Genomic DNA, 72,089 nt, shown 5'->3' with positions numbered 1-72,089 from the left:
GTCTCTGATACACATATACTGAGCTGTAGACAAGAGTTTGATAATTTTCCTATTAATTTCTTAAGAATATATTCCATTTAGGTATCCAAATGTATTCATCCCTGCCTTTTTCACCTGCTCCAAAGTTATTCCTAAAAAGAGCCTTGACATCACATCCTCACCTTCTTATCCTTGCAGGCACTTATGGTGGAGGAAACCACTTTGTGTCTGATTTAAACTGAAGAGTTCTTCCTATGCAGAGATTGGCAGCTATGAAGCCCAAGCACAGAAACAGAGCCAAGAGACAGTGGAACAGGAGTGCTGTGGCCTATCTCAGAAAGTCTCCCGCCATGATGAAGATGCCTCTTAGTATGAGTTGCATGCCACATCTCCAGAAGAAGAATGGGCCATCGCTCCAGAAGCAAAAACTTAGTAAGCCTTTTGAGGCCCTGGAGAATATTGTTGGCCGCAGAATTTCTCATGGCTGGAAGGAAGCCAATGAACCAGTCACCCATTGGAAAGCCATCATTCTAGATCAACTGCCAACATATCCCTCTCTCTATTTGTTGAAATATGATGGGATTGATTGTGTCTATGGCTTGGAGCTTCATAGTGATGAAAGGATTTTAAACCTGAAGATCCTGCCTAATAATGTGCCATTTCCTCAGATGACAGACACTCATCTCTCAAACACCATAGTTGGCAGAGCAGTGAAACATAAATTCATGGGCACAAATGGCTCTAAGAATGACTGGAACGGGATGGTCCTAGAAGAGGTGCCAATCATGAAGACCTGGTTTTATATTACCTACAAGAAAGATCCGGTCTTGTACATTTTCCACCTCCTGGATGACTACCTGGAAGGCAACCTCCACATCATGCCAGGCTCTAAGGAAGAGTGGAGTGGCGTGGTCCCAGATGAGGTGCAGACCATAACGACCTGTTTCTACATTGTCAACGAGAATGATCCGGTCCTGTACCTTTACCACCATCATGATGATTCCATTGAAGGCAACCTCCACATCACGCCTGAATGTCCTCCAGTAGAGGTGACTTTGGAATTAGGCAGGGATTCCTTGGAGGGCAAAAGAGTGCAGTACAACAAAAAAGATGGAACCCAAGAGATAGGTAAAATTATTTGCCAAGTTCCCAACAAACCTTCTGTGTATTTCATCAAGTTTGATAATGACTTCCATATCTATGTCTATGATTTGGTGAAGATCTGTTAAAGTGAAATTCTCAAATTTTGATGGGCAGACTTAATTCTTTCCTTGGGAATGTGTTTTTTCAGAGATACCTCAGGTCTTCTATGAATCCTGGTATCTTTTCCAATGGATTATCCTTTCTCAAAGAATAAAAATTTGTTAACATGTTGTGTTATTTGGTCAATGATGGATTGTGTTTGGTGGATGGGGCATCACAGAAATACATGCCTCAAAACAAAGCAGGATTTATGGTCTTTTCCCCTTGGAGAGTAAAGGACTGGGGATGCATGGTGTGATAAAGGACAAGATGGCTGTCAAGGAAGCAGTGGAGAAGGGACAAAAAGTTGTATGATCTCGGGGCGGTATGAAGCTTGAGGGAAAACCATGTCAAATGGAAAGATGTGACCGATATCAGCGTGAGGTATTGGGACTTAAGAGGATAAAGAGTAGATTAATCAGGAAGGGACACAAATGTATACTCAAAATCAGAGAAAAATCGGTTTCATTTGATGAATGGTTTAATTCGTACTTGCTGTAAGTCAAAGGATGTTTGATCTCCACTAGAGCATGTTGCTTAGTGAAAAGTGTCTCTGCTCAGTTGCTCTTCTCCAGTAAGTTGGACATCAAGCTACCTACTTAGTTTTGCCAGAATTCTGTCTGCCACCTACTTTGTCATGCCTGGATTCGGTATGCCTTGAACTCTCATAGGTCTTATCCATGCCATCCAACCCTTGTCAGTTCATTTAAATAATTGCCCTGCCATATCTGGAAAACAGTGTTCCCTTTCATTGATCATGTTCTGTAGTACTTGGGCTATAAAACTCATGAACACACTCACCCACACACAGGATAAACATGTACATATGATGCCCACTAGTGTGTGACATGCACACATATGATGAATGCACCGAACTCCATAATATCAGTAAAGTAGGGAATCCATGATGCTAGGTGGAGTCTGGCAAAGACACCACACACCCATCAAACCGCCAAATACCAGTATGTTACTGATGTCTGACTCCCATCCTGTAAGGAATCTGCCATCCTGTAACTGGGCTATTTTTGGTTCCTTCATCTTCACAAACTTGGTGAAAATGTTAGAGTTCTCAAACTGGGAGTTAGGGTCCAGCATGTAGATCAGCTGTCCCAGGTCAGGTGATTTGGCTACAATTTGGGTGAGAAATTGTACCAGGGAATTCTGGTACACCCTCTCCTCTTCTTCTCCCTGTCCTCATCATCACTCTTGTGGGTGGGCCTGGAGCACAAAGAAGGTAAAATGGAATAAGCCTCCTCCTTAGTGGAAAACCTTGTCAATCCTTAATTTGACCTGACTCTCTGAGGGAATGCAGCACATTTTTTCCTACTAGGTCTCCTCATTCATTGGTTCACTCATTTTTCCAAGGAATGATTGAATTCATCCATTCTTCCTTGTCTCTCTCTCTTCTTTCTTCCCTTCTTCCATTTCCCCCTTGATTGTAGAAATTTGAGCAGCAGGGCTGCATCCCCATGGGGCCGCCTTGTAAGGTTATGCTCCGAAATAACAACACAAAACTATTCATTTCAACACTGCCTGCCCCATTATTTTCAGCCTCTTAACCCATGTCTAATAATGTATGTTGCAGCACGAGGTGCGCTTAGAAGGAAAGATTTAGCATGTCTGACCTGGTGGCTGGCTGTATCGCCATCTGCCTCAGAGTGCAGAGCTACCATTTCTGCCCATGGCAGAGGTGCATGGCATCTCTAAGCTCAATTCCTATTCCTCCCAGCATTCTCTTATGTTTATTCCACCCACCTATGTTCTAACCTTTCAGGCCAAACAGTTTCTTTGTTTAATTAACCAATGACCTATACTCCATCATTACTCCTATTTCTGTTTAAACAAGAACGGAATCGTTAACTCTAACATAGCAAAATTACATATAACAAAACAGTTATCAAGCAAGAATTACAGTTACAATATTTATATCTATTTTATCTTTTATCATAACAATGGAAAACTATAACTGTTTACCAATCCTCAACTCCATCAGAGACTCCAGAATAATACAGTATTACCTAAGCAAACAAAAAGTAAGCCATTTTCAAACTCTAGAAATGACAGAGACATCTCACTGCCTGGACAGTCACCCAAAGTTCCTCTGTACCTTTGGTGTTTCCATCCTCATCATACAGGCCCATAGTTTCCAGCAGACATTTCCATGAAGCAGGAAATTTCAAATTCAGTCACTATCTGCTTGTCTTGAAGAATGTTTTGCTGACACTTTCCTGAATCAGGAACACGAAAAGATCATCTCGCCTTTAGGCAAGTTCAGTAGTCCTCTCTCTGAGTGTTTTTTGTGTACAGTTTATGCAACAATCCAGGCAAGAGCATTTTCTTCCCCAAATGGCTATCAAACTCCATAAGGATCCTCTTTGATGCCCATCTTCTTCCTGAAGTAGATATGTGCTGTCAAGAGTAGAGTGTCTCACTGTCATGAAAAACCCTAAGGTACTAAAACATTAAATAGCCTATATTGTAGTCTAGAGAGATATGAATAATGCCTATCTAACTGAAATATATATATCTATGTAGCTAGAAAATCTAACTAACATGACTACAAACTTGACGATTATTAATGATTATCCATTAATAACCTATATACATTATATATTTAAATGAACTACACAATCAAAATACCTTAATTAGATCAAAAATGCATATACATATAACAAAATTGACCTAAAATCTCTATCAGTAAAGCAAAATCTATACTAATGCAAATATTCATATCTATACCACATCCCACTTTAAATGTAAAAGAACGTTTATAAGCCATATTTGGGAACGTGGGTGCAGTTTTTTCTCTCCAAAATGCTTCCTGCTGAATGGTGGCATCATTATTGATTTATCTCAGTTGGCAGTTGAGCGAAGCAATTTTTTTAAAGGTGTTCACAGCAACCTTTAAGTAGGGCGTGGTCCATCCTACCATATTAGGATAGAGGCATCCACAGAATATCACCCTCCGTGAAAACAAAATAGAAACTCCTTTCCAAAGCATCATGTCCTTAGATCCAAATTTCAAAGTCAAGGCATTTTCAAAATATCTATGTTGGATTATTTCAGCAGCTTTTATAAAGAAACATCTTTTAGCAGCTATTGCTACTACCTCAAAATTCAAATGATTCAAAAAGAGCATAATAGCATACAATATCAAAATTCGCTGTGAATTTTCCATCTTTGTGCCCTTCAATTTAACCTCTATTTTGTTTATTTTTCCTTTTTATTTTTTGCCTTTTGACTCAGGTTCTCTGTATCTTTGACCTGGAATAACTCTGTATACCTGTCTGTCCTTGAAGTCTCAGAGATCTGCCTCTCTCTGCCTTTCAGGCATTGGGGTTAAAGGTGTATGGACTACACATTGAACTCACAAAGATCTGTTTGTCTCTGCCTTCAAGGCACTGGGATTAAAGGCGTGTGCTACCTCACCTTGAAGGTACAGAGGTCAATCTCCCTCTGCCTCCCATGTGTTGGGTTTACAGGTGTGTACTACCACACCCAACAACTCTCTTCCTTTTTTTAACTTTAAGAACTTCAAATTTAACCTGCACATATTTTTAACACACTGTAAATCATTTAAAGATATTCTTTGTCTTTGAATCTCTCTTTACTCTATTTCTCTCTCTGTTTTTCTGACCACATGAATCTTTCATTTACCAAGCAATCTCAGTAGGACTAAAGCCGTGGCTTTGCTGGCCAGATGTAGCCCATTCCTTAGCTTTCTGCCATTCCAACCTTGTGGCTGAGGTACCGAACAGAGCCGCATTCAGTGCCACAAGTTTACAGTGTTTCAAGGTCCTTGCCATCAAAGAGGCTGCAACAGACAACACTCAAGCCCTCTTTCTGTAGCTGGCCCTCCTTCCTCAAACAGTCAGAGTTTGCCCAGGCAGGATGGCCCAGAAAGCCGGCATTTTAAAACAACACAGTTTTTTTTCCTGCTACTGCTGAAAACATACAAGCATTCAGTTGGCTTTTATCAACACCATTTAACTGTTTTGTGGCAGGACCTCTTAAGGGCTGCAGGGTTTTGCAGCTGAAGCTGAGTCAGCAAGCCTCTTTTAGATGAGAGCCCTTGCTTTCTTCTAGCAAGCAGAGCAGACCGAGAAATCGCTGCTACCAAGAAAACATGCTTTACTCTTTCCCAAGCTTTCTCAGGCTTTCAGTGGATTCAGTTGTCCACAAGGCTGCAAGATCATTCTGTAGTTATTTGAGCAGCGAGGCTGTGTCCCCAGCACCACGGCCGCATGAAGGTTATGCCTGAAATAAATACACAAAAACTGTATTCTTTTAAACACTGCTGGCCCATTAGATTCAGCATTTTAACCCATTTCTAATAATCAGTGTAGTATAATGAGGTGCACTTAGTAGGAAAAATCCAGCATGTCTGACATGGTGGCTGGCTGCATTGACAACTGACTCAGAGAGCAGAGCTATGGCATCTGCCGGGGAGAGGGGAGCATGGCTTCTCTGAGCTCACTACCTCTTCCTCCCGGCATTCTATTTTGTTTACTCCACCTACCTATGTTCTAACCTATCAGCTGAAGCGGATTCTTTCATTAATTAATCAATTAACTTCTGTCAATTTATCCTTTCAACAGCTTGCCCATATGAATCTCCCATGTGTCTTCTGTTGTATAATCTTTCATTTGTAAAGAACTTGCACTCTCAGGGGGGGATTTTTCTGAAATCTCTGTGGATGGAGATCATATGAGGAAGATCAGATGAGCAACCATGACAACTCTAATGCTGTAGAGTTAGGTGGACCAGAGATTGATGGCTGACATTCCTGTGCTATGCATCAGATGCCCCTGAACTCTGGCCCTGTTGACAGACAGGCAGACATCAAGTTGGTCACACATACTTAACTCATTCAGGTTCACAGATACTGTAAATGGAGTTTTAATTCTTCTCCTAAACTAATAAAAAAACCAAGATTAGGAGAAGAGAAGAGCCTGAAGTAAGGCCTCAAAATGGGTCATTTTGCAAAGGAAAGGTTACCTGCCTCCATGTATGCTGTCTCCCTTTCTTAGTCAAATCCATCCTTCCAGTGTCTAGCTAACAGCTAACCATAGGATTGAACCCAACTGCCTTTGATTTCTGAAATAAGTGCTGTCCCCTTAAGGTCTCATAACAGCACAGGAAGGTTTGTAAGACTGTCCCAGCAACAATTTAAAGCAATTCTGGGACACCAAAGATGCAGCAAATTTGGTTAATTGGTAATATAGATCGTTCTGATGGGACAAAATAATTTAGAATTAAAAAAAAAAACAGATTGGTGTACTCACGATGAATTTATGTGATATGGCACACACAGGCTTCTGGTTCTGAATACTTCATGCTCGGTGGGTTTTGGAGATTGTCGTGACCCTGAACCTAGCTGGAGGCTTTGGGGCCTTGAAAGGACAAGACTTAATATTTCAGGACATCCTTGTACTTGGTGCCCACTGTTTACTGATTTCCTTAAAGAGAATGAGCAGCCATCTACTCCTGCTGCCATGCCTTCCCCACATGAACAGAGAGAAGACCCTATACACACAGGTCGCTTGTATCACATGTGAAGGCATAAGTCACAAACAAACTCCCACAGCAGTTTAGAATTGTGATTAATAGAATGATTAGTTCTTGAAAGGGGAAAAACTTAGAGATCACAATCCCTTACAAAAGCCCTCTGCAGGGTCAGAAAAGGAGCCTAGTAGCCGGAAGGGAAGCTCAAGCAAGAGATCAAGCTGAAGGTAGAAGTTGCTTTTTAAAAGAGAGAGAGACCACAACTCAATGGGCTGGTATCTCAGTGGCTATTCAGGAAACATCACAGAGAAAGGATCTGCTTCATGCATGAGAGTCACCGATGAGAGTCACCCTTTAAGAAAAAAACCCATCAAAACTCCCAATAACATCATAAGCCTTAACAACATGTCTATGATTTCTTTGCCTTGCCTTTGATTGTGCAGTAAATGATGCTGATAGTTAATCTGTGCAATTAATGCAAATTTCCTTGTAACTGACTAGACAGAATTGACAGGTTATCTTAAACACAGCAGGGAGTCACTCTACGATGGAACTGGTTCATCATCACCTGTGTGACAGTGACATAATTAAGATCTTTCCTTTGTCTATAAATCTCATTATGTTCAACATGATATGTTGTCATACAGATTTCTTAGGGTTTTGTCCCACTGGTGGTTTCCTTGGTATGCTTACATAATTTTTGCCAGATCCAATCAGTTTTGCCATGCACTCTCAGCTCCACGTCATTGTGTTACCCTTATGTTCCAGTCCAGGCATTTTAGACCTCTTGTAACTGTTGTAAGAGTATCTCATGTTCCACCTAAATGATTTAGGGTTTTATTTAGGCTGGGTTTTATCTTCCATCACTGAGTTCATTGACTTTCCTTGGGCGTAATTCCTGGGACACTGAGCCTAACTCCTGGGGGATTCCTCCAGTTATTTCTCCTTTCTTAGAATGTTTACACTCTCACTATTACTGTGAGAGTGTTTCTGTAGCAAATATTCTTCTCAAGATGAGAAGAAACTTCAATGTTACAATCCATTTGTTATTGTGATTTAAATACACACACACAAACACACACAAGTTAATGCACATACACTGATGATATCTCAATTTATGGGGCCATTCTGGGGATGTCAAGATCGATATCTCTCGAGTGGTTCTCAGAAGGCCATAGGGTGACCCTCTCTAGGTCCTTATGCAGGGAGGAGAAGTTGACAGCACTGTGACATGTCCCTAGGAACTATGTGTGCCTTGTCCCATAGTCAGACTGATGACTGACTGTCTTGAAAACCACTATGGAACTTTTACTTGGCAAATGATGGAGATCAAGTCAGGGTCAAAATCAGAAAACTAGATGGAGCTTCCAAGCTCCAGTGGAAGAGCAGATGGATGGAGAAAAAGAGCAAGGATGTCAGGAATATAAGGGCTGGGTCCACACTATGAGACACTGTGCCTGAACTAAGGGGATTTCAACTAATCCAGTGACCTGGGAATGAAAGAACATGGGATCAAACTGGGAAGCTCTGAATGTGGCTGACAATTGGGGCAGACGGAGAAGCCAAAGATAATGGCACTTGCAATTGTCTGCATATCATACACTGGCTTTTTGTGATCATATTTCTTGTGGATGCATACCTTGCTAAATCTGGATGGATGAAGGGTGGGCTTGGACTTCCCACAGCTCAAAGTACCCTGCCCTCTATTTGGACTGGTGTTTGAGTGGAGAGGTTTATTTGCGGAGCAAGAAGAATGTGGGAGGAGGAAGAGAAGTGGAAAGTTTGATAATTATTATTATGACGTAATGGAAAAATCAATAGAAAATAACCAATGAGGACATTGGAGCTAGGAAAAAAAAAACATTCATGTGAGTTGTTGACTCAGACCAAAAATTATTTTACAGAAAAAAAAAAAAAACACATAAAGGTGTTGAGTTACTTGGAAAATATGTCTCAAGTAATTGGGAAGAAGATTGGGGTTTTTATTTTGGGTCTTCATGGGGCTGTATGAACAGCATTTTAGGACCTGTATGCTGGATATTTCTGGGGGTTAGTAGGGAAGAAACCTGGCTAGGAGGAGTTTTATGACATAAGTAGAGCATTGATGATGTCACAAAGCTTTGGTTGGGGGTGGCAACTCTGTTCCACATGAAGCACTAGTCTTCTGTGAAGGTGGGCTTACTATCTTCACGGTGGCTGAGGAGGTCAGTTCAGCTCTTGGGCTCCACAACTGTTCAACCGAATTTCCAGAAGTTGGAATCTAGAGAGCCAAGATATTTTCTTTTGGTAAATATGTTTAGGAAGCAACTAGGACCTCTGTAGTCAAAGAAAGGTTTCTTTCAAATCTGCTCTGGATCCAAAATTTATGTCGTTAACAGCTCCTATATTTGATAGCTGGGGGACGGTTAATGTCAGGTATTATCCCCAGTCTATCTTTGCTAAAAATGTCCAATTCCTCAGTCCACTTAAATGGCAAAGATCCTCTTTGTCCATATGTGTTTTAAAAGATAATTATTTCTAATAGGTGCTGTTGCACAGATTAATGTTTCTTTCTTTTGGCAGTTTGACTCACAGTACTCACTTCTCTAATGAAGATACAGAATATCTTTATGTAATCAACCTGGATCTGGATCAGGAGACACAATAGAGAGAGCCAGTGGACTGGAGTGCCATGACCTTGGGCAGGTGGTTATAGATCAGCCAAATAACCAGTAGCTTGAGTGGTAAGGAGAGGAGTGGCTGTTCTTTGAATTCTTTGCCATCTGTTCAGATATTTCTTTCTCACTTTAGGTATAGGCATAGCTTCCTCTCTCTTTGATATAGTAAGTCAGGAAGTAGGTTTCTCAGTAGAGGTCAATTGCATTTTGCAGCAGGAATATGTCTCTGATACACATATACTGAGCTGTAAACAAGAGTTTGATAATTTTCCTATTAATTTCTTAAGAACATATTCCATTTAGGTATCCAAATGTATTCATCCCTGCCTTTTTCACCTGCTCCAAAGTTATTCCTAAAAAGAGCCTTGACCTCACATCCTCACCTTCTTATCCTTGCAGGCACTTATGGTGGAGGAAACCACTTTGTGTCTGATTTAAACTGAAGAGTTCTTCCTATGCAGAGATTGGCAGCTATGAAGCCCAAGCACAGAAACAGAGCCAAGAGACAGTGGAACAGGAGTGCTGTGGCCTATCTCAGAAAGTCTCCCGCCATGATGAAGATGCCTCTCAGTATGAGTTGCATGCCACATCTCCAGAAGAAGATGGGCCATCGCTCCAGAAGCAAAAACTTAGTAAGCCTTTTGAGGCCCTGGAGAATATTGTTGGCCGCAGAATTTCTCATGGCTGGAAGGAAGCCAATGAACCAGTCACCCATTGGAAAGCCATCATTCTAGATCAACTGCCAACATATCCCTCTCTCTATTTGTTGAAATATGATGGGATTGATTGTGTCTATGGCTTGGAGCTTCATAGTGATGAAAGGATTTTAAACCTGAAGATCCTGCCTAATAATGTGCCATTTCCTCAGGTGACAGACACTCATCTCTCAAAAACCATAGTTGGCAGAGCAGTGAAACATACATTCATGGGCACAAATGGCTCTAAGAATGACTGGAACGGGATGGTCCTAGAAGAGGTGCCAATCATGAAGACCTGGTTTTATATTACCTACAAGAAAGATCCGGTCTTGTACATTTACCACCTCCTGGATGACTACCTGGAAGGCAACCTCCACATCATGCCAGGCTCTAAGGAAGAGTGGAGTGGCGTGGTCCCAGATGAGGTGCAGACCATAACGACCTGTTTCTACATTGTCAACGAGAATGATCCGGTCCTCTACCTTTACCACCATCATGATGATTCCATTGAAGGCAACCTCCACATCACGCCTGAATGTCCTCCAGTAGAGGTGACTTTGGAATTAGGCAGGGATTCCTTGGAGGGCAAAAGAGTGCAGTACAGCAAAAAAGATGGAACCCAAGAGATAGGTAAAATTATTTGCCATGTTCCCAACAAACCTTCTGTGTATTTCATCAAGTTTGATAATGACTTCCATATCTATGTCTATGATTTGGTGAAGATCTGTTAAAGTGAAATTCTCAAATTTTGAGGGGCAGACTTAATGCTCTCTTTGGGAATGTGTTTTTTCAGAGATACCTCAGGTCTTCTATGAATCCTGGTATCTTTTCCAATGGATTATCCTTTCTCAAAGAATAAAAATTTGTTAACATGTTGTGTTATTTGGTCAATGATGGATTGTGTTTGGTGGATGGGGCATCACAGAAATACATGCCTCAAAACAAAGCAGGATTTATGGTCTTTTCCCCTTGGAGAGTAAAGGACTGTGGATGCGTAGTGTGGTAAAGGACAAGATGGCTGTCAAGGAAGCAGTGGAGAGGGGACAAAAAGTTGTATGATCTCGGGGCGGTATGAAGCTTGAGGGAAAACCATGTCAAATGGAAAGATGTGACCGCTATCAGCGTGAGGTATTGGGACTTAAGAGGATAAAGAGTAGATTAATCAGGAAGGGACACAAATGTATACTCAAAATCAGAGAAAATTAGGTTTCATATGATGAATGGTTTAATTCGTACTGGCTGTAAGTCAAAGGATGTTTGATCTCCACTAGAGCATGTTGCTTAGTGAAAAGTGTCTCTGCTCAGTTGCTCTTCTCCAGCAAGTTGGACATCAAGCTACCTACTTAGTTTTGCCAGAATTCTGTCTGCCACCTACTTTGTCATGCCTGGATTCGGTATGCCTTGAACTCTCATAGGTCTTATCCATGCCATCCAACCCTTGTCAGTTCATTTAAATAATTGCCCTGCCATATCTGGAAAACAGTGTTCCCTTTCATTGATCATGTTCTGTAGTACTTGGGCTATAAAACTCATGAACACACTCACCCACACACAGGATAAACATGTACATATGATGCCCACTAGTGTGTGACATGCACACATATGATGAATGCACCCAACTCCATAATATCAGTAAAGTAGGGAATCCATGATGCTATGTGGAGTCTGGCAAAGACCCCACACACCCATCAAACCGCCAAATACCAGTATGGTACTGATGTCTGACTCCCATCCTGTAAGGAATCTGCCATCCTGTAACTGGGCTATTTTTGGTTCCTTCATCTTCACAAACTTGGTTAAAAGTTAGAGTTGTCAAACTGGGAGTTAGGGTCCAGCATGTAGATCAGCTGTCCCAGGTCAGGTGATTTGGCTACAATTTGGGTGAGAAATTGTACCAGGGAATTCTGGTACACCCTCTCCTCTTCTTCTCCCTGTCCTCATCATCACTCTTGTGGGTGGGCCTGGAGCACAAAGAAGGTAAAATGGAATAAGCCTCCTCCTTAGTGGAAAACCTTGTCAATCCTTAATTTGACCTGACTCTCTGAGGGAATGCAGAACATTTTTTCCTACTAGGTCTCCTCATTCATTGGTTCCCTCATTTTTCCAATGAATGATTGAATCCATCCATTCTTCCTTGTCTCTCTCTCTTCTTTCTTCCCTTCTTCCATTTCCCCCTTGATTGTAGAAATTTGAGCAGCAGGGCTGCATCCCCATGGGGCCGCCTTGTAAGGTTATGCTCCGAAATAACAACACAAAACTATTCATTTCAACACTGCCTGCCCCATTATTTTCAGCCTCTTAACCCATGTCTAATAATGTATGTTGCAGCATGAGGTGCGCTTAGAAGGAAAGATTTAGCATGTCTGACCTGGTGGCTGGCTGTATCGCCATCTGCCTCAGAGTGCAGAGCTACCATTTCTGCCCATGGCAGAGGTGCATGGCATCTCTAAGCTCAATTCCTATTCCTCCCAGCATTCTCTTATGTTTATTCCACCCACCTATGTTCTAACCATTCAGGCCAAACATTTTCTTTATTTAATTAACCAATGACCTATACTCCATCATTACTCCTATTTCTGTTTAAACAAGAATGGAATCTTTAACTTTAACATAGCAAAATTACATATAACAAAACAGTTATCAAGCAAGAATTACAGTTACAATATTTATATCTATTTTATCTTTTATCATAACAATGGAAAACTATAACTATCTATCTATTCTTCAACTCCATCAGAAACTCCAGGATAATACAGTATTACCTAAGCAAACAAAAAGTAAGCCATTTTCAAACTCTAGAAATGACAGAGACATCTCGCTGCCTGGACAGTCACACAAAGTTCCTCTGTACCGTTGGTGTTTCCACCCTCAGCCTACAGGCCCATAGTTTCCAGCAGACATTTCCATGAAGCAGGAAATTTCAAAGGTAGTCACTATCTGCTTGTCTTGAAGAATGTTTTGCTGACCCTTTCCTGAATCAGGAACACGAAAAGATCATCTCACCTTTAGGCAAGTTCAGTAGTCCTCTCTCTGAGTGTTTTCTGTGTACAGTTTATGCAACAATCCAGGCAAGAGCAGTTTCTTCCCCAAATGGCTATCAAACTGCATAAGTATCCTCTTTGATGCCCATCTTCTTCCTGAAGTAGATATGTGCTGCCAAGAGTAGAGTGTCTCACTGTCATGAAAAACCCTAAGGTACTAAAACATTAAATAGCCTATTTTGTAGTCTAGAGAGATATGAATAATGCCTATCTAACTGAAATATATATCTATGTAGCTAGAAAATCTAACTAACATGACTACAAACTTGACTATTATTAATGATTATCCATTAACAACCTATATACATTATATATTTAAATGAACTACACAATCACAATACCTTAATGAAGATCAAAAATGCATATACATATAACAAAATTGACCTAAAATCTCTATCAGTAAAGCAAAATCTATACTAATGCAAATATTCATATCTATATCACATCCCACTTTAAATGTAAAAGAATATTTATAAGCCATATTTGGGAACGTGGGTGCAGTTTTTTCTCTCCAAAATGCTTCCTGCTGAATGGTGGCATCATTATTGATTGATCTCAGTTGGCAGTTGAGCGAAGCAATATTTTAAAGGTGTTCACAGCAACCTTTAAGTAGGGCGTGGTCCATCCTACCATATTAGGATAGAGGCATCCACAGACTATCACCCTCTGTGAAAACAAAATAGAAACTCCTTTCCCAAGCATCATGTTCTTAGATCCAAATTTCAAAGTCAAGGCATTTTCAAAATATCTATGTTGGATTATTTCAGCAGCTTTTATAAAGAAACATCTTTTAGCAGCTATTGCTACTGCCTCAAAATTCAAATGATTCAAAAAGAGCATAATAGCATACAATATCAAAATTCGCTGTGAGTTTTCCATCTTTGTGCGCTTCAATTTAACCTCTATTTTGTTTATTTTTCCTTTTTATTTTTTGCCTTTTGAGACAGGTTCTCTGTATCTTTGACCTGGAATAACTCTGTATACCTGTCTGTCCTTGAAGTCTCAGAGATCTGCCTCTCTCTGCCTTTCAGGTATTGGGATTAAAGGTGTATGCTACTACACATTGAACTCACAACGATCTGTTTGTCTCTGCCTTCAAGGCACTGGGATTAAAGGCATATGCTACCTCACCTTGAAGGTACAAAGGCCAATCTCCCTCTGCCTCCCATGTGTTGGGTTTACAGGTGTGTACTACCACACCCAACAACTCTCTTCTTTTTTTTAACTTTAAGAACTTCAAATTTTAGCCTGCACATATTTTTAACACACTGTAAATCATTAAAAAATTTTCTTTGTCTTGAATCTCTCTTTACTCTATTTCTCTCTCTGTTTTTCTGACCACATGAGTCTTTCATTTACCAAGTAATCTCAGTAGGACTAACGCCGTGGCTTTGCTGGCCAGATGTAGCCCATTCCTTAGCTTTCTGCCATTCCAACCTTGTGGCTGAGGTACCGAACAGAGCCGCATTCAGTGCCACAAGTCTACAGTGTTTCAAGGTCCTTGCCATCAAAGAGGCTGCAACAGACAACACTCAAGCCCTCTTTCTGTAGCTGGCCCTCCTTCCTCAAACAGTCAGAGTTTGCCCAGGCAGGATGGCCCAGAAAGCCGGCATTTTAAAACAACACAGTCTTTTTTCCTGCTACTGCTGAAAACATACAAGCATTCAGTTGGCTTTTATCAACACCATTTAAATGTTTTGTGGCAGGACCTCTTAAGGGCTGCAGGGTTTTGCAGCTGAAGCTGAGTCAGCAAGCCTCTTTGAGATGAGAGCCCTTGCTTTCTTCTAGCAAGCAGAACAGACCGAGAAATCGCTGCTACCAAGAAAACATGCTTTACTCTTTCCCAAGCTTTCTCAGGCTTTCAGTGGATTCAGTTGTCCACAAGGCTGCAAGCCATTCTGTAGTTATTTGAGCAGCGAGACTGTGTCCACAGCACCACGGCCACATGAAGGTTATGCCTGAAATAAATACACAAAATCTGTATTCTTTTAAACACTGCTGGCCCATTAGATTCAGCTTTTTAACACATTTCTAATAATCAGTGTAGTATAATGAGGTGCACTTACCAGGAAAAATTCAGCATTTCTGACATGGTGGCTGGCTGCATCGACATCTGCCTCAGAGAGCAGAGCTATGGCATCTGCCGGGGAGAGGGGAGCATGGCTTCTCTGAGCTCACTACCTCTTCCTCCCGGCATTCTATTTTGTTTACTCCACCTACCTATGTTCTAACCTATCAGCTGAAGCGGATTCTTTCTTTAATTAATCAATAAACTTCTTCTGTCACTTTATCCTTTCAACAGCTTGCCCATATAAATCTCCCATGTGTCTTCTGTTGTATAATCTTTCATTTGTAAAGAACTTGCACTCTCAGGGGAGGATTTTTCTGACATCTCTGTGGATGGAGATCATATGAAGAAGATCAGATGAGCAACCATGACAACTCTAATGCTGTAGAGTTAGGTGGACCAGAGATTGATGGCTGACATTCCTGTGCTATGCATCAGATTTCCCTGAACTCTGGCCCTGTTGACAGACAGACAGACATCAAGTTGGTCACACATACTTAACTCATTCGGGTTCACAGATACTGTAAATGGAGTTTTAATTCTTCTCCTAAACTAATAAAAAAACCAAGATTAGGAGAAGAGAAGAGCCTGAAGTAAGGCCTCAAAATGGGTCATTTTGCAAAGGAAAGGTTACCTGCCTCCATGTATGCTGTCTCCCTTTCTTAGTCAAATCCATCCTTCCAGTGTCTAGCTAACAGCTAACCATAGGATTGAACCCAACTGCCTTTGATTTCGGAAATAAGTGCTGTCCCCTTAAGGTCTCATAACAGCACAGGAAGGTTTGTAAGACTGTCCCAGCAACAATTTAAAGCAATTCTAGGACACCAAAGATGCAGCAAATTTGGTTAATTGGTAATATAGATCGTTCTGATGGGACAAAATAATTTAGAATTAAAAAAAAAACAGATTGGTGTACTCACGATGAATTTACGTGATATGGCACACACAGGCTTCTGCTTCTGAATACTTCATGCTCGGTGGGTTTTGGAGATTGTCGTGACCCTGAACCTAGCTGGAGGCTTTGGGGCCTTGAAAGGACAAGACTTAATATTTCAGGACATCCTTGTACTTGGTGCCCACTGTTTACTGATTTCCTTAAAGAGAATGAGCAGCCATCTACTCCTGCTGCCATGCCTTCCCCACATGAACAGAGAGAAGACCCTATACACACAGGTCGCTTGTATCACATGTGAAGGCATAAGTCACAAACAAACTGCCACAGCAGTTTAGAATTGTGTTTAATAGAATGATAAGTTCTTGAAAGGGGAAAAACTTAGAGATCACAATCTTTTACAAAAGCCCTCTGCAGGATCAGAAAAGGAGCCTAGTAGCCGGAAGGGAAGCTCAAGCAAGAGATCAAGCTGAAGGTAGAAGGTGCTTTTTAAAAGAGAGGGAGACCACAACTCAATGGGCTGGTATCTAGTGGCTATTCAGGTAACATCACAGAGAAAGGATCTGCTTCATGCATGAGAGTCACCGATGATTTCCCTTTAAGAAAAAAACCCATCAAAACTCCCAATAACATAATCAGCATTCAACAACATGTCTATGATTTCTTTGCCTTGCCTTTGATTGTGCAGTAAATGATGCTGATAGTTAATCTGTGCAATTAATGCAAATTTCCTTGTAACTGACTAGACAGAATTGACAGGTTATCTTAAACACAGCAGGGAGTCACTCTACGATGGAACTGGTTCATCATCACCTGTGTGACAGTGACATAATTAAGATCTTTCCTTTGTCTATAAATCTCATTATGTTCAATATGATATGTTGTCATACAGATTTCTTAGGGTTTTGTCCCACTGGTGGTTTCCTTGGTATGCTTACATAATTTTTGCCAGATCCAATCAGTTTGCCATGCACTCTCAGCTCCACGTCATTGTGTTCCCCTTATGTTCCAGTCCAGGCATTTTAGACCTCTTGTAACTGTTGTAAGAGTATCTCATACTCTTAAATGATTTAGGGTTTTATTTAGGCTGGGTTTTGTCTTCCATTACTGAGTTCATTGACTTTCCTTGGGTGTAATTCCTGGGACACTGAGCCTAACTCCTGGGGGATTCCTCCAGTTATTTCTCCTTTCTTAGATAGTTTACACTCTCACTATTACTGTGAGAGTGTTTCTGTAGCAAATATTCTTCTCAAGATGAGAAGAAACTTCAATATTACAATCCATTTGTTATTGTGATTTAAATACACACACACAAACACACACAAGTTAATGCACTTACACTGATGATATCTCAATTTATGGGGCCATTCTGGGGATGTCAAGATCGATATCTCTCGAGTGGTTCTCAGGCCATAGGGTGACCCTCTCTAGGTACTTAAGCAGGGAGGAGAAGTTGACCGCACTGTGACATGTCCCTAGGAACTATGTGTGCCTTGTCCCGTAGTCAGACTGATGACTGACTATCTTGAAAACCACCATGGAACTTTTGTTTGGCAAATGATGGAGATCAAGTCAGGGTCAAAATCAGAAAACTAGATGGAGCTTCCAAGCTCCAGTGGAAGAGCAGATGGATGGAGAAAAAGAGCAAGGATGTCAGGAATATAAGGGCTTGGTCCACACTATGAGACACTGTGCCTGAACTAAGGGGATTTCAACTAACCCAGTGACCTGGGAATGAAAGAACATGGGATCAAACTGGAAGCTCTGAATGTGGCTGACAATTGGGGCAGACGGAGAAGCCAAAGATAATGGCACTTGCAATTGTCTGCATATCATACACTGGCTTTTTGTGATCATATTTTTTGTGGATGCATACCTTGCTAAATCTGGATGGATGAAGGGTGGGCTTGGACTTCCCACAGCTCAAAGTACCCTGCCCTCTATTTGGACTGGTGTTTGAGTGGAGAGGTTTATTTGCGGAGCAAGAAGAATGTGGGAGGAGGAAGAGAAGTGGAACGTTTGATAATTATTATTATGAAGTAATGGAAAAATCAATAGAAAATAACCAATGAGGACATTGGAGCTAGGAAAAAAAACATTCATGTGAGTTGTTGACTCAGACCAAAAATTATTTTACAGAAAAAAAAAAAACACATAAAGGAGTTGAGTTACTTGGAAAATATGACTCACGTAATTGGGAAGAAGATTGGGGTTTTTATTTTGGGTCTTCATGGGGCTGTATGAGCAGCATTTTAGGACCTGTATGCTGGATATATCTGGGGGTTAGTAGGGAAGAAACCTGGCTAGGAGGAGTTTTATGACATAAGTAGAGCCTTGATGATGTCACAAAGCTTTGGTTGGGGGTGGCAACTCTGTTCCAGATGAAGCACTAGTCTTCTGTGAAGGTGGGCTTACTATCTTCACGGTGGCTGAGGAAGTCAGTTCAGCTCTTGGGCTCCACAACTGTTCAACCGAATTTCCAGAAGTTGGAATCTAGAGAGCCAAGATATTTTCTTTTGGTAAATATGTTTAGGAAGCAACTAGGACCTCTGTAGTCAAAGAAAGGTTTCTTTCAAATCTGCTCTGGGTCCAAAATTTATGTCGTTAACAGCTCCTATATTTGATAGCTGGGGGACGGTTAATGTCGGGTATTCTCCCCACTCTATCTTTGCTAAACATGTCCAATTCCTCAGTCCACTTAAATGGCAAAGATCCTCTTTGTCCATATGTGTTTTAAAAGATAATTATTTCTAATAGGTGCTGTTGCACAGATTAATGTTTCTTTCTTTTGGCAGTTTGACTCACAGTACTCACTTCTCTAATGAAGATACAGAATATCTTTATGTAATCAATCTGGATCTGGATCAGGAGACACAATAGAGAGAGCCAGTGGACTGGAGTGCCATGACCTTGGGCAGGTGGTTATAGATCAGCCAACTAACCAGTAGCTTGAGTGGTAAGGAGAGGAGTGGCTGTTCTTTGAATTCTTTGCCATCTGTTCAGATATTTCTTTCTCACTTTAGGTATAGGCATAGCTTCCTCTCTCTTTGATATAGTAAGTCAGGAAGTAGGTTTTTCAGTAGAGGTCAATTGCATTTTGCAGCAGGAATATGTCTCTGATACACATATACTGAGCTGTAGACATGAGTTTGATACTTTTCCTATTAATTTCTTAAGAACATATTCCATTTAGGTTTCCAAATCTATTCAGCCCTGCCTTTTTCACCTGCTCCAAAGTTATTCCTAAAAAGAGCCTTGACCTCACATCCTCACCTTCTTATCCTTGCAGGCACTTATGGTGGAGGAAACCACTTTGTGTCTGATTTAAACTGAAGAGTTCTTCCTATGCAGAGATTGGCAGCTATGAAGCCCAAGCACAGAAACAGAGCCAAGAGACAGTGGAACAGGAGTGCTGTGGCCTATCTCAGAAAGTCTCCCGCCATGATGAAGATGCCACTCAGTATGAGTTGCATGCCACATCTCCAGAAGAAGAATGGGCCATCGATCCAGAAGCAAAAACTTAGTAAGCCTTTTGAGGCCCTGGAGAATATTGTTGGCCGCAGAATTTCTCATGGCTGGAAGGAAGCCAATGAACCAGTCACCCATTGGAAAGCCATCATTCTAGATCAACTGCCAACATATCCCTCTCTCTATTTGTTGAAATATGATGGGATTGATTGTGTCTATGGCTTGGAGCTTCATAGTGATGAAAGGATTTTAAACCTGAAGATCCTGCCTAAAAATGTGCCATTTCCTCAGGTGACAGACACTCATCTCTCAAACACCATAGTTGGCAGAGCAGTGAAACATACATTAATGGGCACAAATGGCTCTAAGAAAGACTGGAACGGGATGGTCCTAGAAGAGGTGCCAATCATGAAGACCTGGTTTTATATTACCTACAAGAAAGATCCGGTCTTGTACATTTACCACCTCCTGGATGACTACCTGGAAGGCAACCTCCACATCATGCCAGGCTCTAAGGAAGAGTGGAGTGGCGTGGTCCCAGATGAGGTGCAGGCCATAACGACCTGTTTCTACATTGTCAACGAGAATGATCCGGTCCTGTACCTTTACCACCATCATGATGATTCCATTGAAGGCAACCTCCACATCACGCCTGAATGTCCTCCAGTAGAGGTGACTTTGGTATTAGGCAGCGATTCCTTGGAGGGCAAAAGAGTGCAGTACAACAAAAAAGATGGAACCCAAGAGATAGGTAAAATTGTTTGCCAAGTTTCCAACAAACCTTCTGTGTATTTCATCAAGTTTGATAATGACTTCCATATCTATGTCTATGATTTGGTGAAGATCTGTTAAAGTGAAATTCTCAAATTTTGAGGGGCAGACTTAATGCTCTCTTTGGGAATGTGTTTTTTCAGAGATACCTCAGGTCTTCTATGAATCCTGGTATCTTTTCCAATGGATTATTCTTTCTCAAAGAATAAAAATTTGTTAACATGTTGTGTTATTTGGTCAATGATGGATTGTGTTTGGTGGATGGGGCATCACAGAAATACATGCCTCAAAACAAAGCAGGATTTATGGTCTTTTCCCCTTGGAGAGTAAAGGACTGGGGATGCGTGGTGTGGTAAAGGACAAGATGGCTGTCAAGGAAGCAGTGGAGAGAGGACAAAAAGTTGTATGTTCTCGGGGCGGTATGAAGCTTGAGGGAAAACCATGTCAAATGGAAAGATGTGACCGATATCAGCGTGAGGTATTGGGACTTAAGAGGATAAAGAGTAGATTAATCAGGAAGGGACACAAATGTATACTCAAAATCAGAGAAAATTAGGTTTCATTTGATGAATGGTTTTAATCGTACTGGCTGTAAGTCAAAGGATGTTTGATCTCCACTAGAGCATGTTGCTTAGTGAAAAGTGTCTCCACTCAGTTGCTCTTCTCCAGTAAGTTGGACATCAAGCTACCTACTTAGTTTTGCCAGAATTCTGTCTGCCACCTACTTTGTCATGCCTGGATTCGGTATGCCTTGAACTCTCATAGGTCTTATCCATGCCATCCAACCCTTGTCAGTTCATTTAAATAATTGCCCTGCCATATCTGGAAAACAGTGTTCCCTTTCATTGATCATGTTCTGTAGTACTTGGGCTATAAAACTCATGAACACACTCACCCACACACAGGATAAACATGTACATATGATGCCCACTAGTGTGTGACATGCACACATATGATGAATGCACCCAACTCCATAATATCAGTAAAGTAGGGAATCCATGATGCTATGTGGAGTCTGGCAAAGACCCCACACACCCATCAAACCGCCAAACACCTGTATGGTACTGATGTCTGACTCCCATCCTGTAAGGAACCTGCCATCCTGTAACTGGGCTATTTTTGGTTCCTTCATCTTCACAAACTTGGTTAAAATGTTAGAGTTGTCAAACTGGGAGTTAGGGTCCAGCATGTAGATCAGCTGGCCCAGGTCAGGTGATTTGGCTACAATTTGGGTGAGAAATTGTACCAGGGAATTCTGGTACACCCTCTCCTCTTCTTCTCCCTGTCCTCATCATCACTCTTGTGGGTGGGCCTGGAGCACAAAGAAGGTAAAATGGAATAAGCCTCCTCCTTAGTGGAAAACCTTGTCAATCCTTAATTTGACCTGACTCTCTGAGGGAATGCAGCACATTTTTTCCTACTAGGTCTCCTCATTCATTGGTTCCCTCATTTTTCCAATGAATGATTGAATCCATCCATTCTTCCTTGTCTCTCTCTCTTCTTTCTTCCCTTCTTCCATTTCCCCCTTGATTGTAGAAATTTGAGCAGCAGGGCTGCATCCCCATGGGGCCGCCTTGTAAGGTTATGCTCCGAAATAACAACACAAAACTATTCATTTCAACACTGCCTGCCCCATTATTTTCAGCCTCTTAACCCATGTCTAATAATGTATGTTGCAGCATGAGGTGCGCTTAGAAGGAAAGATTTAGCATGTCTGACCTGGTGGCTGGCTGTATCGCCATCTGCCTCAGAGTGCAGAGCTACCATTTCTGCCCATGGCAGAGGTGCATGGCATCTCTAAGCTCAATTCCTATTCCTCCCTGCATTCTCTTATGTTTATTCCACCCACCTATGTTCTAACCATTCAGGCCAAACATTTTCTTTATTTAATTAACCAATGACCTATACTCCATCATTACTCCTATTTCTGTTTAAACAAGAATGGAATCTTTAACTTTAACATAGCAAAATTTCATATAATAAAACAGTTATCAAGCAAGAATTACAGTTACAATATTTATATCTATTTTATCTTTTATCATAACAATGGAAAAATATAACTATCTATCTATTCTTCAACTCCATCAGAAACTCCAGGATAATACAGTATTACCTAAGCAAACAAAAAGTAAGCCATTTTCAAACTCTAGAAATGACAGAGACATCTCGCTGCCTGGACAGTCACACAAAGTTCCTCTGTACCGTTGGTGTTTCCAACCTCAGCCTACAGGCCCATAGTTTCCAGCAGACATTTCCATGAAGCAGGAAATTTCAAATTCAGTCACTATCTGCTTGTCTTGAAGAATGTTTTGCTGACCCTTTCCTGAATCAGGAACACGAAAAGATCATCTCACCTTTAGGCAAGTTCAGTAGTCCTCTCTCTGAGTGTTTTCTGTGTACAGTTTATGCAACAATCCAGGCAAGAGCAGTTTCTTCCCCAAATGGCTATCAAACTCCATAAGGATCCTCTGTGATGCCCATCTTCTTCCTGAAGTAGATATGTGCTGCCAAGAGTAGAGTGTCTCACTGTCATGAAAAACCCTAAGGTACTAAAACATTAAATAGCCTATTTTGTAGTCTAGAGAGATATGAATAATGCCTATCTAACTGAAATATATATATCTATGTAGCTAGAAAATCTAACTAACATGACTACAAACTTGACTATTATTAATGATTATCCATTAACAACCTATATACATTATATATTTAAATGAACTACACAATCACAATACCTTAATGAAGGTCAAAAATGTATATACATATAACAAAATTGACCTAAAATCTCTATCAGTAAAGCAAAATCTATACTAATGCAAATATTCATATCTATATCACATCCCACTTTAAATGTAAAAGAACGTTTATAAGCCATATTTGGGAACGTGGGTGCAGTTTTTTCTCTCCAAAATGCTTCCTGCTGAATGGTGGCATCATTATTGATTTATCTCAGTTGGCAGTTGAGCGAAGCAATATTTTAAAGGTGTTCACAGCAACCTTTAAGTAGGGTGTGGTCCATCCTACCATATTAGGATAGAGGCACCCACAGACTATCACCCTCTGTGAAAACAAAATAGAAACTCCTTTCCCAAGCATCATGTCCTTAGATCCAAATTTCAAAGTCAAGGCATTTTCAAAATATCTATGTTGGATTATTTAAGCAGCTTTTATAAAGAAACATCTTTTAGCAGCTATTGCTACTGCCTCAAAATTCAAATGATTCAAAAAGAGCATAATAGCATACAATATCAAAATTCGCTGTGAGTTTTCCATCTTTGTGCACTTCAATTTAACCTCTATTTTGTTTATTTTTCCTTTTTATTTTTTGCCTTTTGAGACAGGTTCTCTGTATCTTTGACCTGGAATAACTCTGTATACCTGTCTGTCCTTGAAGTCTCAGAGATCTGCCTCTCTCTGCCTTTCAGGCATTGGGATTAAAGGTGTATGCTACTACACATTGAACTCACAAAGATCTGTTTGTCTCTGCCTTCAAGGCACTGGGATTAAAGGCGTGTGCTACCTCACCTTGAAGGTACAGAGGTCAATCTCCCTCTGGCTCCCATGGGTTGGGTTTACAGGTGTGTACTACCACACCCAACAACTCTCTTCCTTTTTTTTAACTTTAAGAACTTCAAATTTTAGCCTGCACATATTTTTAACACACTGTAAATCATTTAAAATTTTTCTTTGTCTTGAATCTCTCTTTACTCTATTTCTCTCTCTGTTTTTCTGACCACATGAGTCTTTCATTTACCAAGCAATCTCAGTAGGACTAACGCCGTGGCTTTGCTGGCCAGATGTAGCCCATTCCTTAGCTTTATGCCATTCCAACCTTGTGGCTGAGGTACCGAACAGAGCCGCATTCAGTGCCACAAGTCTACAGTGTTTCAAGGTCCTTGCCATCAAAGAGGCTGCAACAGACAACACTCAAGCCCTCTTTCTGTAGCTGGCCCTCCTTCCTCAAACAGTCAGAGTTTGCCCAGGCAGGATGGCACAGAAACCCGGCATTTTAAAACAACACAGTTTTTTTTCCTGCTACTGCTGAAAACATACAAGCATTCAGTTGGCTTTTATCAACAACATTTAACTGTTTTGTGGCAGGACCTCTTAAGGGCTGCAGGGTTTTGCAGCTGAAGCTGCGTCAGCAAGCCTCTTTGAGATGAGAGCCCTTGCTTAATTCTAGCAAGCAGAGCAGACCGAGAAATCGCTGCTACCAAGAAAACATGCTTTACTCTTTCCCAAGCTTTCTCAGGCTTTCAGTGGATTCAGTTGTCCACAAGGCTGCAAGCCATTCTGTAGTTATTTGAGCAGCGAGACTGTGTCCACAGCACCACGGCCACATAAAGGTTATGCCTGAAATAAATACACAAAATCTGTATTCTTTTAAACACTGCTGGCCCATTAGATTCAGCTTTTTAACACATTTCTAATAATCAGTGTAGTATAACGAGGTGCACTTACCAGGAAAAATTCAGCATGTCTGACATGGTGGCTGGCTGCATCGACATCTGCCTCAGAGAGCAGAGCTATGGCATCTGCCGGGGAGAGGGGAGCATGGCTTCTCTGAGCTCACTACCTCTTCCTCCCGGCATTCTATTTTGTTTACTCCACCTACCTATGTTCTAACCTATCAGCTGAAGCGGATTCTTTCTTTAATTAATCAATAAACTTCTTCTGTCACTTTATCCTTTCAACAGCTTGCCCATATAAATCTCCCATGTGTCTTCTGTTGTATAATCTTTCATTTGTAAAGAACTTGCACTCTCAGGGGAGGATTTTTCTGACATCTCTGTGGATGGAGATCATATGAGGACGGTCAGATGAGCAACCATGACAACTCTAATGCTGTAGAGTTAGGTGGACCAGAGATTGATGGCTGACATTCCTGTGCTATGCATCAGATGCCCCTGAACTCTGGCCCTGTTGACAGACAGGCAGACATCAAGTTGGTCACACATACTTAACTCATTCAGGTTCACAGATACTGTAAATGGAGTTTTAATTCTTCTCCTAAACTAATAAAAAAAACAAGATTAGGAGAAGAGCCTGAGTAAGGCCTCAAAATGGGTCATTTTGCAAAGGAAAGGTTACCTGCCTCCATGTATGCTGTCTCCCTTTCTTAGTCAAATCCATCCTTCCAGTGTCTAGCTAACAGCTAACCATAGGATTGAACCCAACTGCCTTTGATTTCTGAAATAAGTGCTGTCCCCTTAAGGTCTCATAACAGCACAGGAAGGTTTGTAAGACTGTCCCAGCAACAATTTAAAGCAATTCTGGGACACCAAAGATGCAGCAAATTTGGTTAATTGGTAATATAGATCATTCTGATGGGGCAAAATAATTTAGAATTAAAAAAGAACAGATTGGTGTACTCACGATGAATTTACGTGATATGGCACACACAGGCTTCTGGTTCTGAATACTTCATGCTTGGTGGGTTTTGGAGATTGTCGTGACCCTGAACCTAGCTGGAGGCTTTGGGGCCTTGAAAGGACAAGACTTAATATTTCAGGACATCCTTGTACTTGGTGCCCACTGTTTATAGATTTCCTTACAGAGAATGAGCAGCCATCTACTCCTGCTGCCATGCCTTCCCCACATGAACAGAGAGAAGACCCTATACACACAGGTCGCTTGTATCACAGGTGAAGGCATAAGTCACAAACAAACTCCCACAGCAGTTTAGAATTGTGATTAATACAATGATAAGTTCTTGAAAGGGGAAAAACTTAGAGATCACAATCCCTGACAAAAGCCCTCTGCAGGATCAGAAAAGGAGCCTAGTAGCCGGAAGGGAAGCTCAAGCAAGAGATCAAGCTGAAGGTAGAAGGTGCTTTTTAAAAGAGAGAGAGACCACAACTCAATGGGCTGGTATCTCAGTGGCTATTCAGGTAACATCACAGAGAAAGGATCTGCTTCATGCATGAGAGTCACCGATGATTTCCCTTTAAGAAAAAAACCCATCAAAACTCCCAATAACATAATCAGCATTCACAACATGTCTATGATTTCTTTGCCTTGCCTTTGATTGTGCTGTAAATGATGCTGATAGTTAATCTGTGCAATTAATGCAAATTTCCTTGTAACTGACTAGACAGAATTGACAGCAGGGAGTCACTCTACGATGGAACTGGTTCATCATCACCTGTGTGACAGTGACATAATTAAGATCTTTCCTTTGTCTATAAATCTCATTATGTTCAACATGATATGTTGTCATACAGATTTCTTAGGGTTTTGTCCCACTGGTGGTTTCCTTGGTGTGCTTACATAATTTTTGCCAGATCCAATCAGTTTTGCCATGCACTCTCAGCTCCACGTCATTGTGTTACCCTTATGTTCCAGTCCAGGCATTTTAGACCTCTTGTAACTGTTGTAAGAGTATCTCATGTTCCACCTAAATGATTTAGGGTTTTATTTAGGCTGGGTTTTATCTTCCATCACTGAGTTCATTGACTTTCCTTGGGCGTAATTCCTGGGACACTGAGCCTAACTCCTGGGGGATTCCTCCAGTTATTTCTCCTTTCTTAGATAGTTTATACTCTCACTATTACTGTGAGAGTGTTTCTGTAGCAAATATTCTTCTCAAGATGAGAAGAAACTTCAATATTACAATCCATTTGTTATTGTGATTTAAATACACACACACAAACACACACAAGTTAATGCACATACACTGATGATATCTCAATTTATGGGGCCATTCTGGGGATATCTAGATCGATATCTCTCAAGTGGTTCTCAGAAGGCCATAGGGTGACCCTCTCTAGGTACTTAAGCAGGGAGGAGAAGTTGAACGCACTGTGACATGTCCCTAGGAACTATGTGTGCCTTGTCCCATAGTCAGACTGATGACTGACTATCTTGAAAACCACCATGGAACTTTTGTTTGGCAAATGATGGAGATCAAGTCAGGGTCAAAATCAGAAACCTAGATGGAGCTTCCAAGCTCCAGTGGAAGAGCAGATGGATGGAGAAAAAGAGCAAGGATGTCAGGAATATAAGGGCTTGGTCCACACTATGAGACACTGTGCCTGAACTAAGGGGATTTCAACTAATCCAGTGACCTGGGAATGAAAGAACATGGGATCAAACTGGAAGCTCTGAATGTGGCTGACAATTGTGGCAGACGGAGAAGCCAAAGATAATGGCACTTGCAATTGTCTGCATATCATACACTGGCTTTTTGTCATCATATTTTTTGTGGATGCATACCTTGCTAAATCTGGATGGATGAAGGGTGGGCTTGGACTTCCCACAGCTCAAAGTACCCTGCCCTCTATTTGGACTGGTGTTTGAGTGGAGAGGTTTATTTGCGGAGCAAGAAGAATGTGGGAGGAGGAAGAGAAGTGGAAAATTTGATAATTATTATTATGAAGTAATGGAAAAATCAATAGAAAATAACCACTGAGGACATTGGAGCTAGGAAAAAAAAACATTCATGTGAGTTGTTGACTCAGACCAAAATTATTTTACAGAAAAAAAAACACATAAAGGGGTTGAGTTACTTGGAAAATATGACTCAAGTAATTGGGAAGACGATTGGGGTTTTTATTTTGGGTCTTCATGGGGCTGTATGAGCAGCATTTTAGGACCTGTATGCTGGATATTTCTGGGGGTTAGTAGGGAAGAAACCTGGCTAGGAGGAGTTTTATGACATAAGTAGAGCCTTGATGATGTCACAAAGCTTTGGTTGGGGGTGGCAACTCTGTTACACATGAAGCACTAGTCTTCTGTGAAGGTGGGCTTACTATCTTCACGCTGGCTGAGGAGGTCAGTTCAGCTCTTGGGCTCCACAACTGTTCAACCGAATTTCCAGAAGTTGGAATCTAGAGAGCCAAGATATTTTCTTTTGGTAAATATGTTTAGGAAGCAACTAGGACCTCTGTAGTCAAAGAAAGGTTTCTTTCAAATCTGCTGTGGGTCCAAAATTTATGTCGTTAACAGCTCCTATATTTGATAGCTGGGGGACTGTTAATGTCGGGTATTCTCCCCACTCTATCTTTGCTAAAAATGTCCAATTCCTCAGTCCACTTAAATGGCAAAGATCCTCTTTGTCCATATGTGTTTTAAAAGATAATTATTTCCAATAGGTGCTGTTGCACAGATTAATGTTTCTTTCTTTTGGCAGTTTGACTCACAGTACTCACTTCTCTAATGAAGATACAGAATATCTTTATGTAATCAACCTGGATCTGGATCAGGAGACACAATAGAGAGAGCCAGTGGACTGGAGTGCCATGACCTTGGGCAGGTGGTTATAGATCAGCCAACTAACCAGTAGCTTGAGTGGTAAGGAGAGGAGTGGCTGCTCTTTGAATTCTTTGACATCTGTTCAGATATTTCTTTCTCACTTTAGGTATAGGCATAGCTTCCTCTCTCATTGATATAGTAAGTCAGGAAGTAGGTTTCTCAGTAGAGGTCAATTGCATTTTGCAGCAGGAATATGTCTCTGATACACAAATACTGAGATGTAGACAAGAGTTTGATAATTTTCCTATTAATTTCATAAGAACATATTCCATTTAGGTATCCAAATCTATTCAGCCCTGCCTTTTTCACTTTGCTCCAAAGTTATTCCTAAAAAGAGCCTTGACCTCACATCCTCACCTTCTTATCCTTGCAGGCACTTATGGTGGAGGAAACCACTTTGTGTCTGATTTAAATTGAAGAGTTCTTCCTTTGCAGAGATTGGCAGCTATGAAGCCCAAGCACAGAAACAGAGCCAAGAGACAGTGGAACAGGAGTGCTGTGGCCTATCTCAGAAAGTCTCCCGCCATGATGAAGATGCCTCTTAGTATGAGTTGCATGCCACATCTCCAGAAGAAGAATGGGCCATCGCTCCAGAAGCAAAAACTTAGTAAGCCTTTTGAGGCCCTGGAGAATATTGTTGGCCGCAGAATTTCTCATGGCTGGAAGGAAACCAAAGAACCAGTCACCCATTGGAAAGCCATCATTCTAGATCAACTGCCAACATATCCCTCTCTCTATTTGTTGAAATATGATGGGATTGATTGTGTCTATGGCTTGGAGCTTCATAGTGATGAAAGGATTTTAAACCTGAAGATCCTGCCTAATAATGTGCCATTTCCTCAGGTGACAGACACTCATCTCGCAAACACCATAGTTGGCAGAGCAGTGAAACATACATTCATGGGCACAAATGGCTCTAAGAAAGACTGGAACGGGATGGTCCTAGAAGAGGTGCCAATCATGAAGACCTGGTTTTATATTACCTACAAGAAAGATCCGGTCTTGTACATTTACCACCTCCTGGATGACTACCTGGAAGGCAACCTCCACATCATGCCAGGCTCTAAGGAAGAGTGGAATGGCGTGGTCCCAGGTGAGGTGCAGACCATAACGACCTGTTTCTACATTGTCAACGAGAATGATCCGGTCCTGTACCTTTACCACCATCATGATGATTCCATTGAAGGCAACCTCCACATCACGCCTGAATGTCCTCCAGTAGACGTGACTTTGGAATTAGGCAGGGATTCCTTGGAGGGCAAAAGAGTGCAGTACAACAAAAAAGATGGAACCCAAGAGATAGGTAAAATTATTTGCCAAGTTCCCAACAAACCTTCTGTGTATTTCATCAAGTTTGATAATGACTTCCAAATCTATGTCTATGATTTGGTGAAGATCTGTTAAAGTGAAATTCTCAAATTTTGAGGGGCAGACTTAATTCTCTCTTTGGGAACGTGTTTTTTCAGAGATACCTCAGGTCTTCTATGAATCCTGGTATCTTTTCCAATGGATTATTCTTTCTCAAAGAATAAAAATTTGTTAACATGTTGTGTTATTTGGTCAATGATGGATTGTGTTTGGTGGATGGGGCATCACAGAAATACATGCCTCAAAACAAAGCAGGATTTATGGTCTTTTCCCCTTGGAGAGTAAAGGACTGGGGATGCGTGGTGTGGTAAAGGACTAGATGGCTGTCAAGGAAGCAGTGGAGAGGGGACAAAAAGTTGTATGATCTCGGGGCGGTACAAAGCTTGAGGGAAAACCATGTCAAATGGAAAGATGTGACCGATATCAGCGTGAGGTATTGGGACTTAAGAGGATAAAGAGTAGATTAATCAGGAAGGGACACAAATGTATACTCAAAATCAGAGAAAATTAGGTTTCATTTGATGAATGGTTTAATTCGTACTGGCTGTAAGTCAAAGGATGTTTGATCTCCACTAGAGCATGTTGCTTAGTGAAAAGTGTCTCCGCTCAGTTGCTGTTCTCCAGTAAGTTGGACATCAAGCTACCTACTTAGTTTTGCCAGAATTCTGTCTGCCACCTACTTTGTCATGCCTGGATTCGGTATGCCTTGAACTCTCATAGGTCTTATCCATGCCATCCAACCCTTGTCAGTTCATTTAAATAATTGCCCTGCCATATCTGGAAAACAGTGTTCCCTTTCATTGATCATGTTCTGTAGTACTTGGGCTATAAAACTCATGAACACACTCACCCACACACAGGATAAACATGTACATATGATGCCCACTAGTGTGTGACATGCACACATATGATGAATGCACCCAACTCCATAATATCAGTAAAGTAGGGAGTCCATGATGCTAGGTGGAGTCTGGCAAAGACCCCACACACCCATCAAACCGCCAAATACCAGTATGGTACTGAGGTCTGACTCCCATCCTGTAAGGAACCTGCCATCCTGTAACTGGGCTATTTTTGGTTCCTTCATCTTCACAAACTTGGTTAAAATGTAAGAGTGGTCAAACTGGGAGGTAGGGTCCAGCATGTAGATCAGCTGTCCCAGGTCAGGTGATTTGGCTACAATTTGGGTGAGAAATTGTACCAGGGAATTCTGGTACACCCTCTCCTCTTCTTCTCCCTGTCCTCATCATCACTCTTGTGGGTGGGCCTGGAGCACAAAGAAGGTAAAATGGAATAAGCCTCCTCCTTAGTGGAAAACCTTGTCAATCCTTAATTTGACCTGACTCTCTGAGGGAATGCAGCACATTTTTTCCTACTAGGTCTCCTCATTCATTGGTTCTCTCATTTTTCCAATGAATGATTGAATCCATCCATTCTTCCTTGTCTCTCTCTCTTCTTTCTTCCCTTCTTCCATTTCCCCCTTGATTGTAGAAATTTGAGCAGCAGGGCTGCATCCCCATGGGGCCGCCTTGTAAGGTTATGCTCCGAAATAACAACACAAAACTATTCATTTCAACACTGCCTGCCCCATTATTTTCAGCCTCTTAACCCATGTCTAATAATGTATGATGCAGCATGAGGTGCGCTTAGAAGGAAAGATTTAGCATGTCTGACCTGGTGGCTGGCTGTATCGCCATCTGCCTCAGAGTGCAGAGCTACCATTTCTGCCCATGGCAGAGGTGCATGGCATCTCTAAGCTCAATTCCTATTCCTCCCTGCATTCTCTTATGTTTATTCCACCCACCTATGTTCTAACCATTCAGGCCAAACATTTTCTTTATTTAATTAACCAATGACCTATACTCCATCATTACTCCTATTTCTGTTTAAACAAGAATGGAATCTTTAACTTTAACATAGCAAAATTACATATAACAAAACAGTTATCAAGCAAGAATTACAGTTACAATATTTATATCTATTTTATCTTTTATCATAAAAATGGAAAACTATAACTATCTATCTATTCTTCAACTCCATCAGAAACTCCAGGATAATACAGTATTACCTAAGCAAACAAAAAGTAAGCCATTTTCAAACTCTAGAAATGAGAGAGACATCTCGCTGCCTGGACAGTCACCCAAAGTTCCTCTGTACCGTTGGTGTTTCCACCCTCAGCCTACAGGCCCATAGTTTCCAGCAGACATTTCCATGAAGCAGGAAATTTCAAAGGCAGTCACTATCTGCTTGTCTTGAAGAATGTTTTGCTGACCCTTTCCTGAATCAGGAACACGAAAAGATCATCTCACCTTTAGGCAAGTTCAGTAGTCCTCTCTCTGAGTGTTTTCTGTGTACAGTTTATGCAACAATCCAGGCAAGAGCAGTTTCTTCCCCAAATGGCTATCAAACTCCATAAGGATCCTCTTTGATGCCCATCTTCTTCCTGAAGTAGATATGTGCTGCCAAGAGTAGAGTGTCTCACTGTCATGAAAAACCCTAAGGTATTAAAACATTAAATAGCCTATTTTGTAGTCTAGAGAGATATGAATAATGCCTATCTAACTGAAATATATATATCTATGTAGCTAGAAAATCTAACTAACATAACTACAAACTTGACTATTATTAATAATTATCCATTAATAACCTATATACATTATATTTTTAAATGAACTACACAATCACAATACCTTAATGAAGATCAAAAATGCATATACATATAACAAAATTGACCTAAAATCTCTATTAGTAAAGCAAAATCTATACTAATGCAAATATTCATATCTATATCACATCCCACTTTAAATGTAAAAGAACGTTTATAAGCCATATTGGGGAACGTGGGTGCAGTTTTTTCTCTCCAAAATGCTTCCTGCTGAATGGTGGCATCATTATTGATTTATCTCAGTTGGCAGTTGAGCGAAGCAATTTTTTAAAGGTGTTCACAGCAACCTTTAAGTAGGGCATGGTCCATCCTACCATATTAGATTGAGGCATCCACAGACTATCACCCTCTGTGAAAACAAAATAGAAACTCCTTTCCCAAGCATCATGTCCTTAGATCCAAATTTCAAAGTCAAGGCATTTTCAAAATATCTATGTTGGATTATTTCAGCAGCTTTTATAAAGAAACATCTTTTAGCAGCTATTGCTACTGCCTCAAAATTCAAATGATTCAAAAAGAGCATAATAGCATACAATATCAAAATTCGCTGTGAATTTTCCATCTTTGTGCACTTCAATTTAACCTCTATTTTGTTTATTTTTCCTTTTTATTTTTTGCCTTTTGAGACAGGTTCTCTGTATCTTTGACCTGGAATAACTCTGTATACCTGTCTGTCCTTGAAGTCTCAGAGATCTGCCTCTCTCTGCCTTTCAGGCATTGGGATTAAAGGTGTATGCTACTACACATTGAACTCACAAAGATCTGTTTGTCTCTGCCTTCAAGGCACTGGGATTAAAGGCGTGTGCTACCTCACCTTGAAGGTACAGAGGTCAATCTCCCACTGCCTCCCATGTGTTGGGTTTACAGGTGTGTACTACCACACCCAACAACTCTCTTCCTTTTTTTAACTTTAAGAACTTCAAATTTTAGCCTGCACATATTTTTAACACACTGTAAATCATTTAAAAATTTCCTTTGTCTTTGAATCTCTCTTTACTCTATTTCTCTCTCTGTTTTTCTGACCACATGAGTCTTTCATTTACCAAGCAATCTCAGTAGGACTAAAGCCGTGGCTTTGCTGGCCAGATGTAGCCCATTCCTTAGCTTTCTGCCATTCCAACCTTGTGGCTGAGGTACCGAACAGAGCCGCATTCAGTGCCACAAGTCTACAGTGTTTCAAGGTCCTTGCCATCAAAGAGGCTGCAACAGACAACACTCAAGCCCTCTTTCTGTAGTTGGCCCTCCTTCATCAAACAGTCAGAGTTTGCCCAGGCAGGATGGCCCAGAAACCCGGCATTTTAAAACAACACAGTTTTTTTTCCTGCTACTGCTGAAAACATACAAGCATTCAGTTGGCTTTTATCAACACCATTTAAATGTTTTGTGGCAGGACCTCTTAAGGGCTGCAGGGATTTGCAGCTGAAGCTGAGTCAGCAAGCCTCCTTTAGATGAGAGCCCTTGCTTTCTTCTAGCAAGCAGAACAGACCGAGAAATCGCTGCTACCAAGAAAACATGCTTTACTCAGTCTTTCTCAGGCTTTCAGTGGATTCAATTGTCCAAAAGGCTGCAAGCCATTCTGTAGTTATTTGAGCAGCGAGACTGTGTCCCCAGCACCACGGCCGCATGAAGGTTATGCCTGAAATAAATACACAAAAACTGTATTCTTTTAAACACTGCTGGCCCATTAGATTCAGCATTTTAACCCATTTCTAATAATCAGTGTAGTATAACGAGGTGCACTTACCAGGAAAAATTCAGCATGTCTAAATGGTGGCTGGCTGCATCGACATCTGCCTCAGAGAGCAGAGCTATGGCATCTGCCGGGGAGAGGGGAGCATGGCTTCTCTGAGCTCACTACCTCTTCCTCCCGGCATTCTATTTTGTTTACTCCACCTACCTATGTTCTAACCTATCAGCTGAAGCGGATTCTTTCTTTAATTAATCAATAAACTTCTTCTGTCACTTTATCCTTTCAACAGCTTGCCCATATAAATCTCCCATGTGTCTTCTGTTGTATAATCTTTCATTTGTAAAGAACTTGCACTCTCAGGGGAGGATTTTTCTGACATCTCTGTGGATGGAGATCATATGAGGAAGGTCAGATGATCAACCATGACAACTCTAATGCTGTAGAGTTAGGTGGACCAGAGATTGATGGCTGACATTCCTGTGCTATGCATCAGATGCCCCTGAACTCTGGCCCTGTTGACAGACAGGTAGACATCCAGTTGGTCACACATACTTAACTCATTCAGGTTCACAGATACTGTAAATGGAGTTTTAATTCTTCTCCTAAACTAATAAAAAAACCAAGATTAGGAGAAGAGAAGAGACTGAGTAAGGCCTCAAAATGGGTCATTTTGCAAAGGAAAGGTTACCTGCCTCCATGTATGCTGTCTCCCTTTCTTAGTCAAATCCATCCTTCCAGTGTCTAGCTAACAGCTAACCATAGGATTGAACCCAACTGCCTTTGATTTCTGAAATAAGTGCTGTCCCCTTAAGGTCTCATAACAGCACGGGAAGGTTTGTAAGACTGTCCCAGCAACAATTTAAAGCAATTCTAGGACACCAAAGATGCAGCAAATTTGGTTAATTGATAATATAGATCGTTCTGATGGGACAAAATAATTTAGAATTAAAAAAAAAAACAGATTGGTGTACTCACGATGAATTTATGTGATATGGCACACACAGGCTTCTGGTTCTGAATACTTCATGCTCGGTGGGTTTTGGAGATTGTCGTGACCCTGAACCTAGCTGGAGGCTTTGGGGCCTTGAAAGGACAAGACTTAATATTTCAGGACATCCTTGTACTTGGTGCCCACTGTTTACTGATTTCCTTACAGAGAATGAGCAGCCATCTACTCCTGCTGCCATGCCTTCCTCACATGAACAGAGAGAAGATCCTATACACACAGGTCGCTTGTATCACATGTGAAGGCATAAGTCACAAACAAACTCCCAGAGCAGTTTAGAATTGTGATTAATAGAATGATTAGTTCTTGAAAGGGGAAAAACTTAGAGATCACAATCCCTTACAAAAGCCCTCTGCAGGATCAGAAAAGGAGCCTAGTAGCCGGAAGGGAAGCTCAAGCAAGAGATCAAGTTGAAGGTAGAAGTTGCTTTGTAAAAGAGAGAGAGACCACAACCTCCATGGGCTGGTATCGCATTGGCTATTCAGGAAACATCACAGAGAAAGGATCTGCTTCATGCATGAGAGTCACCGATGATTTCCCTTTAAGAAAATAACCCATCAAAACTCCCAATAACCTCATCAGCATTCAACAACATGTCTATGATTTCTTTGCCTTGCCTTTGATTGTGCAGTAAATGATGCTGATAGTTAATCTGTGCAATTAATGCAAATTTCCTTGTAACTGACTAGACAGAATTGACAGGTTATCTTAAACACAGCAGGGAGTCACTCTACGATGGAACTGGTTCATCATCACCTGTGTGACAGTGACATAATTAAGATCTTTCCTTTGTCTATAAATCTCATTATGTTCAACATGATATGTTGTCATACAGATTTCTTAGGGTTTTGTCCCACTGGTGGTTTCCTTGGTATGCTTACATAATTTTTGCCAGTTCCAATCAGTTTTGCCATGCACTCTCAGCTCCACGTCATTGTGTTCCCCTTATGTTCCAGTCCAGGCATTTTAGACCTCTTGTAACTGTTGTAAGAGTATCTCATGTTCCACCTAAATGATTTAGGGTTTTATTTAGGCTGGGTTTAATCTTCCATCACTGAGTTCATTGACTTTCCTTGGGCGTAATTCCTGGGACACTGAGCCTAACTCCTGGAGGATTCCTCCAGTTATTTCTCCTTTCTTAGATAGTTTATACTCTCACTATTACTGTGAGAGTGTTTCTGTAGCAAATATTCTTCTCAAGATGAGAAGAAACTTCAATATTACAATCCATTTGTTATTGTGATTTAAATACACACACACAAACACACACAAGTTAATGCACATACACTGATGATATCTCAATTTATGGGGCCATTCTGGGGATGTCAAGATCGATATCTCTCGAGTGGTTCTCAGAAGGCCATAGGGTGACCCTCTCTAGGTACTTAAGCAGGGAGGAGAAGTTGACCGCACTGTGACATGTCCCTAGGAACTATGTGTGCCTTGTCCCATAGTCAGACTGATGACTGACTATCTTGAAAACCACCATGGAACTTTTGTTTGGCAAATGATGGAGATCAAGTCAGGGTCAAAATCAGAAACCTAGATGGAGCTTCCAAGCTCCAGTGGAAGAGCAGATGGATGGAGAAAAAGAGCAAGGATGTCAGGAATATAAGGGCTTGGTCCACACTATGAGACACTGTGCCTGAACTAAGGGGATTTCAACTAATCCAGTGACCTGGGAATGAAAGAACATGGGATCAAACTGGAAGCTCTGAATGTGGCTGACAATTGTGGCAGACGGAGAAGCCAAAGATAATGGCACTTGCAATTGTCTGCATATCATACACTGGCTTTTTGTGATCATAATTTTTGTGGATGCATACCTTGCTAAATCTGGATGGATGAAGGGTGGGCTTGGACTTCCCACAGCTCAAAGTACCCTGCCCTCTATTGGGACTGGTGTTTGAGTGGAGAGGTTTATTTGCGGAGCAAGAAGAATGTGGGAGGAGGAAGAGAAGTGGAAATTTTAAAAATTATTATTATGAAATAATGGAAAAATCAATAGAAAATAACCACTGAGGACATTGGAGCTAGGAAAAAAAACATTCGTGTGAGTTGTTGACTCAGACCAAAAAGTATTATACAGAAGAAAAAAAAACACACATAAAAAGGTTGAGTTACTTGTAAAATATAACTCAAGTAATTGGGAAGAAGATTGGGGTTTTTATTTTGGGTCTTCATGGGGCTGTATGAGCAGCATTTTAGGACCTGTATGCTGGATATTTCTGGGGGTTAGTAGGGAAGAAACCTGGCTAGGAGGAGTTTTATGACATAAGTAGAGCCTTGATGATGTCACAAAGCTTTGGTTGGGGTGGCAACTCTGTTCCACATGAAGCACTAGTCTTCTGTGAAGGTGGGCTTACTATCTTCACGGTGGCTGAGGAGGTCAGTTCAGCTCTTGGGCTCCACAACTGTTCAACCGAATTTCCAGAAGTTGGAATCTAGAGAGCCAAGATATTTTCTTTTTTTAAATATGTTTAGGAAGCAACTAGGACCTCTGTAGTCAAAGAAAGGTTTCTTTCAAATCTGCTCAGGGTCCAAAATTTATGTCGTTAACAGCTCCTATATTTGATAGCTGGGGGACGGTTAATGTCAGGTATTCTCCCCACTCTATCTTTGCTAAAAATGTCCAATTCCTCAGTCCACTTAAATGGCAAAGATCCTCTTTGTCCATATGTGTTTTAAAAGATAATTATTTCTAATAGGTGCTGTTGCACAGATTAATGTTTTTTTTTCTTTTGGCAGTTTGACTCACAGTACTCACTTCTCTAATGAAGATACAGAATATCTTTATGTAATCAATCTGGATCTGGATCAGGAGACACAATAGAGAGAGCCAGTGGACTGGAGTGCCATGACCTTGGGCAGGTGGTTATAGATCAGCCAACTAACCAGTAGCTTGAGTGGTAAGGAGAGGAGTGGCTGTTCTTTGAATTCTTTGCCATCTGTTCAGATATTTCTTTCTCACTTTAGGTATAGGCAAAGCTTCCTCTCTCATTGATATAGTAAGTCAGGAAGTAGGTTTCTCAGTAGAGGTCAATTGCATTTTGCAGCAGGAATATGTCTCTGATACACATATACTGAGCTGTAGACAAGAGTTTGATAATTTTCCTATTAATTTCTTAAGAACATATTCCATTTAGGTATCCAAATCTATTCAGCCCTGCCTTTTCCACTTTGCTCCAAAGTTATTCCTAAAAAGAGCCTTGACCTCACATCCTCACCTTCTTATCCTTGCAGGCACTTATGGTGGAGGAAACCACTTTGTGTCTGATTTAAATTGAAGAGTTCTTCCTTTGCAAAGATTGGCAGCTATGAAGCCCAAACACAGAAACAGAGCCAAGAGACAGTGGAACAGGAGTGCTGTGGCCTATCTCAGAAAGTCTCCCGCCATGATGAAGATGCCTCTTAGTATGAGTTGCATGCCACATCTCCAGAAGAAGAATGGGCCATCGCTCCAGAAGCAAAAACTTAGTAAGCTTTTTGAGGCCCTGGAGAATATTGTTGGCCGCAGAATTTCTCATGGCTGGAAGGAAGCCAATGAACCAGTCACCCATTGGAAAGCCATCATTCTAGATCAACTGCCAACATATCCCTCTCTCTATTTGTTGAAATATGATGGGATTGATTGTGTCTATGGCTTGGAGCTTCATAGTGATGAAAGGATTTTAAACCTGAAGATCCTGCCTAATAATGTGCCATTTCTTCAGGTGACAGACACTCATCTCTCAAACACCATAGTTGGCAGAGCAGTGAAACATACATTCATGGGCACAAATGGCTCTAAGAAAGACTGGAACGGGATGGTCCTAGAAGAGGTGCCAATCATGAAGACCTGGTTTTATATTACCTACAAGAAAGATCCGGTCTTGTACATTTACCACCTCCTGGATGACTACCTGGAAGGCAACCTCCACATCATGCCAGGCTCTAAGGAAGAGTGGAGTGGCGTGGTCCCAGGTGAGGTGCAGACCATAACGACCTGTTTCTACATTGTCAACGAGAATGATCCGGTCCTGTACCTTTACCACCATCATGATGATTCCATTGAAGGCAACCTCCACATGACGCCTGAATGTCCTCCAGTAGAGGTGACTTTGGAATTAGGCAGGGATTCCTTGGAGGGCAAAAGAGTGCAGTACAACAAAAAAGATGGAACCCAAGAGATAGGTAAAATTATTTGCCAAGTTCCCAACAAACCTTCTGTGTATTTCATCAAGTTTGATAATGACTTCCATATCTATGTCTATGATTTGGTGAAGATCTGTTAAAGTGAAATTCTCAAATTTTGAGGGGCAGACTTAATTCTCTCTTTGGGAGCGTGTTTTTTTCAGAGATACCTCAGGTCTTCTATGAATCCTGGTATCTTTTCCAATGGATTATTCTTTCTCAAAGAATAAAAATTTGTTAACATGTTGTGTTATTTGGTCAATGATGGATTGTGTTTGGTGGATGGGGCATCACAGAAATACATGCCTCAAAACAAAGCAGGATTTATGGTCTTTACCCCTTGGAGAGTAAAGGACTGGGGATGCGTGGTGTGGTAAAGGACAAGATGGCTGTCAAGGAAGCAGTGGAGAGGGGACAAAAAGTTGTATGATCTTGGGGCGGTACAAAGCTTGAGGGAAAACCATGTCAAATGGAAAGATGTGACCGATATCAGCGTGAGGTATTGGGACTTAAGAGGATAAAGAGTAGATTAATCAGGAAGGGACACAAATGTATACTCAAAATCAGAGAAAATTAGGTTTCATTTGATGAATGGTTTAATTCGTACTGGCTGTAAGTCAAAGGATGTTTGATCTCCACTAGAGCATGTTGCTTAGTGAAAAGTGTCTCCGCTCAGTTGCTCTTCTCCAGTAAGTTGGACATCAAGCTACCTACTTAGTTTTGCCAGAATTCTGTCTGCCACCTACTTTTTTCATGCCTGGATTCGGTATGCCTTGAACTCTCATAGGTCTTATCCATGCCATCCAACCCTTGTCAGTTCATTTAAATAATTGCCCTGCCATATCTGGAAAACAGTGTTCCCTTTCATTGATCATGTTCTGTAGTACTTGGGCTATAAAACTCATGAACACACTCACCCACACACAGGATAAACATGTACATATGATGCCCACTAGTGTGTGACATGCACACATATGATGAATGCACCCAACTCCATAATATCAGTAAAGTAGGGAAACCATGATGCTATGTGGAGTCTGGCAAAGACCCCACACACCCATCCAACCGCCAAATACCAGTATGGTACTGAGCTCTGACTCCCATCCTGTAAGGAACCTGCCATCCTGTAACTGGGCTATTTTTGGTTCCTTCATCTTCACAAACTTGGTTAAAATGTTAGAGTGGTCAAACTGGGAGGTAGGGTCCAGCATGTAGATCAGCTGTCCCAGGTCAGGTGATTTGGCTACAATTTGGGTGAGAAGTTGTACCAGGGAATTCTGGTACACCCTCTCCTCTTCTTCTCCCTGTCCTCATCATCACTCTTGTGGGTGGGCCTGGAGCACAAAGAAGGTAAAATGGAATAAGCCTCCTCCTTAGTGGAAAACCTTGTCAATCCTTAATTTGACCTGACTCTCTGAGGGAATGCAGCACATTTTTTCCTACTAGGTCTCCTCATTCATTGGTTCACTCATTTTTCCAAGGAATGATTGAATTCATCCATTCTTCCTTGTCTCTCTCATCTCTTTCTTCCCTTCTTCCATTTCCCCCTTGATTGTAGAAATTTGAGCAGCAGGGCTGCATCCCATGGGGCCGCCTTGTAAGGTTAAGCTCCGAAATAACAGCACAAAACTATTCATTTCAACACTGCCTGCCCCATTATTTTCAGCCTCTTAACCCATGTCTAATAATGTATGTTGCAGCACGAGGTGCGCTTAGAAGGAAAGATTTAGCGTGTCTGACCTGGTGGCTGGCTGTATCGCCATCTGCCTCAGAATGCAGAGCTACCATTTCTGCCCATGGCAGAGGTGCATGGCATCTCTAAGCTCAATTCCTATTCCTCCCAGCATTCTCTTATGTTTATTCCACCCACCTATGTTCTAACCTTTCAGGCCAAACAGTTTCTTTATTTAATTAACCAATGACCTATACTCCATCATTACTCCTATTTCTGTTTAAACAAGAATGGAATCTTTAACTTTAACATAGAAAATTACATATAACAAAACAGTTATCAAGCAAGAATTACAGTTACAATATTTATATCTATTTTATCTTTTATCATAACAATGGAAAACTATAACTATCTATCTATTCTTCAACTCCATCAGAGACTCCAGAATAATACAGTGTTACCTAAGCAAACAAAAAGTAAGCCATTTTCAAACTCTAGAAATGACAGAGACATCTCGCTGCCTGGACCGTCACCAAAGGTCATCTGTACCATTGGTGTTACCATCCTCAGCCTACAGGCCCATAGTTTCCAGCAGACATTTCCATGAAGCAGGAAATTTCAAATTCAGTCACTATCTGATTGTCTTGAAGAATGTTTTGCTGACCCTTTCCTGAATCAGGAACACGAAAAGATCATCTCACCTTTAGGCAAGTTCAGTAGTCCTCTCTCTGAGTGTTTTCTGTGTACAGTTTATGCAACAATCCAGGCAAGAGCAGTTTCTTCTGCAAATGGCTATCAAACTCCATAAGGATCGTCTGTGATGCCCATCTTCTTCCTGAAGTAGATATGTGCTGCCAAGAGTAGAGTGTCTCACTGTCATGAAAAACCCTAAGGTACTAAAACATTAAATAGCCTATTTTGTCGTCTAGAGAGATATGAATAATGCCTATCTAACTGAAATATATGTATCTATGTAGCTAGAAAATCTAACTAACATGACTACAAACTTGACTATTACTAATAATTATCCATTAATAACCTATATACATTATATTTTTAAATGAACTACACAATCACAATACCTTAATTAAGATCAAAAGTGCATATACATATAACACAATTGACCTAAAATCTCTATCAGTAAAGCAAAATCTATACTAATGCAAATATTCATGTCTATATCACATCCCACTTTAAATGTAAAAGAATGTTTATAAGCCATATTTGGGAATGTGGGTGCAGTTTTTTCTCTCCAAAATGCTTCCTGCTGAATGGTGGCATCATTATTGATTTATCTCAGTTGGCAGTTGAGCGAAGCAATTTTTTAAAGGTGTTCACAGCAACCTTTAAGTAGGGCGTGGTCCATCCTACCATATTAGGATAGAGGCATCCACAGACTATCACCCTCTGTGAAAACAAAATAGAAACTCCTTTCCAAAGCATCATGTCCTTAGATCCAAATTTCAAAGTCAAGGCATTTTCAAAATATCTATGTTGGATTATTTCAGCAGCTTTTATAAAGAAACATCTTTTAGCAGCTATTGCTACTGCCTCAAAATTCAAATGATTCAAAAAGAGCATAATAGCATACAATATCAAAAGTCGCTGTGAATTTTCCATCTTTGTGCGCTTCAATTTAACCTCTATTTTGTTTTTTTTTCCTTTTTATTTTTTGCCTTTTGAGACAGGTTCTCTGTATCTTTGACCTGGAATAACTCTGTATACCTCTCTGTCCTTGAAGTCTCAGAGATCTGCCTCTCTCTGCCTTTCAGGTATTGGGATTAAAGGTGTATGCTACTACACATTGAACTCACAAAGATCTGTTTGTCTCTGCCTTCAAGGCATTGGGATTAAAAGCATGTGCTACCTCACCCTGAAGGTACAGAGGTCAATCTCCCTCTGCCTCCCATGTGTTGGGTTTACAGGTTTGTACTACCACACCCAACAACCCTCTTCCTTTTTTTTAACTTTAAGAACTTCAAATTTTAGCCTGCACATATTTTTAACACACTGTAAATAATTTAAAAATTTTCTTTGTCTTTGAATCTCTCTTTACTCTATTTCTCTCTCTGTTTTTCTGACCACATGAGTCTTTGATTTACCAGCAATCTCAGTAGGACTAAGGCCGTGGCTTTGCTGGCCAGATGTAGCCCATTCCTTAGCTTTCTGCCATTCCAACCTTGTGGCTGAGGTACCGAACAGAGCCGCATTCATTGCCACAAGTCTACAGTGTTTCAGGTTCCATGCCATAAAAGAGTCTGCAACAGACAACACTCAAGCCCTCTTTCTGTAGCTGGCCCTCCTTCATCAAACAGTCAGAGTTTGCCCAAGCAGGATGGCCCAGAAATCTGGCATTTTAAAACAACACAGTTTTTTTCCCTGCTACTGCTGAAAACATACAAGCATTCAGTTGGCTTTTATCAACACCATTTAACTGTTTTGTGGCAGGACCTCTTAAGGGCTGCAGGGTTTTGCAGCTGAAGCTGAGTCAGCAAGCCTCTTTGAGATGAGAGCCCTTGCTTTCTTCTAGCAAGCAGAGCAGACCAAGAAATCGCTGCTACCAAGAAAACATGCTTTACTCTTTCCCAAGCTTTCTCAGGCTTTCAGTGGATTCAGTTGTCCACAAGGCTGCAAGCCATTCTGTAGTTATTTGAGCAGTGAGGCTGTGTCCCCAGCACCACGGCCGCATGAAGGTTATGCCTGAAATAAATACACAAAAACTGTATTCTTTTAAACACTGCTGGCCCATTAGATTCAGCATTTTAACCCATTTCTAATAATCAGTGTAGTATAACGAGGTGCACTTACCAGGAAAAATTCAGCATGTCTGACATGGTGGCTGGCTGCATCGACATCTGCCTCAGAGAGCAGAGCTATGGCATCTGCCGGGGAGAGAGGAGCATGGCTTCTCTGAGCTCACTACCTCTTCCTCCCGGCATTCTATTTTGTTTACTCCACCTACCTATGTTCTAACCTATCAGCTGAAGCGGATTCTTTCTTTAATTAATCAATAAACTTCTTCTGTCACTTTATCCTTTCAACAGCTTGCCCATATAAATCTCCCATGTGTCTTCTGTTGTATAATCTTTCATTTGTAAAGAACTTGCACTCTCAGGGGAGGATTTTTCTGACATCTCTGTGGATGGAGATCATATGAGGAAGATCAGATGAGCAACCATGACAACTCTAATGCTGTAGAGTTAGGTGGACCAGAGATTGATGGCTGACATTCCTGTGCTATGCATCAGATGCCCCTGAACTCTGGCCCTGTTGACAGACAGGCAGACATCAAGTTGGTCACACATATGTAACTCATTCAGGTTCACAGATACTGTAAATGGAGTTTTAATTCTTCTCCTAAACTAAAAAAATCCAAGATTAAGAGAAGAGAAGAGCCTGAAGTAAGGCCTCAAAATGGGTCATTTTGCAAAGGAAAGGTTACCTGCCTCCATGTATGCTGTCTCACTTTCTTAGTCAAATCCATCCTTCCAGTGTCTAGCTAACAGCTAACCATAGGATTGAACCCAACTGCCTTTGATTTCTGAAATAAGTGCTGTCCCCTTAAGGACTCATAACAGCACGGGAAGGTTTGTAAGACTGTCCCAGCAACAATTTAAAGCAATTCTAGGACACCAAAGATGCAGCAAATTTGGTTAATTGGTAATATAGATCGTTCTGATGGGACAAAATAATTTAGAATTAAAAAAAAAAAAACAGATTGGTGTACTCACGATGAATTTATGTGATATGGCACACACAGGCTTCTGGTTCTGAATACTTCATGCTCGGTGGGTTTTGGAGTTTGTCGTGACCTTGAACCTAGCTGGAGACTTGGGGGCCTTGAAAGGACAAGACTTAATATTTCAGGACATCCTTGTACTTGGTCGCCACTGTTTACTGATTTCCTTACAGAGAATGAGCAGCCATCTACTCCTGCTGCCATGCCTTCCCCACATGAACAGAGAGAAGACCCTATGCACACAGGTCGCTTGTATCACATGTGAAGGCATAAGTCACAAACAAACTCCCACAGCAGTTTAGAATTGTGATTAATAGAATGATTAGTTCTTGAAAGGGGAAAAACTTAGAGATCACAATCCCTTACAAAAGCCCTCTGCAGGATCAGAAAAGGAGCCTAGTAGCCGGAAGGGAAGCTCAAGCAAGAGATCAAGCTGAAGGTAGAAGTTGCTTTGTAAAAGAGAGAGAGACCACAACTCAATGGGCTGGTATCTCAGTGGCTATTCAGGAAACATCACAGAGAAAGGATCTGCTTCATGCATGAGAGTCACCGATGATTTCCCTTTAGGAAAAAACCCATCAAAACTCCCAATAACCTCATCAGCATTCAACAACATGTCTATGATTTCTTTGCCTTGCCTTTGATTGTGCAGTAAATGATGCTGATAGTTAATCTGTGCAATTAATGCAAATTTCCTTGTAACTGACTAGACAGAATTGACAGGTTATCTTAAACACAGCAGGGAGTCACTCTACGATGGAACTGGTTCATCATCACCTGTGTAACAGTGACATAATTGAGATCTTTCCTTTGTCTATAAATCTCATTATGTTCAACATGATATGTTGTCATACAGATTTCTTAGGGTTTTGTCCCACTGGTGGTTTCCTTGGTATGCTTACATAATTTTTGCCAGATCCAATCAGTTTTGCCATGCACTCTCAGCTCCACGTCATTGTGTTACCCTTATGTTCCAGTCCAGGCATTTTAGACCTCTTGTAACTGTTGTAAGAGTATCTCATGTTCCACCTAAATGATTTAGGGTTTTATTTAGGCTGGGTTGTATCTTCCATCACTGAGTTTATTGACTTTCCTTGGGCGTAATTCCTGGGACACTGAGCCTAACTCCTGGGGGATTCCTCCAGTTATTTCTCCTTTCTTAGATAGTTTACACTCTCACTATTACTGTGAGAGTGTTTCTGTAGCAAATATTCTTCTCAAGATGAGAAGAAACTTCAATAATACATTCCATTTGTTATTGTGATTTAAGTACACACACACAAATACACACAAGTTAATGCACATACACTGATGATATCTCAATTTATGGGGCCATTCTGGGGATGTCAAGATCGATATCTCTCGAGTGTTCTCAGAAGGCCATAGGGTGACCCTCTCTAGGTATTTAAGCAGGGAGGAGAAGTTGACCGCACTGTGACATGTCCCAAGAACTATGTGTGCTCTGTCCCATAGTCAGACTGATGACTGACTATCTTGAAAACCACCATGGAACTTTTGTTTGGCAAATGATGGAGATCAAGTCAGGGTCAAAATCAGAAAACTAGATGGAGTTTCCAAGCTCCAGTGGAAAAGCAGATGGATGGAGAAAAAGAGCAAGGATGTCAGGAATATAAGGGCTTGGTCAACACAATGAGACACTGTGCCTGAACTAAGGGGATTTCAACTAATCCAGTGACCTGGGAATGAAAGAACATGGGATCAAACTGGAAGCTCTGAATGTGGCTGACAATTGGGGCAGACGGAGAAGCCAAAGATAATGGCACTTGCAATTGTCTGCATATCATACACTGGCTTTTTGTCATCATATTTTTTGTGGATGCATACCTTGCTAAATCTGGATGGATGAAGGGTGGGCTTGGACTTCCCACAGCTCAAAGTACCCAGCCCTCTATTTGGACTGGTGTTTGAGTGGAGAGGTTTATTTGCGGAGCAAGAAGAATGTGGGAGGAGGAAGAGAAGTGGAAAGTTTGATAATTATTATTATGAAGTAATGGAAAAATCAATAGAAAATAACCAATGAGGACATTGGAGCTAGGAAAAAAAAACATTCATGTGAGTTGTTGACTCAGACCAAAAATTATTTTACAGAAAAAAAAAACACATAAAGGGGTTGAGTTACTTGGAAAATATGACTCAAGTAATTGGGAAGAAGATTGGGGTTTTTATTTTGGGTCTTCATGGGGCTGTATGAGCAGCATTTTAGGACCTGTATGCTGGATATTTCTGGGGGTTAGTAGGGAAGAAACCTGGCTAGGAGGAGTTTTATGACATAAGTAGAGCCTTGATGATGTCACAAAGCTTTTTGGGGGTGGCAACTCTGTTACACATGAAGCACTAGTCTTCTGTGAAGGTGGGCTTACTATCTTCACGCTGGCTGAGGAGGTCAGTTCAGCTCTTGGGCTCCACAACTGTTCAACCGAATTTCCAGAAGTTGGAATCTAGAGAGCCAAGATATTTTCTTTTGGTAAATATGTTTAGGAAGCAACTAGGACCTCTGTAGTCAAAGAAAGGTTTCTTTCAAATCTGCTCTGGGTCCAAAATTTATGTCGTTAACAGCTCCTATATTTGATAGCTGGGGGACGGTTAATGTCAGGTATTCTCCCCACTCTATCTTTGCTAAAAATGTCCAATTTCTCAGTCCACTTAAAAGACAAAAATCCTCTTTGTCCATATGTGTTTTAAAAGATAATTATTTCTAATAGGTGCTGTTGCACAGATTAATGTTTCTTTCTTTTGGCAGTTTGACTCACAGTACTCACTTCTCTAATGAAGATACAGAATATCTTTATGTAATCAACCTGGATCTGGATCAGGAGACACAATAGAGAGAGCCAGTGGACTGGAGTGCCATGACCTTGGGCAGGTGGTTATAGATCAGCCAACTAACCAGTAGCTTGAGTGGTAAGGAGAGGAGTGGCTGTTCTTTGAATTGTTTGCCATATGTTCAGATATTTCTTTCTCACTTTAGGTATAGGCATAGCTTCCTCTCTCATTGATATAGTAAGTCAGGAAGTAGGTTTCTCAGTAGAGGTCAATTGCATTTTGCAGCAGGAATATGTCTCTGATACACATATACTGAGCTGTAGACAAGAGTTTGATAATTTTCCTATTAATTTCTTAAGAACATATTCCATTTAGGTATCCAAATCTATTCAGCCCTGCCTTTTTCACTTTGCTCCAAAGTTATTCCTAAAAAGAGCCTTGACCTCACATGCTCACCTTCTTATCCTTGCAGGCACTTATGGTGGAGGAAACCACTTTGTGTCTGATTTAAACTGAAGAGTTCTTCCTTTGCAGAGATTGGCAGCTATGAAGCCCAAGCACAGAAACAGAGCCAAGAGACAGTGGAACAGGAGTGCTGTGGCCTATCTCAGAAAGTCTCCCGCCATGATGAAGATGCCTCTTAGTATGAGTTGCATGCCACATCTCCAGAAGAAGAATGGGCCATCGCTCCAGAAGCAAAAACTTAGTAAGCCTTTTGAGGCCCTGGAGAATATTGTTCGCCGCAGAATTTCTCATGGCTGGAAGGAAGCCAATGAACCAGTCACCCATTGGAAAGCCATCATTCTAGATCAACTGCCAACATATCCCTCTCTCTATTTGTTGAAATATGATGGGATTGATTGTGTCTATGGCTTGGAGCTTCATAGTGATGAAAGGATTTTAAACCTGAAGATCCTGCCTAATAATGTGCCATTTCCTCAGGAGACAGACACTCATCTCTCAAACACCATAGTTGGCAGAGCAGTGAAACATACATTCATGGACACAAATGGCTCTAAGAATGAGTGGAACGGGATGGTCCTAGAAGAGGTGCCAATCATGAAGACCTGGTTTTATATTACCTACAAGAAAGATCCAGTCTTGTACATTTACCACCTCCTGGATGACTACCTGGAAGGCAACATCCACATCATGCCAGGCTCTAAGGAAGAGTGGAGTGGCGTGGTCCCAGATGAGGTGCAGACCATAACGACCTGTTTCTACATTGTCAACGAGAATGATCCGGTCCTGTACCTTTACCACCATCATGATGATTCCATTGAAGGCAACCTCCACATCACGCCTGAATGTCCTCCAGTAGAGGTGACTTTGGAATGAGGCAGGGATTCCTTGGAGGGCAAAAGAGTGCAGTACAACAAAAAAGATGGAACCCAAGAGATAGGAAAAATTATTTGCCAAGTTCCCAACAAACCTTCTGTGTATTTCATCAAGTTTGATAATGATTTCCATATCCATGTCTATGATTTGGTGAAGAGCTGTTAAAGTGAAATTCTCAAATTTTGAGCGGCAGACTTAATTCTCTCTTTGGGAATGTGTTTTTTCAGAGATACCTCCGGTCTTCTATGAATCCTGGTATCTTTTCCAATGGATTATTCTTTCTCAAAGAATAAAAATTTGTTAACATGTTGTGTTATTTGGTCAATGATGGATTGTGTTTGGTGGATGGGGCATCACAGAAATACATGCCTCAAAACAAAGCAGGATTTATGGTCTTTTCCCCTTGGAGAGTAAAGGACTGGGGATGCGTGGTGTGGTAAAGGACAAGATGGCTGTCAAGGAAGCAGTGGAGAGGGGACAAAAAGTTGTATGATCTCGGGGCTGTATGAAGCTTGAGGGAAAACCATGTCAAATGGAAAGATGTGACCGATATCAGCGTGAGGTATTGGGACTTAAGAGGATAAAGAGTAGATTAATCAGGAAGGGACACAAATGTATACTCAAAATCAGAGAAAATTAGGTTTCATTTGATGAATGGTTTAATTCGTACTGGCTGTAAGTCAAAGGATGTTTGATCTCCACTAGAGCATGTTGCTTAGTGAAAAGTGTCTCCGCTCAGTTGCTCTTCTCCAGCAAGTTGGACATCAAGCTACCTACTTAGTTTTGCCAGAATTCTGTCTGCCACCTACTTTGTCATGCCTGGATTCGGTATGCCTTGAACTCTCATAGGTCTTATCCATGCCATCCAACCCTTGTCAGTTCATTTAAATAATTGCCCTGCCATATCTGGAAAACAGTGTTCCCTTTCATTGATCATGTTCTGTAGTACTTGGGCTATAAAACTCATGAACACACTCACCCACACACAGGATAAACATGTACATATGATTCCCACTAGTGTGTGACATGCACACATATGATGAATGCACCCAACTCCATAATATCAGTAAAGTAGGGAATCCATGATGCTAGGTGGAGTCTGGCAAAGAACCAACACACCCATCAAACCGCCAAATACCAGTATGGTACTGATGTCTGACTCCCATCCTGTAAGGAACCTGCCATCCTGTAACTGGGCTATTTTTGGTTCCTTCATCTTCACAAACTTGGTTAAAATGTTAGAGTTGTCAAACTGGGAGTTAGGGTCCAGCATGTAGATCAGCTGTCCCAGGTCAGGTGATATGGCTACAATTTGGGTGAGAAATTGTACCAGGGAATTCTGGTACACCCTCTCCTCTTCTTCTCCCTGTCCTCATCATCACTCTTGTGGGTGGGCCTGGAGCACAAAGAAGGTAAAATGGAATAAGCCTCCTCTTAGTGGAAAACCTAGTCAATCCTTAATTTGACCTGACTCTCTGAGGGAATGCAGCACATTTTTTCCTACTAGGTCTCCTCATTCATTGGTTCACTCATTTTTCCAAGGAATGATTGAATTCATCCTTTCTTCCCTGTCTCTCTCTCTTCTTTCTTCCCTTCTTCCATTTCCCCCTTGATTGTAGAAATTTGAGCAGCAGGGCTGCATCCCCATGGGGCCGCCTTGTAAGGTTATGCTCCGAAATAACAACACAAAACTATTCATTTCAACACTGCCTGCCCCATTCTTTTCAGCCTCTTAACCCATGTCTAATAATGTATGTTGCAGCAAGTGGTGTGCTTAGAAGGAAAGATTTAGCATGTCTGACCTGGTGGCTGGCTGTATCGCCATCTGCCTCAGAGTGCAGAGTTACCATTTCTGCCCATGGGAGAGGTGCATGGCATCTCTAAGCTCAATTCCTATTCCTCCCAGCATTCTCTTATGTTTATTCCACCCACCTATGTTCTAACCTTGCAGGCCAAACAGTTTCTTTATTTAATTAACCAATGACATATACTCCATCATTACTCCTATTTCTGTTTAAACAAGAACAGAATCTTTAACTTTAACAAAGCAAAATTACATAGAACAAAACAGTTATCAAGCAAGAATTACAGTTACAATATTTATATCTATTTTATCTTTTATCATAACAATGGAAAACTATAACTATCTATCTTTTCTTCAACTCCGTCAGAGACTCCAGAATAATACAGTATTACCTAAGCAAACAAAGAGTAAGCCATTTTTAAACTCTAGAAATGACAGAGACATCTCGCTGCCTGGACAGTCACCCAAAGTTCCTCTGTACCGTTGGGGTTTCCACCCTCAGCCTACAGGCCCATAGTTTCCAGCAGACATTTCCATGAAGCAGGAAATTTAAAAGGCAGTCACTATCTGCTTGTCTTGAAGAATGTTTTGCTGACCCTTTCCTAAATCGGGAACACGAAAAGATCATCTCACTTTAGGCAAGTTCAGTAGTCCTCTCTCTGAGTGTTTTCTGTGTACAGTTTATGCAACAATCCAGGCAAGAGCAGTTTCTTCCCCAAATGGCTATCAAACTCCATAAGGATCCTCTTTGATGCCCATCTTCTTCCTGAAGTAGACATGTGCTGCCAAGAGTAGAGTGTCTCACTGTCATGAAAAACCCTAAGGTACTAAAACATTAAATAGCCTATTTTGTAGTCTAGAGAGATATGAATAATGCCTATCTAACTGAAATATATAAATCTATGTAGATAGAAAATCTAACTAACATGACTACAAACTTGACTCTTATTAATGATTATCCATTAATAACCTATATACATTATATTTTTAAATGAACTACACAATTACAATACCTTAATTGAGATCAAAAATGCATATACACATAACAAAATTGACCTAAAATCTCTATCAGTAAAGCAAAATCTATACTAATGCAAATATTCATATCTATATCACATCCCACTTTAAATGTAAAAGAACGTTTATAAGACATATTTGGGAATGTGGGTGCAGTTTTTTTCTCTCCAAAATGCTTCCTGCTGAATGGTGGCATCATTATTGATTTATCTCAGTTGGCAGTTGAGCGAAGCAATTTTTTAAAGGTGTTCACAGCAACCTTTAAGTAGGGCGTGGTCCATCCTGCCATATTAGGATAGAGGCATCCACAGACTATCACCCTCTGTGAAAACAAAATAGAAACTCCTTTCCCAAGCATCATGTCCTTAGATCCAAATTTCAAAGTCAAGGCATTTTCAAAATATCTATGTTGGATTATTTCAGCAGCTTTTATAAAGAAACATCTTTTAGCAGCTATTGCTACTGCCTCAAAATTTAAATGATTCAAAAAGAGCATAATAGCATACAATATCAAAATTCGCTGTGAATTTTCCATCTTTGTGTGCTTCAATTTAACCTCTATTTTGTTTATTTTTCCTTTTTATTTTTTGCCTTTTGAGACAGGTTCTCTGTATCTTTGACCTGGAATAACTCTGTATACCTGTCTGTCCTTGAAGTCTCAGAGATCTGCCTCTCTCTGCCTTTCAGGCATTGGGATTAAAGGTGTATGGACTACACATTGAACTCACAAAGATCTGTTTGTCTCTGCCTTCAAGGCACTGGGACTAAAGGCGTGTGCTACCTCACCTTGAAGGTACAGAGGTCAATCTCCCTCTGCCTCCCATGTGTTGGGTTGACAGGTGTGTACTACCACACCCAACAACTCTCTTCCTTTTTTTAACTTTAAGAACTTCAAATTTTAGCATGCACATATTTTTAACACACTATAAATCATTTCAAATTTTTCTTTGTCTTTGAATCTCTCTTTACACTATTTCTCTCTCTGTTTTTCTGACCACATGAGTCTTTCATTTACCAAGCAATCTCAGTAGGACTAAAGCCGTGGCTTTGCTGGCCAGATGTAGCCCATTCCTTAGCTTTCTGCCATCCCAACCTTGTGGCTGAGGTACCGAACAGAGCCGCATTCAGTGCCACAATTCTACAGTGTTTCAAGGTCCTTGCCATCAAAGAGGATGCAACAGACAACACTCAAGCCCTCTTTCTTTAGCTGGCCCTCCTTCCTCAAACAGTCAGAGTTTGCCCAGGCAGGATGGCCGAGAAAGCCGGCATTTTAAAACAACACAGTTTGTTTTCCTGCTACTGCTGAAAACATACAAGCATTCAGTTGGCTTTTATCAACACCATTTAACTGTTTTGTGGCAGGACCTCTTAAGGGCTGCAGGGTTTTGCAGCTGAAGCTGAGTCAGCAAGCCTCTTTTAGATGAGAGCCCTTGCTATCTTCTAGCAAGCAGAGCAGACCGAGAAATCGCTGCTACCAAGAAAACATTCTTTACTCTTTCCCAATCTTTCTCAGGCTTTCAGTGGATTCTGTTGTTTACAAGGTTGCAAGCCATTCTGTAGTTATTTGAGCAGCGAGGCTGTGTCCCCAGCACCACGGCCGCATGAAGGTTATGCCTGAAATAAATACACAAAAACTGTATTCTTTTAAACACTGCTGGCCCATTAGATTCAGCATTTTAACCCATTTCTAATAATCAGTGTATTATAACGAGGTGCACTTACCAGGAAAAATTCAGCATGTCTGACATGGTGGCTGGCTGCATCGACATCTGCCTCAGAGAGCAGAGCTATGGCATCTGCCGGGGAGAGGGGAGCATGGCTTCTCTGAGCTCACTACCTCTTCCTCCCGGCATTCTATTTTGTTTACTCCACCTACCTATGTTCTAACCTATCAGCTGAAGCGGATTCTTTCATAATTAATCAATAAACTTCTTCTGTCACTTTATCCTTTCAACAGCTTGCCCCTATAAATCTCCCATGTGTCTTCTGTTGTACAATCTTTCATTTGTAAAGAACTTGCACTCTCAGGGGAGGATTTTTCTGACATCTCTGTGGATGGAGATCATATGAGGAAGATCAGATGAGCAACCATGACAACTCTAATGCTGTAGAGTTAGGTGGACCAGAGATTGATGGCTGACATTCCTGTGCTATGCATCAGATGCCCGTGAACTCTGGCCCTGTTGACAGACAGGCAGACATCATGTTGGTCACACATACTTAACTCATTCAGGTTCATAGATACTGTAAATGGAGTTTTAATTCTTCTCCTAAACTAATAAAAAAACCAAGATTAGGAGAAGAGAAGAGCCTGAAGTAAGGCCTCAAAATGGGTCATTTTGCAAAGGAATGGTTACCTGCCTCCATGTATGCTGTCTCCCTTTCTTAGTCAAATCCATCCTTCCAGTGTCTAGCTGACAGCTAACCATAGGATTGAACCCAACTGCCTTTGATTTCTGAAATAAGTGCTGTCCCCTTAAGGTCTCATAACAGCACAGGAAGGTTTGTAAGACTGTCCCAGCAACAATTTAAAGCAATTCTAGGACACCAAAGATGCAGCAAATTTGGTTAATTGGTAATATAGATCGTTCTGATGGGACAAAATAGTTTAGAATTAAAAAAAAACAGATTGGTGAACTCACGATGAATTTATGTGATATGGCACACACAGGCTTCTGGTTCTGAATACTTCATGCTCGGTGGTTTTTGGAGATTGTCGTGACCCTGAACTTATCTGGAGGCTTTGGGGCCTTGAAAGGACAAGACTTAATATTTCAGGACATCCTTGTACTTGGTCGCCACTGTTTACTGATTTCCTTACAGAGAATGAGCAGCCATCTACTCCTGCTGCCATGCCTTCCCCACATGAACAGAGAGAAGACCCTATACACACAGGTCGCTTGTATCACATGTGAAGGCATAAGTCACAAACAAACTCCCACAGCAGTTTAGAATTGTGATTAATAGAATGATTAGTTCTTGAATGGGGAAAAACTTAGAGATCACAATCCCTTACAAAAGCCCTCTGCAGGATCAGAAAAGGAGCCTAGTAGCCGGAAGGGAAGCTCAAGCAAGAGATCAAGCTGAAGGTAGAAGTTGCTTTGTAAAAGAGAGAGAGACCACAACTCAATGGGCTGGTATCTCAGTGGCTATTCAGGAAACATCACAGGGAAAGGATCTGCTTCATGCATGAGAGTCACCGATGATTTGCCTTTAAGAAAAAAACCCATCAAAACTCCCAATAACATCATCAGCATTCAACAACATGTCTATGATTTCTTTGCCTTGCCTTTGATTGTGCAGTAAATGATGCTGATATTTAATCTGTGCAATTAATGCAAATTTCCTTGTAACTGACTAGACAGAATTGACAGGTTATCTTAAACACAGCAGGGAGTCACTCTACGATGGAACTGGTTCATCATCACCTGTGTGACAGTGACATAATTGAGATCTTTCCATTGTCTATAAATCTCATTATATTCAACATGATATGTTGTCATACAGATTTCTTAGGGTTTTGTCCCACTGGTGGTTTCCTTGGTATGCTTACATAATTTTTGCCAGATCCAATCAGTTTTGCCATGCACTCTCAGCTCCACGTAATTGTGTTCCCCTTATGTTCCAGTCCAGGCATTTTAGACCTCTTGTAACTGTTGTAAGAGTATCTCATGTTCCACCTAAATGATTTAGGGTTTTATTTAGGCTGGGTTTTATCTTCCATCACTGAGTTCATTGACTTTCCTTGGGCGTAATTCCTGGGACACTGAGCCTAACTCCTGGGGGATTCCTCCAGTTATTTCTCCTTTGTAAGATAGTTTACACTCTCACTATTACTGTGAGAGTGTTTCTGTAGCAAATATTCTTCTCAAGATGAGAAGAAACTTCAATATTACAATCCATTTGTTATTGTGATTTAAATACACACACACAAACACACACAAGTTAATGCACATACACTGATGATATCTCAATTAATGGGGCCATTCTGGGGATGTCAATATCGATATCTCTCGAGTGGTTCTCAGAAGGCCATAGGGTGACTCTCTCTAGGTACTTAAGCAGGGGGGAGAAGTTGACCGCACTGTGACATGTCCCTAGGAACTATGTGTGCCTTGTTCCATAGTCAGACTGATGACTGACTATCTTGAAAACCACCATGGAACTTTTGTTTGGCAAATGATGGAGATCAAGTCAGGGTCAAAATCAGAAAACTAGATGGAGCTTCCAAGCTCCAGTGGAAGAGCAGATGGATAGAGAAAAAGAGCAAGGATGTCAGGAATATAAGGGCTTGGTCCACACTATGAGACACTGTGCCTGAACTAAGGGAATTTCAACTAATCCAGTGACCTGGGAATGAAAGAACATGGGCTCAAACTGGAAGCTCTGAATGTGGCTGACAATTGGGGCAGACGGAGAAGCCAAAGATAATGGCACTTGCAATTGTCTGCATATCATACACTGGCTTTTTGTGATCATAATTTTTGTGGATGCATACCTTGCTAAATCTGGATGGATGAAGGGTGGGCTTGGACTTCCCACAGCTCAAAGTACCCTGCCCTCTATTTGGACTGGTGTTTAGTGGAGAGGTTTACTTGCGCAGCAAGAAGAATGTGGGAGGAGGAAGAGAAGTGGAAAGTTTGATAATTATTATTATGAAGTAATGGAAAAATCAATAGAAAATTAACAATGAGGACATTGGAACTAGGGAAAAAAAAACATTCATGTGAGTTGTTGACTCAGACCAAAAATTATTTTACAGAAAAAAAAACACATAAAGGGGTTGAGTTACTTGGAAAATATGACTCAAGTAATTGGGTAGAAGATTAGGGTTTTTATTTTGGGTCTTCATGGGGCTGTATGAGCAGCATTTTAGGACCTGTATGCTACATATTTCTGGGGGTTAGTAGGGAAGAAACCTGGCTAGGAGGAGTTTTATGACATAAGTAGAGCCTTGATGATGTCACAAAGCTTTGGTTTGGTGTGGCAACTCTGTTCCACATGAAGCACTAGTCTTCTGTGAAGGTGGGCTTACTATGTTCACGGTGGCTGAGGAGGTCAGTTCAGCTCTTGGGCTCCACAACTGTTCAACCGAATTTCCAGAAGTTGGAATCTAGAGAGCCAAGATATTTTCTTTTGGTAATTATGTTTAGGAAGCAACTAGGACATCTGTAGTCAAAGAAAGGTTTCTTTCAAATCTGCTCTGGGTCCAAAATTTATGTCGTTAACAGCTCCTATATTTGATAGCTGGAGGACGGTTAATGTCAGGTTTTCTCCCCACTCTATCTTTGCTAAAAATGTCCAATTCCTCAGTCCACTTAAATGGCAAAGATCCTCTTTGTCCATATGTGTTTTAAAAGATAATTATTTCTAATAGGTGCTGTTGCACAGATTAATGTTTCTTTCTTTTGGCAGTTTGACTCACAGTACTCACTTCTCTAATGAAGATACAGAATATCTTTATGTAATCAACCTGGATCTGGATCAGGAGACACAATAGAGAGAGCCAGTGGACTGGAGTGCCATGACCTTGGGCAGGTGGTTATAGATCAGCCAACTAACCAGTAGCTTGAGTGGTAAGGAGAGGAGTGGCTGTTCTTTGAATTCTTTGACATCTGTTCAGATATTTCTTTCTCACTTTAGGTATAGGCATAGCTTCCTCTCTCATTGATATAGTAAGTCAGGAAGTAGGTTTCTCAGTAGAGGTCAATTGCATTTTGCAGCAGGAATATGTCTCTGATACACATATACTGAGCTGTAGACAAGAGTTTGATACTTTTCCTATTAATTTCTTAAGAACATATTCCATTTAGGTATCCAAATCTATTCAGCCCTGCCTTTTTCACCTGCTCCAAAGTTATTCCTAAAAAGAGCCTTGACCTCACATCCTCACCTTCTTATCCTTGCAGGCACTTATGGTGGAGGAAACCACTTTGTGTCTGATTTAAACTGAAGAGTTCTTCCTATGCAGAGATTGGCAGCTATGAAGCCCAAGCACAGAAACAGAGCCAAGAGACAGTGGAACAGGAGTGCTGTGGCCTATCTCAGAAAGTCTCCCGCCATGATGAAGATGCCTCTTAGTATGAGTTGCATGCCACATCTCCAGAAGAAGAATGGGCCATCGCTCCAGAAGCAAAAACTTAGTAAGCTTTTTGAGGCCCTGGAGAATATTTTTGGCCGCAGAATTTCTCATGGCTGGAAGGAAGCCAATGAACCAGTCACCCATTGGAAAGCCATCATTCTAGATCAACTGCCAACATATCCCTCTCTCTATTTGTTGAAATATGATGGGATTGATTGTGTCTATGGCTTGGAGCTTCATAATGATGAAAGGATTTTAAACCTGAAGATCCTGCCTAATAATGTGCCATTTCCTCAGGTGACAGACACTCATCTCTCAAACACCATAGTTGGCAGAGCAGTGAAACATACATTCATGGGCACAAATGGCTCTAAGAATGACTGGAACGGGATGGTCCTAGAAGAGGTGCCAATCATGAAGACCTGGTTTTATATTACCTACAAGAAAGATGCGGTCTTGTACATTTACCACCTCCTGGATGACTACCTGGAAGGCAACATCCACATCATGCCAGGCTCTAAGGAAGAGTGGAGTGGCGTGGTCCCAGATGAGGTGCAGACCATAACGACCTGTTTCTACATTGTCAACGAGAATGATCCGGTCCTGTACCTTTACCACCATCATGATGATTCCATTGAAGGCAACCTCCACATCACGCCTGAATGTCCTCCAGTACAGGTGACTTTGGAATTAGGCAGGGATTCCTTGGAGGGCAAAAGAGTGCAGTACAACAAAAAAGATGGAACCCAAGAGATAGGTAAAATTATTTGCCAAGTTCCCAACAAACCTTCTGTGTATTTCATCAAGTTTGATAATGACTTCCATATCTATGTCTATGATTTGGTGAAGATCTGTTAAAGTGAAATTCTCAAATTTTGAGGGGCAGACTTAATTCTCTCTGTGGGAATGTGTTTTTTCAGAGATACCTCAGGTCTTCTATGAATGCTGGTATTTTTCCATTGGATTATTCTTTCTCAAAGAATAAAAATTTGTTAACATGTTGTGTTATTTGGTCAATGATGGATTGTGTTTGGTGGATGGGGCATCACAGAAATACATGCCTCAAAACAAAGCAGGATTTATGGTCTTTTCCCCTTGGAGAGTAAAGGACTGTGGATGCGTGGTGTGGTAAAGGACAAGATGGCTGTCAAGGAAGCAGTGGAGAGGGGACAAAAAGTTGTATGATCTTGGGGCGGTACAAAGCTTGAGGGAAAACCATGTCAAATGGAAAGATGTGACCGATATCAGCATGAGGTATTGGGACTTAAGAGGATAAAGAGTAGATTAATCAGGAAGGGACACAAATGTATAATCAAAATCAGAGAAAATTAGGTTTCATTTGATGAATGGTTTAATTCATACTGGCTGTAAGTCAAAGGATATTTGATCTCCACTAGAGCATGTTGGTTAGTGAAAAGTGTCTCCGCTCAGTTGCTCTTCTCCAGTAAGTTGGACATCAAGCTACCTACTTAGTTTTGCCAGAATTCTGTCTGCCACCTACTTTGTCATGCCTGGATTCGGTATGCCTTGAACTCTCATAGGTCTTATCCATGCCATCCAACCCTTGTCAGTTCATTTAAATAATTGCCCTGCCATATCTGGAAAACAGTGTTCCCTTTCATTGATCATGTTCTGTAGTACTTGGGCTATAAAACTCATGAACACACTCACCCACACACAGGATAAACATGTACATATGATGCCCACTAGTGTGTGACATGCACACATATGATGAATGCACCGAACTCCATAATATCAGTAAAGTAGGGAATCCATGATGCTAGGTGGAGTCTGGCAAAGACCCCACACACCCATCAAACCGCCAAATACCAGTATGGTACTGATGTCTGACTCCCATCCTGTAAGGAACCTGCCATCCTGTAACTGGGCTATTTTTGGTTCCTTCATCTTCACAAACTTGGTTAAAATGTTAGAGTTGTCAAACTGGGAGTTAGGGTCCAGCATGTTGATCAGCTGTCCCAGGTCAGGTGATTTGGCTACAATTTGGGTGAGAAATTGTACCAGGGAATTCTGGTACACCCTCTCCTCTTCTTCTCCCTGTCCTCATCATCACTCTTGTGGGTGGGCCTGGAGCACAAAGAAGGTAAAATGGAATAAGCCTCCTCCTTATTGGAAAACCTTGTCAATCCTTAATTTGACCTGACTCTCTGAGGGAATGCAGCACATTTTTTCCTACTAGGTCTCCTCATTCATTGGTTCACTCATTTTTCCAATGAATGATTGAATTCATCCATTCTTCCTTGTCTCTCTCTCTTCTTTCTTCCCTTCTTCCATTTCCCCCTTGATTGTAGAAATTTGAGCAGCAGGGCTGCATCCCCATGGGGCCGCCTTGTAAGGTTAGGCTCCGAAATAACAACACAAAACTATTCATTTCAACACTGCCTGCCCCATTATTTTCAGCCTCTTAACCCATGTCTAATAATGTATGTTGCAGCACGAAGTGCACTTAGAAGGAAAGATTTAGCATGTCTGACCTGGTGGCTGGCTGTATCGCCATCTGCCTCGGAGTGCAGAGCTACCATTTCTGCCCATGGGAGAGGTGCATGGCATCTCTAAGCTCAATTCCTATTCCTCCCAGCATTCTCTTATGTTTATTCCACCCACCTATGTTCTAACCTTTCAGGCCAAACAGTTTCTTTCTTTAATTAACCAATGACCTATACTCCATCATTACTCCTATTTCTGTTTAATCAAGAACGGAATCTTTATCTTTAACATAGCAAAATTACATATAACAAAACAGTTATCAAGCAAGAATTACAGTTACAATATTTATATCTATTTTATCTTTTATCATAACAATGGAAAACTATAACTATCTATCTATTCTTCAACTCCATCAGAGACTCCAGAATAATACAGTATTACCTAAGCAAACAAAAAATAAGCCATTTTCAAACTCTAGAAATGACAGAGACATCTCGCTGCCTGGACAGTCACCCAAAGTTCCTCTGTACCGTTGGTGTTTCCATCCTCAGCCTACAGGCCCATAGTTTCCAGCAGACATTTCCATGAAGCAGGAAATTTCAAAGGCAGTCACTATCTGCTTGTCTTGAAGAATGTTTTGCTGACCCTTTCCTGAATCAGGAACACGAAAAGATCATCTCGCCTTTAGGCAAGTTCAGTAGTCCTCTCTCTGAGTGTTTTCTGTGTACAGTTTATGCAACAATCCAGGCAAGAGCAGTTTCTTCCCCAAATGGCTATCAAACTCCATAAGGATACTCTGTGATGCCCATCTTCTTCCTGAAGTAGATATGTGCTGCCAAGAGTAGAGTGTCTCACTGTCATGAAAAACCCTAAGGTACTAAAACATTAAATAGCCTATATTGTAGTCTAGAGAGATATGAATAATGCCTATCTGACTGAAATATATATATCTATGTAGCTAGAAAATCTAACTAACATGACTACAAACTTGACTATTATTAATGATTATCCATTAATAACCTATATACTTTATATTTTTAAATGAACTACACAATCACAATACCTTAATTAGATCAAAAATGCATATACATATAACAAAATTGACCTAAATTCTCTATCAGTAAAGCAAAATCTATACTAATGCAAATATTCATATCTATATCACATCCGTCTTTACATGTAAAAGAACGTTTATAAGCCATATTTGGGAACGTGGGTGCAGTTTTTTCTCTCCAAAATGCTTCCTGCTGAATGGTGGCATCATTATTGATTTATCTCAGTTGGCAGTTGAGCGAAGCAATTTTTTAAAGGTGTTCACAGCAACCTTTAAGTAGGGCGTGGTCCATCCTACCATATTAGGATAGAGGCATCCACAGACTATCACCCTCCGTGAAAACAAAATAGAATCTCCTTTCCAAAGCATCATGTCCTTAGATCCAAATTTCAAAGTCAAGGCATTTTCAAAATATCTCTGTTGGGTTATTTCAGCAGCTTTTATAAAGAAACATCTTGTAGCAGCTATTGCTACTGCCTCAAAATTCAAATGATTCAAAAAGAGCATAATAGCATACAATATCAAAATTCGCTGTGAATTTTCCATCTTTGTGCACTTCAATTTAACCTCTATTTTGTTTATTTTTCCTTTTTATTTTTTTGCCTTTTGAGACAGGTTCTCTGTATCTTTGACCTGGAATAACTCTGTATACCTGTCTGTCCTTGAAGTCTCAGAGATCTGCCTCTCTCTGCCTTTCAGGCATTGGGATTAAAGGTGTATGGACTACACATTGAACTCACAAAGATCTGTTTGTCTCTGCCTTCAAGGCACTGGGATTAAAGGCGTGTGCTACCTCACCTTGAAGGTACAGAGGTTAATCTCCCTCTGCCTCCCATGTGTTGGGTTTACAGGTGTGTACTCCCACACCCAACAACTCTCTTCCTTTTTTTTTAACTTTAAGAACTTCAAATTTTAGCCTGCACATATTTTTAACACACTGTAAATCATTTAAAAATTTTCTTTGTCTTTGAATCTTTCTTTACTCTATATCTCTCTCTGTTTTTCTGACCACATGAGTCTTTCATTTACCAAGTAATCTCAGTAGGACTAAAGCCGTGGCTTTGCTGGCCAGATGTAGCCCATTCCTTAGCTTTCTGCCATTCCAACCTTGTGGCTGAGGTACCGAACAGAGCCGCATTCAGTGCCACAGGTCTACAGTGTTTCAAGGTCCTTGCCATCAAAGAGGCTGCAACAGACAACACTCAAGCCCTCTTTCTGTAGCTGGCCCTCCTTCCTCAAACAGTCAGAGTTTGCCCAGGCAGGATGGCCCAGAAAGCCGGCATTTTAAAACAACACAGTTTGTTTCCCTGCTACTGCTGAAAACATACAAGCATTCAGTTGGCTTTTATCAACACCATTTAACTGTTTTGTGGCAGGACCTCTTAAGGGCTGCAGGGTTTTGCAGCTGAAGCTGATCAGCAAGCCTCTTTTAGATGAGAGCCCTTGCTTTCTTCTAGGAAGCAGAGCAGACCGAGAAATTGCTGCTACCAAGAAAACATGCTGTACTCTTTCCCAAGCTTTCTCAGGCTTTCAGTGGATTCAGTTGTCCACAAGGCTGCAAGCCATTCTGTAGTTATTTGAGCAGCGAGGCTGTGTCCCCAGCACCACGGCCGCATGAAGGTTATGCCTGAAATAAATACACAAAAACTGTATTCTTTTAAACACTGCTGGCCCATTAGATTCAGCATTTTAACCCATTTCTAATAATCAGTGTAGTTTAACGAGGTGCACTTACCAGGAAAAATTCAGCATGTCTGACATGGTGGCTGGCTGCATCGACATCTGCCTCAGAGAGCAGAGCTATGGCATCTGCCGGGGAGAGGGGAGCATGGCTTCTCTGAGCTCACTACCTCTTCCTCCCGGCATTCTATTTTGTTTACTCCACCTACCTATGTTCTAACCTATCAGCTGAAGCGGATTCTTTCTTTAATTAATCAATAAACTTCTTCTGTCACTTTATCCTTTCAACAGCTTGCCCATATAAATCTCCCATGTGTCTTTTGTTGTATAATCTTTCATTTGTAAAGAACTTGCACTCTCAGGGGAGGATTTTTCTGACATCTCTGTGGATGGAGATCATATGAGGAAGATCAGATGAGCAACCATGACAACTCTAATGCTGTAGAGTTAGGTGGACCAGAGATTGATGGCTGACATTCCTGTTCTATGCATCAGATGCCCCTGAACTCTGGCCCTGTTGACAGACAGGCAGACATCAAGTTGGTCACACATACTTAACTCATTCAGGTTCACAGATACTGTAAATGGAGTTTTAATTCTTCTCCTAAACTAATAAAAAAACCAAGATTAGGAGAAGAGAAGAGCCTGAAGTAAGGCCTCAAAATGGGTCATTTTGCAAAGGAAAGGTTACCTGCCTCCATGTATGCTGTCTCCCTTTCTTAGTCAAATCCATCCTTCCAGTGTCTAGCTAACAGCTAACCATAGGATTGAACCCAACTGCCTTTGATTTCTGAAATAAGTGCTGTCCCCTTAAGGTCTCATAACAGCACAGGAAGGTTATTAAGACTGTCCCAGCAACAATTTAAAGCAATTCTAGGACACCAATGATGCAGCAAATTTGGTTAATTGGTAATATAGATGGTTCTGATGGAAGAAAATAATTTAGAATTAAAAAAAACAGATTGGTGTACTCACGATGAATTTAGGTGATATGGCACACACAGGCTTCTGGTTCTGAATACTTCATGCTGGGTGGGTTTTGGAGATTGTCGTGACCCTGAACCTAGCTGGAGGCTTTGGGGCCTTGAAAGGACAAGACTTAATATTTCAGGACATCCTTGTACTTGGTCGCCACTGTTTACTGATTTCCTTACAGAGAATGAGCAGCCATCTACTCCTGCTGCCATGCCTTCCCTGCATGAACAGAGAGAAGACCCTATACACACAGGTCGCTTGTATCACATGTGAAGGCATAAGTCACAAACAAACTCCCACAGCTGTTTAGAATTGTGATTAATAGAATGATTAGTTCTTGAAAGGGGAAAAACTTAGAGATCACAATCCCTTACAAAAGCCCTCTGCAGGATCAGAAAAGGAGCCTAGTAGCCGGAAGGGAAGCTCAAGCAAGAGATCAAGCTGAAGGAAGAAGTTGCTTTGTAAAAGAGAGTAGACCACAACTCAATGGGCTGGTATCTCAGTGGCTATTCAGAAAACATCACAGAGAAAGGATCTGCTTCATGCATGAGAGTCACCGATGATTTCCCTTTAAGAAAAAAAACCATCAAAACTCCCAATAACATCATCAGCATTCAACAACATGTCTATGATTTCTTTGCCTTGCCTTTGATTGTGCAGTAAATGATGCTGATAGTTAATCTGTGCAATTAATGCAAATTTCCTTGTAACTGACTAGACAGAATTGACAGGTTATCTTAAACACAGCAGGGAGTCACTCTACGATGGAACTGGTTCATCATCACCTGTGTGACAGTGACATAATTGAGATCTTTCCTTTGTCTATAAATCTCATTATGTTCAACATGATATGTTGTCATACAGATTTCTTAGGGTTTTGTCCCACTGGTGGTTTCCTTGGTATGCTTACATAATTTTTGCCAGATCCAATCAGTTTTGCCATGCACTCTCAGCTCCACGTCATTGTGTTCCCATTATGTTCCAGTCCAGGCATTTTAGACCTCTTGTAACTGTTGTAAGAGTATTTCATGTTCCATCTAAATGATTTAGGGTTTTATTTAGGCTGGGTTTTATCTTCCATCACTGAGTTCATTGACTTTCCTTGGGCGTAATTCCTGGGACACTGAGCCTAACTCCTGGGGGATTCCTCCAGTTATTTCTCCTTTCTTAGATAGTTTACACTCTCACTATTATTGTGAGAGTGTTTCTGTAGCAAATAATCTTCTCAAGATGAGAAGAAACTTCAATATTACAATCCATTTGTTATTGTGATTTAAATACACACACACAAACACACACAAGTTAATGCACATACACTGATGATATCTCAATTAATGGAGCCATTCTGGGGATGTCAAGATCGATATCTCTCGAGTGCTTCTCAGAAGGCCATAGGGTGACTCTCTCTAGGTACTTAAGCAGGGGGTAGAAGTTGACCGCACTGTGACATGTCCCTAGGAACTATGTGTGCCTTGTCCCATAGTCAGACTGATGACTGACTATCTTGAAAAGCACCATGGAACTTTAGTTTGGCAAATGATGGAGATCAAGTCAGGGTCAAAATCAGAAAACTAGATGGAGCTTCCAAGCTCCAGTGGAAGAGCAGATGGATGGAGAAAAAGAGCAAAGATGTCAGGAATATAAGGGCTTGGTCAACACTATGAGACACTGTGCCTGAACTAAGGGGATTTCAACTAATCCAGTGACCTGGGAATGAAAGAACATGGGATCAAACTGGAAGCTCTGAATGTGGCTGACAATTGGGGCAGACGGAGAAGCCAAAGATAATGGCACTTGCAATTGTCTGCATATCATACACTGGCTTTTTGTGATCATAATTTTTGTGGATGCATACCTTGCTAAATCTGGATGGATGAAGGGTGGGCTTGGACTTCCCACAGCTCAAAGTACCCTGCTCTCTATTTGGACTGGTGTTTAGTGGAGAGGTTTACTTGCGCAGCAAGAAGAATGTGGGAGGAGGAAGAGAAGTGGAAAGTTTGATAATTATTATTATGAAGTAACGGAAAAATCAATAGAAAATAACCACTGAGGACATTGGAGCTAGGAAAAAAAAACATTCATGTGAGTTGTTGACTCAGACCAAAAATTATTTTTAAAAAAAAAAACACATAAAGGGGTTGAGTTACTTGGAAAATATGACTCAAGTAATTGGGAAGAAGATTGGGGTTTTTATTTTGGGTCTTCATGGGGCTGTATGAGCAGCATTTTAGGACCTGTATGCTGGATATTTCTGGGGGTTAGTAGGAAGAAACCTGGCTAGGAGGAGTTTTATGACATAAGTAGAGCCTTGATGATGTCACAAAGCTTTGGTTGGGGGTGGCAACTCTGTTCCACATGACGCACTAGTCTTCTGTGAAGGTGGGCTTACTATCTTCATGGTTGCAGAGGAGGTCAGTTCAGCTCTTGGGCTCCACAACTATTCAACCGAATTTCCAGAAGTTGGAATCTAAAGAGCCAAGATATTTTCTTTTGCTAAATATGTTTAGGAAGCAACTAGGACCTCTGTAGTCAAAGAAAGGTTTCTTTCAAATCTGCTCTGGGTCCAAAATTTATGTCCTTAACAGCTATTATATTTGAGAGATGGGGGACGGTTAATGTCAGGTCTTCTCCCCACTCTATCTTTGCTAAAAATGTCCAATTCCTCAGTCCACTTAAATGGCAAAGATCCTCTTTGTCCATATGTGTTTTAAAAGATAATTATTTCTAATAGGTGCTGTTGCACAGATTAATGTTTCTTTCTTTTGGCAGTTTGACTCACAGTACTCACTTCTCTAATGAAGATACAGAATATCTTTATGTAATCAACCTGGATCTGGATCAGGAGATACAATAGAGAGAGCCAGTGGACTGGAGTGCCATGACCTTGGGCAGGTGGTTATAGATCAGCCAACTAACCAGTAGCTTGAGTGGTAAGGAGAGGAGTGGCTGTTCTTTGAATTCTTTGCCATCTGTTCAGATATTTCTTTCTCACTTTAGGTATAGGCATAGCTTCCTCTCTCATTGATATAGTAAGTCAGGAAGTAGGTTTCTCAGTAGAGGTCAATTGCATTTTGCAGCAGGAATATGTCTCTGATACACATATACTGAGCTGTAGACAAGAGTTTGATAATTTTCCTATTAATTTCTTAAGAACATATTCCATTTAGGTATCCAAATCTATTCAGCCCTGACTTTTTCACCTGCTCCAAAGTTATTCCTAAAAAGAGCCTTGACCTCACATCCTCACCTTCTTATCCTTGCAGGCACTTATGGTGGAGGAAACCACTTTGTGTCTGATTTAAACTGAAGAGTTCTTCCTATGCAGAGATTGGCAGCTATGAAGATCAAGCACAGAAACAGAGCCAAGAGACAGTGGAACAAGAGTGCTGTGGCCTATCTCAGAAAGTCTCCCGCCATGATGAAGATGCCTCTTAGTATGAGTTGCATGCCACATCTCCAGAAGAAGAATGGGCCATCGCTCCAGAAGCAAAAACTTAGTAAGCCTTTTGAGGCCCTGGAGAATATTGTTGGCCGCAGAATTTCTCATGGCTGGAAGGAAGCCAATGAACCAGTCACCCATTGGAAAGCCATCATTCTAGATCAACTGCCAACATATCCCTCTCTCTATTTGTTGAAATATGATGGGATTGATTGTGTCTATGGCTTGGAGCTTCATAGTGATGAAAGGATTTTAAACCTGAAGATCCTGCCTAATAATGTGCCATTTCCTCAGGTGACAGACACTCATCTCTCAAACACCATAGTTGGCAGAGCAGTGAAACATACATTCATGGACAAAAATGGCTCCAAGAATGACTGGAACGGGATGGTCCTAGAAGAGGTGCCAATCATGAAGACCTGGTTTTATATTACCTACAAGAAAGATCCCGTCTTGTACATTTACCACCTCCTGGATGACTACCTGGAAGGCAACCTCCACATCATGCCAGGCTCTAAGGAAGAGTGGAGTGGCGTGGTCCCAGATGAGGTGCAGACCATAACGACCTGTTTCTACATTGTCAACGAGAATGATCCGGTCCTGTACCTTTACCAACATCATGATGATTCCATTGAAGGCAACCTCCACCTCACGCCTGAATGTCCTCCAGTAGAGGTGACTTTGGAATTAAGCAGGGATTCCTTGGAGGGCAAAAGAGTGCAGTACAACAAAAAAGATGGAACCCAAGAGATAGGTAAAATTATTTGCCAAGTTCCCAACAAACCTTCTGTGTATTTCATCAAGTTTGATAATGACTTCCATATCTATGTCTATGATTTGGTGAAGATCTGTTAAGTGAAATTCTCAAATTTTGACGGGCAGACATAATTCTCTCTGTGGGAATGTGTTTTTTCAGAGATACCTCAGGTCTTCTATGAATCCTGGTATCTTTTCCAATGGATTATTCTTTCTCAAAGAATAAAAATTTGTTAACATGTTGTGTTATTTGGTCAATGATGGATTGTGTTTGGTGGATGGGGCATCACAGAAATACATGCCTCAAAACAAAGCAGGATTTATGGTCTTTACCCCTTGGAGAGTAAAGGACTGGGGATGCGTGGTGTGGTAAAGGACAAGATGGCTGTCAAGGAAGCAGTGGAGAGGGGACAAAAAGTTGTATGATCTCGGGGCGGTATGAAGCTTGAGGGAAAACCATGTCAAATGGAAAGATGTGACCGATATCAGCGTGAGGTATTGGGACTTAAGAGGATAAAGAGTAGATTAATCAGGAAGGGACACAAATGTATACTCAAAATCAGAGAAATTTAGGTTTCATTTGGTGAATGGTTTAATTCGTACTGGCTGTAAGTCAAAGGATGTTTGATCTCCACTAGAGCATGTTGGTTAGTGAAAAGTGTCTCCGCTCAGTTGCTCTCCTCCAGTAAGTTGGACATCAAGCTACCTACATAGTTTTGCCAGAATTCTGTCTGCCACCTACTTTGTCATGCCTGGATTCGGTATGCCTTGAACTCTCATAGGTCTTATCCATGCCATCCAACCCTTATCAGTTCATTTAAATAATTGCCCTGCCATATCTGGAAAACAGTGTTCCCTTTCATTGATCATGTTCTGTAGTACTTGGGCTATAAAACTCATGAACACACTCACCCACACACAGGATAAACATGTACATATGATGCCCACTAGTGTGTGACATGCACACATATGATGAATGCACCGAACTCCATAATATCAGTAAAGTAGGGAATCCATGATGCTAGGTGGAGTCTGGCAAAGACCCCACACACCCATCAAACCGCCAAATACCAGTATGGTACTGATGTCTGACTCCCATCCTGTAAGGAACCTGCCATCCTGTAACTGGGCTATTTTTGGTTCCTTCATCTTCACAAACTTGGTTAAAATGTTAGAGTTGTCATACTGGGAGTTAGGGTCCAGCATGTAGATCAGCTGTCCCAGGTCAGGTGATTTGGCTACAATTTGGGTGAGAAATTGTACCAGGGAATTCTGGTACACCCTCTCCTCTTCTTCTCCCTGTCCTCATCATCACTCTTGTGGGTGGGCCTGGAGCACAAGGAAGGTAAAATGGAATAAGCCTCCTCCTTAGTGGAAAACCTTGTCAATCCTTAATTTGACCTGACTCTCTGAGGGAATGCAGCACATTTTTTCCTACTAGGTCTCCTCATTCATTGGTTCACTCATTTTTCAAAGGAATGATTGAATTCATCCATTCTTCCTTGTCTCTCTCTCTTCTTTCTTCCCTTCTTCCATTTCCCCCTTGATTGTAGAAATTTGAGCAGCAGGGCTGCATCCCCATGGGGCCGCCTTGTAAGGTTATGCTCTGAAATAACAACACAAAACTATTCATTTCAACACTGCCTGCCCCATTATTTTCAGCCTCATAACCCATGCCTAATAATGTATGTTGCAGCACGAGGTGCGCTTAGAAGGAAAGATTTAGCATGTCTGACCTGGTGGCTGGCTGTATCGCCATCTGCCTCAGAGTGCAGAGCTACCATTTCTGCCCATGGGAGAGGTGCATAGCATCTCTAAGCTCAATTCCTATTCCTCCCAGCATTCTCTTATGTTTATTCCACCCACCTATGTTCTAACCTTGCAGGCCAAACTGTTTCTTTATTTAATTAACCAATGACCTATACTCCATCATTACTCCTATTTCTGTTTAAACAAGAACGGAATCTTTAACTTTAACATAGCAAAATTACATATAACAAAACAGTTATCAAGCAAGAATTACAGTTACAATATTTATATCTATTTTATCTTTTATCATAACAATGGAAAACTATAACTATCTATCCATTCTTCAACTCCATCAGAGACTCCAGAATAATACAGTATTACCTAAGCAAACAAAAAGTAAGCCATTTTCAAACTCTAGAATTGACAGAGACATCTCGCTGCCTGGACAGCCAACCAATGTTCCTCTGTACCGTTGGTGTTTCCACCCTCAGTCTACAGGCCCATAGTTTCCAGCAGACATTTCCATGAAGCAGGAAATTTCAAAGGCAGTCACTATCTGCTTGTCTTGAAGAATGTTTTGCTGACCCTTTCCTGAATCAGGAACACGAAAAGATCATCTCACCTTTAGGCAAGTTCAGTAGTCCTCTCTCTGAGTGTTTTCTGTGTACAGTTTATGCAACAATCCAGGCAAGAGCAGTTTCTTCCCCAAATGGCTATCAAACTCCATAAGGAACCTCTATGATGCCCATCTTCTTCCTGAAGTAGATATGTGCTGCCAAGAGTAGAGTGTCTCACTGTCATGAAAAACCCTAAGGTGCTAAAACATTAAATAGCCTAATTTTTAGTCTGGAGAGATATGAATAATGCCTATCTAACTGAAATATATATATATATCTATGTAGCTAGAAAATCTAACTAACATGACTACAAACTTGATGATTATTAATGATTATCCATTAATAACCTATATACATTATATTTTTAAATGAACTACACAATCATAATACCTTAATTAAGATCAAAAATGCATATACATATAACAAAATTGACCTAAAATCTCTATCAGTAAAGCAAAATCTATACTAATGCAAATATTCATATCTATATCACTATCCACTTTAAATGTACAAGAACGTTTATAAGCCATATTTGGGAACGTGGGTGCAGTTTCTTCTCTCCAAAATGCTTCCTGCTGAATGGTGGCATCATTATTGATTTATCTCAGTTGGCAGTTGAGCGAAGCAATTTTTTAAAGATGTTCACAGCAACCTTTAAGTAGGGCGTGGTCCATCCTACCATATTAGGATAGAGGCATCCACAGACTATCACCCTCTGTGAAAGCAAAATAGAAACTCCTTTCCAAAGCGTCATGTCCTTAGATCCAAATTTCAAAGTCAAGGCATTTTCAAAATATCTATGTTGGATTATTTCAGCAGCTTTTATGAAGAAACATCTTTTAGCAGCTATTGCTACTGCCTCAAAATTCAAATGATTCAAAAAGAGCATAATAGCATACAATATCAAAATTCGCTGTGAATTTTCCATCTTTGTGCGCTTCAATTTAACCTCTATTTTGTTTATTTTTCCTTTTTATTTTTTGCCTTTTGAGACAGGTTCTCTGTTCTTTGACCTGGAATAACTCTGTATACCTGTCTGTCCTTGAAGTCTCAGAGATCTGCCTCTCTCTGCCTTTCAGGCATTGGGATTAAAGGTGTATGCGACTACACATTGAACTCACAAAGATCTGTTTGTCTCTGCCTTCAAGGCACTGGGATTAAAGGCGTGTGCTACCTCACCTTGAAGGTACAGAGGTCAATCTCCCTCTGCCTCCCATGTGTTGGGTTTACAGGTGTGTACTACCACACCCAACAACTCTCTTCCTTTTTTTAACTTTAAGAACTTCAAATTTTAGCCTGCACGTATTTTTAACACACTGTAAATCATTTAAAAATTTTCTTTGTCTTTGAATCTCTATTTACTCTATTTCTCTCTCTGTTTTTCTGACCACATGAGTCTTTCATTTACCAAGCAATCTCAGTAGGACTAAAGCCGTGGCTTTGCTGGCCAGATGTAGCC

Source organism: Microtus pennsylvanicus, chromosome Y (assembly GCF_037038515.1).
Source record: "Microtus pennsylvanicus isolate mMicPen1 chromosome Y, mMicPen1.hap1, whole genome shotgun sequence".
Classification (NCBI taxonomy): domain Eukaryota; kingdom Metazoa; phylum Chordata; class Mammalia; order Rodentia; family Cricetidae; genus Microtus; species Microtus pennsylvanicus.
This window is presented reverse-complemented; position numbering follows the sequence as displayed.